This window comes from Gouania willdenowi, unplaced genomic scaffold, assembly GCF_900634775.1.
Source record: "Gouania willdenowi unplaced genomic scaffold, fGouWil2.1 scaffold_32_arrow_ctg1, whole genome shotgun sequence".
Taxonomy (NCBI): Eukaryota; Metazoa; Chordata; class Actinopteri; order Blenniiformes; family Gobiesocidae; genus Gouania; species Gouania willdenowi.
The window spans coordinates 4,422-76,510 of record NW_021145091.1 but is presented as its reverse complement, the minus strand read 5'-3'; the positions used below and the strand labels follow the sequence as shown (position 1 = coordinate 76,510).

General features: G+C 42.7%; 1 protein-coding gene across 1 annotated transcript; it reads right to left on the bottom strand.

Moving 5' to 3' along the window:
• Positions 1-30,721: 30,721 nt before the first annotated feature.
• Positions 30,722-69,719, bottom strand: LOC114459553 (NACHT, LRR and PYD domains-containing protein 12-like). The gene is made up of 14 exons (XM_028441758.1): positions 69,581-69,719; positions 60,858-61,011; positions 58,517-58,591; positions 58,238-58,348; positions 55,767-55,821; positions 47,339-48,535; positions 47,088-47,261; positions 42,613-42,786; positions 41,461-41,634; positions 41,228-41,372; positions 33,998-34,138; positions 32,324-32,328; positions 31,867-31,913; positions 30,722-31,744 (listed from the first exon to the last, which is right to left on the bottom strand). Exons 6-14 carry the CDS (start codon positions 48,436-48,438, stop codon positions 31,197-31,199), a joined length of 2,508 nt encoding a protein of 835 aa, XP_028297559.1. The 5' UTR covers positions 48,439-48,535; positions 55,767-55,821; positions 58,238-58,348; positions 58,517-58,591; positions 60,858-61,011; positions 69,581-69,719; the 3' UTR covers positions 30,722-31,196.
• Between the last annotated feature and the right edge of the window lie 2,370 nt (positions 69,720-72,089).

Below are 72,089 nucleotides of genomic sequence, written 5' to 3'. Positions count from 1 at the left end.
GGCCACAGATTTATCAATGGTCAAATTTGACACTTGTATGGAAAGATAAAAGCTAATATGTCTCACTTTGTGTGAAATAATTTTTGGCATAAAACTATCGTCACTATTCATCCGTCCCACCTTCAAATGCAATGTTTTTTCTTACAAAATCTACAAAATGCTTTGGATAGCATGTCAACTGGCAAAGCACCAGGTCCAGATGGGTTCCCTGCTGAATTCCTAAAACATTTCTGGTCAATGCTGGCTCCGCTCGTACTAACATAAATTCAAAATAAAGGTTACATAGGAGGCCACATGAATACAGCAAACCTTAAATTATTACTTAAACCAGACAAAAACCCCAAGCTACCGTCCCATCTCACTTAATAACACAGGCCAAAGCACTCACTTCCAGGTTAGAGAATGTAGTAGAGTCAATTATATACCAAGACCAGACAGGATTTATTAAAAATAGACACTCCACAGACAATGTGAGAAGACTGTTTAATTTGATCAACATGGCACAGAACTCTAAAAAGAAAACAATAATCTTGCCACTTGACACAGAAAAAGCATTTGATAGAGTAAACTGGTCATTCCTTCTTACTGTCCTTGGCAAATTTGGCTTTGGAGAATCATTCATACAATGGATCTCCACCCTATACTCTAAACCTAAGGCCTCAGTAACCACAAACAAAATAACATCCCAAAGCTTCACACTGCAGAGGGGAATCAGACAAGGTTGCCCACTCTCACCTTTGCTTTTTGCAATATTTGTTGAAACTCTCGCAGCAGCTGTTTGTCAGAATACTGTTATTAAAGGAATCCACTCATCCATCTCATAACACAAAATTAATCTTTATATGGATGATATATTACTCTATTTGGAAGAACCCCAATCCTCATTAGAAGAAGTATTTAAACTAATAAACAGCTTCTCTAAATTATCAGATTATTCCATTAACTGGTCAAAATCATCAATCCTTCCATTAACAAAAAATTCATGGAACCCAGTAAGCCAAACCCCACATTACCCCTCTCCCACAAATATAATTAAATATCTAGGCTTAAATATATCACCAAACCTAAATGAATTAATTAAACTGAACCTGGATCCGCTGTTGGATAAAGTCACAGATGATCTGAAGAGATGGAATAATCTCCTGATCTCACTTCTTGGCAGAATAGCCTCAGTTAAAATGAAAATCTTACCTAAAATAAACTATCTGTTCTCTATGATCCACTGAAACCACCAACGCAATGGTTCAAAAGATTAGATTCTGCAATTACAAAATTCTATGCTAGGAATAAAAAACCTAAAATAAGCCTTTCAACTCTTCAAAAAAATAAAAGCGAGGGTGGGTTGGAAGCCCCTAATTTCACGCATTATTACTTAGCAAACCAAATTTTATATTTAACAGAATGGCTAAAACCAAAAGAATAACACAACACCTGGCTAGAAATAGAACAGCTCAACTGCAAACATATAAACTCTCTGATCTCCCTTTTATCACTGTGACCCTCAAACGTCATAACTGCTTTAAAAACCCACTGATTGCCTCCACCCTGACTGCGTGGTGGAAAGCCCTGGACATTACAAATGTTCAATTAAAAACTAACATGCTGTCTCCAATCTGGCACAACCCTGACTTTAGAAACAGAAAAACACTGCTCTATTTAAAAACATGGCATGAGAACGGAACTATTCATCTCCAAGAACTCTTCGAAAATGATAAGCTCAGGACATATAACAATCTAACCCAAACATTCAATATAAATAAAAGTAATTTTCTTCAGTACACACAAGTAACAGAGACAATTAAGAAAAATACGGCAATAGATTTAATCACCTTGCAACCTCCAGAACTGGCCATATATATGAAAAAATTCTCAGCAAAAACAAAAAAAACCTCTCAAAAATATACAGAGCACTCGAACACTAACTCTAATCACTTACCAATCGCTAAATGTGAAGCTGAACTCTCAATCACCACGAACATCGATTTCTGGACAGAAATTTGTTGCAATACCTTTAAGATGACTAAAAACACAAATATTCAGCTAATTCAATACAAGGTCCTCCACAGATCCCACATTACCCAACAGAAAATGTATAAAATGGGCTTCTCCCCAACAGACATCTGCTCTCAGTGCACCCAGGGAACAGCTGATTCATATTTACATGCCGTATGGCTTTGTTCACCAGTTCAACAGTTTTGGTTTCTAATCACTGAAAAACTGTCCTCCATTTTGGACTACAGGATTCCTCTATCTCCAAATCTATGTCTGTTAAGAGACCTGACTATGCTTGATATTCCAGCAAACCAATCACAATCCATCCTTGCGGCAATTGCCATAGCAAAAAAAACAATATTAGTGAATTGGAAAAATAAAACATCGTTAAACATAAACCAATGGCGAAATCTCCTCATGAAATTTATTTCCATGGAAAAGATGTCTGCTCTCAGAAAAAATAAAACAACCTGCTTTAAGGAGCGTTGGACTGCTTTTCTAATTGCATTGAATCTTGAATTTTTGCTTTTAGCCTGATGATCTAGCAAGCGACTGCCAGCAGCACTCTTTACTAACACACTGATCTAACTGTAGTCCTGGACCTCTATGAGCTTGTGGGGTGGCCTTAACCTGGATGGCTTAGGTGGGTTGCTGGGGTGTTTTGGGTGCCTCTGCATGGGCCCGTCTGCGCCATCTACCCTCTCCAGTGGCCCGCTATGCGGACGGGCCGGGCTCATACCGGACAGGCCTCCTACATGGCCACTTCACGTCACTCACTCCCAGCTGATCTGGCTCACCCACTTGTTGCACCTCACTCATACCCAACCCTTGGGGGGCTGGATGGTGGGGCTGGGGGTGGAGGGGGCCGCCGCCTGTGCTACTAAGTAGTGGCACGGGGGCAGCACTCCCACCTCTAGCTGCCCTACTAACCCCACCGATTATAATTACACCTCAACACACCACCCCCCGGAGGGTGGGACCACCACTTCTACCCTCCGGGGCTATTGCATCACACAAATATATACACAGGTTGGATGGAGAGGCACCATAACAGGGTGGTGGGTAGCTTCACACATTTGGGCCTGTCGGGTGGGGGCCCGGCCTCTCTGTTGATGGCTGGGCTACCGTGTAGAGATCAGGAGGGTGCGGTCGGGCGTGGCGGTGGGTCTCTGGGGGGTGTTGCTGGGGGCTCTCTTTACAGGGTCTCTCTGGGCAATGCCGGCCTGGTGGGGCATGGTGGTGCCCCTTCCCTACGAGTGGGGCTTGGTGCCTGTCTCATCGTGTGGGTCCGGGGCGGCCTGCCTCGCCTGTGTGGGGGGTGGGCACGCTGACGGGGTGCTGGCATCTACGGCGGGGCAGGGGCAAGGTCGCTTGGCGCTCCGGGATGGTGCTCTTTGCTGGGAGGCGGCTCTAGCTGTTCCGGTGGTTAGGGTCGGTATCGGCCACTTGGTGGGTCAGTCCTGCTATCTGCGGGCTGGCGGGCGGGTGGGTTCTGCGCCTTTGGCTGGGGGCTGCTGCTTCGCATTGGTTGTGTGCCATTGGGGTGCCTCTCTCCCGCTGTGGCGGCCGCCGGTCACTCTTGCGCCGGGGGGGGCGGGGGGCATTGCCCCATGGCTTACGCTGTCTAAAAAAAGTACTGCGATTCAATTGTCAGAAAATCGATTTCAACCGTGATACCTATGAATCGATTTTTAACTGCCATACGATTAATCGTTACATCCCTAGTTATCATATTCATGTTACTTTTTGTAGCTTTTCATATACGTTAACTATAAAAATAATCTTTATATAACATTGTGTTCATGTAAACTGAGATGTGTAAGAATTTGAAGATGCAAGATAGTATTTTATTTCTTGATGTCAATTTATTTTATTTTAAACTGTTTTTAAGTTTCCATTTACATGATCAATATAAATCAAATGAAATCAAACATTATTCTATATAATTATAACTGTATATAATGTAATACACTGTATTGTCTTCATAGAGAAGGTATTTATGGCTCCAGGAGGACTTTAATCCAGGTGAGATGAGGTTAAATGGTTCCTTGTAGAGTAAAGGTTACAGACCCCTGACCAGGGGAAGAGGGTTAGGAGACCCCACTATCAGAGCTGGACCCTCTGAATTTAATTCATGGTGAAACAATGCAGATTCTAAGTTGGTTATGTTACTGTTAACTTAATTCAAGTACAGCCTTTCTGCAAAATAAAAAAAAACAGAATACATGTAACCTGTTGTTATGATTTGCTGTTATTTAAAAAAAATGTTCCGTCTGCTTTTAAAATTGTATAAAATAAATGACCTGTTATTTCAGCCACTGCTTGTTGCAGAAAAACTTAATATTGACACTAAAACATTGAAAAACTTAGCAAATATATCTCGAGTCATTGTCAATCTTTACTTCATACAAAACTACGATACACCAGTTAAGTCAACTATTCTTCAGCATGTATGTCTATCCTGTACACTCTCCACCCCTGCTCAAAAAAAAAAAAAAAAAGGACAAAAGTCATGAGACCAAATTCTGTGCTGGTGAGACCAGCTGAGAAAGATAGTTGCACCAGTGCCACCACTGGAAAAGTTAGTGTAGAGGTAGATCCCTGCATACCACAATCACAACCATCATCATCCACACATTCATAGTGTTGTGACAGGAAAGCCAAATATGAATATAAATATAGATAAAAAAGCACAAAGCAAACAAAAATGTATAACATAACAGAATGAAAAATAACATAAAATCAATAACACTAATGAAAAATCAATATAAAAATACAACACAATTACCAAATCATTTATAACATAACAAATGGCAAACCTTTAAGAAAGTACACACAAAAACTAGTGGTGTAACAATACATCGATGCACAATGAAAACATCGATAAACATAGTGAACTTTAAGATACACCTTTATTTTGAAATTCACATAGCACGTCTGTACGTCCGTGCCACCATTTCCTGCTTGAGGAGAGTGGCATAACGGAGCAAATGCCACGTGACAACAAAGCCTTGCAATGCCTGCTGCCACTAGGGATGGGCGATATTGACAAAAAAATGTATCCCGATAATTTCTAGTATTTATCATGATAATGATAAAAGTCACGATAAATAAAAACTATAAATAAAACGAAAATAAAAAAAATTCACAACTTAGTGTAAACAGGTTCCTTAAAAACACAAATAAATGTGAATACATCAACACTAGACACATTTAAAAAGGCTACAATAACTGCTGACTCAAACAGCTCATGAGCTGATATTTTATGGAATATAATTGTGCATGTGGATCACTATTAGTGTTACTGTATGTAATTCATTTATTTCCTCACTTGAAATAAAATTCTTAAAAAAAAAAGCACATTAAAAGCACAAATAACTTCAATAGTGTTTTTACTGCTGATGAAATATAAAAATATTGCGTTTCACAAAATGGGATGATGGAATAGTGACATTAGTTATTATGTTAATATTTATTTCACACAACGTGTGACATGTTCATTTTTATCCTTCCATACAAGTGTTAAATCTGACCATAAACAAATCTGTGGTTTTATGACAGTAAGACTTGTGGCCCTCGCTAATTTCAGACATGGGAATTTATCGTTTATATCGAGGGGTGACAAATTCTTACCGGTGAGAATGTTTTTGACGATAAATCATAAAGGATAAAATATCGCACATTCCTAGCTGCCACCCTCAGCAACGCGAGGAGTCAATGAGAAAAAGCCACCAGAGGAAAGAAGTAAAAATGATGAACTATACATCAGGAAATTAAACAATAATCAAAGTGCAGCGCAATAGTAGTGATGCTGATTTTAAGATGATATGAATTAGGTTGAAGAAGGTTGTTTTGTTAGGGGTTTAGCACACACGTGAGTGCACAGACACACACACTGAGATCTGATACTTTCAGTATTTGGTCAGTGCTCGTAAATGGGTTGATTTATACAAACTCCTCACAACAAACAGCGTCTGTTCATGTAATTAAACAGAACTACTGAATAACAAGTGTCTGGAAGTCCACTTAAGATATTTATTTAATATTAAAGAAGTTTTATCAAAACCATATATGTAGCATTATTATCTGTGTACCCTTCGTCCTTTGGTTATTCTGTTTTAAAACCAAATCAAAATAAATAAACCATGTGGTCATTTTTGTTTTACACAAATTCATTATATGCCCCTTAAAAAACGTTTTTATACTTAGTTATATAACAGTGTGGATTCATTAACATGTCAATGTTAAAATAATAATAATAATAATAATAATAATAATAATAATAATAATAATATGCCAGTGACACTTTTTTCTCCATCTGGTTACAGTTTGTTACAGTGAAATCAACTGTTTTTAAAGCCATATTTTTGTATTATTAAAAACGTATTACACCATAGTAATTTAAATAAAACTATAGATACTTTTTATCACTCACACAATTCAAAGTTTAACACTTAGTTCAATGTTACAGAATGGTGTTTATATTGTTTATTTAATGCCTGAAAGACCTTAGAAATAAAATGGTTAAATCATTTTTCTGTTGTTTTTAGTGAGCTGATAAACATGTAAATGATTGTGTGAGGTGATCATATGATATCACATCATATCGATCACAGGCTTGTGAAACTAATCAAATTTGTATCGTGACAGACTTTGTGATATCGGCAAACATCGTATTGTGATGAAGCTAATGATTTACACCCCTACTAATAACTATATCTCTAACTCAAGTAAACAAACATTCCATTTATTTTCATGCTCAGTTATTCTGTTGTTATTTGTTGCTATAATAGTTTCTAGCGTATACTGATGATAAACTCTATTATTAAAGTGTTTTATACATATATTTGATATAGTTTTAGCTTTAAAAACAGACATTTTACCCAGCAAGATAATCAGATTCAAAAAGTGTTTACATTTACCTTCAACAACACAAAATATTCTGTGGTGTGATTCACAAAACAATATCTATAGACCTTAACCATGACTGTACATTGACCCAAAACTTAGACACATGTGGACAAAAATAAAACAGGGTTGAGGGGGTCTGCCAGTGCCAATCTCCAGCTCTCATTGGGCGCTGGGCGGGGTAAAATAATAATAATAAAATAAAATTAATAAACAGCATTTGTGTTAATATCTCTTTCATAGTACTTAGAGGGGAAAATATTAACGATTGCCTAAGGTTTTCAGAGTTTATCAAAATGATAGAAAGTCACGTTTCATATATTTATATATATTTAAAAGGGCAGACACAACAAAGACTGTCAGTTGCTCTCATGGTACTACAGTTATTTTTTTAAAGTTATTACTAATTGATGACATTAATACTGGATATTTATGAAAACATTAATCAGATAAAGTATCTTCTTAACTATATTTGCTGTAGTAAATAGAGAGCCCTAATAAAGACTGTCCACAGGGTTATTGGTGTTATTGTTGACGCTTCCTTTGGGGGTGTGACTTTGTAGACGGTCCCTGCCCACTCCTTAGCTCATTAACATAAAGTGTGTTTTTCTGTAGTTTGTTCTCTGTGTTCCACTGAGTACACACAGGTTGTTCCACCTTTACATCGTCACATATTGATAGAGAAATGTGAGTGTGAATGAAGTGGGTCACCAGTTAAACTAGTCTCCAGTGTGTGTGTAACAGCGGATGAATGTGGTGAGTGAGTGAGTGAATGAATGGAAACACACGGAGTGTTCTAACCTCTTCCTTCACAGAGCACACATCTGAAAACTCCTCCGTTTCTTCTTCTCCGCTTTTCTCCATCTTTGGAGCAAACATTCCGTCCCACACATGGTCGGGATGACGAAGCTCCTCCAGCACAGCTTTCCTCCTGCAGCCTTCATCATCATCATCATCACTGTCCGTCTTACTCATACTCAGCTTCACTTCCCTCAATAATATTTGTTCCTTTTCCTCTTCTTCTTCTAGTTTAACGGTAGTCATCATCCAGCTCTGTCCGTCCTCCATTTCACTGCTTTGTTCCTGACTCTAGCTGGTTGCCAGATACAACCGACGATTCCCCGCAAAAATATGTTGAATATCCACAGAAATGCCCCAAAAACCATCCGTTCATCATACAAATAAAACATAAATATCACCTTTAATCAAAGTTAAACTGTTTAATCACTAAGTTAGTTATTTTATAATCTCACAATTAGCGGGAAAAAAGTCAACCTGGCAACCACTCAACTGTTGCGCTGACGTCATAACCAACTTTTTATAAACTTTATGACAAACCAGTCAGAATAAATGTGATTATTGGTGATTTAAGAGTGAATAAAGTAGTTACAGCCTGAAGGATTTGGTCTGTGGATGATTTAATGGATTTTAGAAGAAATTTGTTGGGAAGTAATTAAATTATGATTAAATTATGATTGGTTTGTTCTCTAAAACAATAGATATTGTAGATAAATATTGTACAAGCAGTGAAAGTAAAGTCACTGTAGATCAAATCCGAGGCGAGGATGAGACAGCGTACAGGGCCGAGGTAGAGGAACTATCACGCTGGTGCTCAGCAAACAACCTGACCCTGAATATCCAGAAAACAAAAGAACTGATCATGGACTTCAGGAATATCAGACAGGACCACACCCCTCTCCTCATAAATGGAGAACAGGTGGAGACTGTCACCACCTTCAGGTTTCTGGGCACCCACATCTCTGCTGACCACTCCTGGACTGACAACATCAGGGCCATAGTCAAGAAGGCTCAGCAGCGGCTACACTTCCTGCGTGTCCTCAGGAAGAACCATCTGGACACGAAGCTGCTGTTGGCCTTTTATCACTCCTCTGTGGAGAGCGTGCTGACATACTGTCTGGGTGTGTGGTACGCAGGCTCAACAGTCAAGGACAGGAAGGCGGTGCAGAGGGTCATTAACACTGCCCAAAAAATCATCGGCTGCCCTCTGCCCAGCCTGGAAAACATCGCCACATCCTGCTGCCTCAGGAGAACCAAGGCCATCACAGGAGACCCCTTACACCCTGCTCACCCCCTGTTCGACCTGCTGCCCTCTGGAAGACGCTACAGGTCAACAAAATCCCACACATGCAGACTGACAAACAGCTTCTTCCCCTGGGCCATACGGACTGCAAACACCCATGGATACACACACACACACTCTTTCAGGAACAATCTCCCATAACCCCCCCCCCCCACACACACACACACACACACACACGCTTTAGCACTAAACACTACAGCACTTTAAACTGTAACTTATTCTGTAAAGTACTCACCGATGTCTCGTTTTAAAATTTTTATGCCATACGTTCGTTTTTTTATCATCTTTGTACATATTCAATGCCTTGTTGTTGTTTTTTTTCGCTCCTGTCTTTTAATTCTATGCTTTGTGGTGTACTGTAGCTCTATGCGAGCATCTCTCAAATTTCACTGTACCACCAAGTACCGTGACAATAAAAGACTATTCTATTCTATTCTATTCTAAATTAAATCCACAGTTGCTTTTATCTTATTTAAAAAAAAAAAAATATTTTTGTTTTTTTTAAGGAAAATAAATTATTTAAGCAGGCATTGAACCATGATGGTTTTCTTCTAACTTTGAAAATAAATTATATTTTAAAAGCTATTCTACGATGGAGCATTGTAGTCAGTAAAAAAAAAAAAAAACAGTTTTCCGAATAAAAATTTTCTTTATCCGTTTTCCGAAATAATTTTGCTTTGAGTGTCTGTGAAAAGCACCAAATAAAATCCAATGCATCATTAATATTATTATTATTATTATTATTATCCAAAGGTATCCGTGAATTTGCCGTAGTATTGCAGTTGTTAATGATTTCAACCAGGACTCTATGCTATGCTTTATGACGACTGTGTCCTCTAGAACTAAAGTATCATCTTTACCTGTCCGTCACTCATGTTAAAGTTGTGCCAACTGCAAATCCTTAATATCTTTATATTTTAATTCGAAAAGTAAAAATCAATAAATGGATGAATATCCAGCACTGTGGATGACACCATTGTGATGAACTCTGACCCGAAACCAGTCTCTGTATTAAAAAAAACGGATTTTTAAAAAAAATTAATTCGGAAACGGATTTTTTAAAAAAATATTCATTTGGAAAACGGATTAAAAAAAAAAAAATTAATTCGGAAACGGATTTAAAAAAAAAAAAATTAATTCGGAAATGGACTTAAAAAAAAATATTCATTTGGAAAACGGATTAAAAAAAATATTCATTTGGAAAACGGATTAAAAATAAATAAATTCGGAAAACGGATTTAAAAAAAAATTAATTCGGAAAACGGATTTAAATAAAATGAATAATTTGGAAAACGGATTTTAATTCGGAAAACGGATTTAAAAAAAATAATAATTAATTCGGAAATGGATTTAAAAAAAATATTCATTTGGAAAACAGATGAAAAAAAAAATAATAATTTGGAAAACGGATTTAAAAAAAATAATAATTAATTCGGAAATGGATTTAAAACAGTGTTAATTTCGTAGACTAAGACTATGACGAAAAATGTTCGTCAACGAACCTTTTTCACGGACGATAACTAAATAAAAACTAAATAAAAGTCAGATATGAAGACGAAGACTGAGACGAAGGATAACTGACACTGTAGTCCACGAATAAAAACGAGACGAAACTCGAAGGCGTGACGAATGGAGAAGAGATCCAATCAGAACTGCTCTTTTTGCGGGACAAGTTGGGAAGAAATCCAATCAGAGCGAATCTTTTGAGGATACGTTGATCTCATTGGTTGATCTGTGCGGAGGGAGGCAGCCATTTTTAAAATACCGCGGCAAATGCACGCCAGCAACAACAGGTAAACAAACCCGAAACAAACGCAGCAGCTAAGAGGAGAAATACGTAACACAACGGTTTAGCCTACCATGTCCGAGGGAAACTGCATGTCTCGTGCGCAATAGACATGTCAGGACTAGGGCGAAAACGAAGAATTGACATTTGGTCGCACTTCACATATGACAACAAGGACAACAAGACCGCCTGTACAGCGTGTGGAGCAAAAATTTCCGGGAAAAACACCACCAACTTGAAGCGACATTTACAGACGACTCATCAAGAAATACATGCGAAGGTAAGCTACGGTTATTTTATCATATCAACACCTGTGTGTCTGCTAAACTTGGAGTACGATAGAAGCTAAAGGAATCCACATTTGAACTGTATTGATAAAACTGAGTCTGAGGCGATTATCTCGCTGAATTAATAGGATTATATTCTCAAATTGAATGAAATATCTAGGCCTACTATAAGTAGATTGTGTGTGTGGGTGTCATTGTAGCCTAAGCAGTTATTCTCATTTCACACTGAGATGGCAGATTTGTGAAGGCAAAAGCCAGCTTAATAAACATACGTGTGTGTGTGTGTGTGTGTGTGTGTGTGTGTGTGTCTGTGTGTGTGTGTGTGTGTGTGTGTGTGTGTGTGTGTGTGTGTGTGTGTGTGTGTGTGTGTGTGTGTGTGTGTGTGTGTGTGTGTGTGTGTGTGTGTGTCAGAGAGGCTTGAGGAGATTGGGCAAGAAAGAAAAGAATCACAGCTTGCTTCCCCCCTTTTCACCCTCACAGATACAGAAGAAGTCTGATTACAAAGATGACCATGGGCCAAGTGGAAATAAAGCTAGTGCTGCTAGTGAAACCCAGCAGCAGACCATCTCTACAGCTTTCCAAAGTTCTTCAAAATACAAAACTGAATCGAAAGAACAACATACCAAGGAGCAGGCCATAGCTAGATGGATTGGACGCACAGGTTTACCAGTCACAACAATTGAAGACGAGGACTTTGTGCTAATGATGGAGATAGTAGATCGGAGACTAACAGTTCCAAAGAAAACCAAAATGAGCAATTTGATTGAAACACAGTATGAACATGAAAGACAGAGATTCAAAGAGAGACTGGCTGCTGCCCGGAGAGTATCGATTGGCCTTGACATGTGGACAAAAAAAGGACTGACAGCCTCATTCCTTGCCATAAGCGCATGCTACTTTTGTGTTGAACAAAGTAAACCTGTACACATATTGTTGGCCCTTGAACAAGTAGCTCACCCACACACTGCACTGTCTATCAAGGCATACGTGGATAAATGTATGCAGGAGTGGGCCATACCAAAGGAGAGGATCCTGACCGTAATAACGGACAATGGGAGTAACATGGTGGCAGCCTTTAAACACACAACAGCAGAAGAAACAAGCTCAGACTCAGAGGACGACTCCCCTGGGTCCACAATGGAAAGTGATTCTGAATCTGTAACGGAAGACCAGCGGTGAGCCATGATTAGTTTATTCTTTTAAATGCCAATTATCACATGAATGATTTTCCCCGACACATGAATACACACACACACACACACACGCACCAGTCACTTTATTAGGTTAAATACTTATTTGGTAGTCCTTTCTTCCTGTTTTTAGGTACCATCATGTCGACATGGAAATGGACCGGACACCGTGTGTGGTGCATACTATACAACTTGTGGTCCACATGTTGCAGAAAGAGACGAGTGTCAAAAGAGTCCTCAACAAAGCAAGGTCGGTGGTGAAGCTCTTTCGCAAGTCCTCAGTTGCAACACAGAGGGTACTGGACCAGTGTGGTCTTATTGTTGTAAATGACTGCCCCACACGCTGGTCGAGCACATTCAGCATGGTCACACGACTCCTCACAGTCAAAGATGCAGTCTGTCAAATCACAAGTGACATGGGATGGGACGGTTTGCTTACCAGTGAGTGGCAAAAGCTTTCATCAATCCAAGACCTACTGCTGCCTTTTGCGGAACACACTAAAACCCTCCAGAGTGACACCTCATCTATGTCCCTAGTGGTTCCTGCCCTCTTTGATCTGCTGAGTCACCTAACTGACTTTGCAGAGAGCACTCGGTACAGAGACCTCGCCACTCTTGCGGAGAAAATGAGAGCAAATCTGAACCAGCGTTTTGCTTGCTTCTTGGATTCAGCTGATGAAAAGTTCTCACCGCTTGCAGCAGCTGCCTGCTTTGTCAACCCAACTGTCTGTGAAATCCTTGTTAATGTTGATGTGGCTGATGGAAATATCCCGGAACTGCTGAAACAGGCAGAGGACTATGTGGTCAAATGCACTTTCCCACACACAAGACAGGAGGTGGACCAGTCTGAAGAAGATGCAGAAGAAGAGGTGATTGAGGAACCAGAAGCAGCACCATCCTCAAAGCAGCCTGTATTTAGGTTCCTCTCAAAATGCCGCACCACGCGGCTTAAACAGAAAACCTCCACAACCAGCATCAGGCAGCAGATCATCAAGTACAAGGAAGAACTTTCACATCCCATCACTGAGGATACAGGAACAGACTTCTGGCTGGAAAAGAGTGACAGTTTTTATCACAGTTTAAAGCCACTTGCGTTAGACTTGTTGGCTATGCCAGCTTCTCAAGCTTTTGCAGAGAGGGTATTCAGCATCACAGGTGACCTCACAAGAGGACGACGCAACAGAGGAAGGGTCACATTGGAGCGAAGCGCTTTCCTTAAAATGAACAGAGAGAAATAGAACAGTTGTGTTCACTGCTATTTACAGCATTTCCTGTAGCTGCACAACTTGATATTGGTATTTGTTTTATTTAATATGAGAACAGAGATTTTTTGTTCCATGCAAAAATGGCATTACAGCTTAGCATGTAATTCACTTGTTTTGAGTTGAGCTTATTGATACCTCTTTTTATTTATTAACAGAAGAATTTCATTTTTTGTGCAATGACGATGCATATTTTCTTTTACATATTTATTTTTTCTTTTCAAATATCTGATTTTGCACTCAATGGATAGTAAGAGATGATGAAGATGATGTTCACAGAGTTGTGTGCTTTTTTAGTTTAATGTGATATTTACCTGTATTTTCAATGCTGAGAGACAAGGTTTTTCTTTTTTACTTGAAGACAAAGGAGTACTCTTTGGTAGTTACAGCCAATACATTTTTTATTTTAAATTTCAGAATTGCACTTGTCTGTTCTGTTTATATCTTGTTGATTTTGCACAGAGTCGCAAGACGTGAGGCATTGTAGCCCAACCAGTTATTTAACTTGGATTTTGTTCAAAATAAGCCCCTGAATTCAACACATTTTAGATCTCATGCATCAATGATGCACATAGTCCACAGAAGATCAAACTGGAGATTGATGCAATATTGAAGGAGGAGAGTTCTGTTAAGACATTAAGAATAAAATACATGTTGTATTACAACCGTTATCTGTGTCTGTATTGCATATTTTGTATTGCAAACCCTTATACCTAACCATTCCATGAAAAAAGAAACATTTAGTCGACTAAGTCCACTGTAGATGTCGTCGACTAATATCTGCTAATGTTTAGTCTACTAAAACTAGACTAAGACTAAAAGATTTCAGAAGACTAAAACTAGACTAAGACTAAATGGTGTGTTATTCAAAAGACTAAGACTAAGACTAAATCAGAATTTTCTGCCAAAATTAACACTGGAACCTTGAGTATTTTCCTCAATCGTAGCAGAAGGGTTTATGACTGTATTCCTGCAGCTAGGTGTGAGGTTGTCCTCCCTCAACCTAGCTATGAGCATTTGGTGTGGCTTATAAACAAAGCTAGGCCCTTGTTCTAGAGCGTTTTCTTGTGTGTGTCTCAGTGGCCTTGTTGGTTCCCCCTTCATTGTTCGGTCAGCCTCCGTCTCAGCATCAGCTGGTGTCGGCAATCATCTTGGATCCATGTCGCCCGTTCCGCGACCTTCCGTGTGGGTCCGGTCGGCGTTGTAGATGATTGGTTGTTGTCTGAGGAAGGGTAGTCTCCACACACCTGGCAACCTCTCTTGGGATCGGCTGGTACCTGAACAGAAGGGGGGGAAAAACACCAAAACAGAACTCTTGGGATTGGCTGGTACCTGAACACATGCGCGATCCCACTACTGAGGCTTTAGCTGGTACCTGGTACCTGGTAGGCTTTAGCTGGTACCTGGACAGAAAAAAGGGGGGGGAAAAAAACAGAACAAAACAAAAAAAAAAAAAATAAATAAAATAAAATAAAATAAAATAAAATAGAACAAAACAAAACAAAACAAAACAAAACAAAACAAAACAACACAACACAACACAACACAACACAACAAAACAAAACAAAACAAAACAAAACAAAACAAAACAAAACAAAACAAAACAAAACAAAACAAAATAAAATAAAATAAAATAAAATAAAATAAAATAAAATAAAATAAAAGTTTAGGGGTGTTAGGTTTAGTTAACTAACTAAATGAATAGTTAGTATGGCCAGGAAGGCAGAGACAGGTCAGAGGTCAGGATCTGAGAGCTTTTCAGATCCTGAAAGGTGCTGCTGCACAATCACACAATGGTTAGGTGTGGGTTAGTGAGCTTTTAGCCATGCTAGCTCTGTAGCCCATTCGCACGCGAGTGGGAAAATATGAGGCTGAAAGAAAAGCAGGAAGTATTAATTCGATTTTCTTTTCCTGGAGTAAGAAGAAGCATAGCTGGAGTTGCAGTGATTATCTGTGGTACGTCTACTTACCTGGTGAGAAGCAACAATTTGAGAACCACTGTTTACAAGGACATGCAAGTCGGACGGAGAAGGACATGCAAGTCGGACAAGTGTGGAGTGTGGTTACATGTCTTCTCAAGATGAATACATACAATTGGGAGACATGGAGATGTGAGAAAGCTAAATAAGTTTAACCAAATAAATAAATGATGTTATTTATTTATTTAAATTGTTTGTTTCTTTGCTATCTCTTATTTGTGAAGGAGAAATCTTATTCTATCCTTTATTTATTCTGAATAATGTTAACACTCCACACCTAATTACATAGCCTAATTCTTTTATAGAGCTGAATTTGTCAGTTCATTTATTTCATTATTTTCCCTCATAATTATTATTTGAGATTTAATTTACTTAATTTTGAAGGTCAATTGGTGGCAAAAGTGTCTCCTATTCTGTGTCTGAGTTAGAGTTAAGCAAGATTATTGGCCCTTTAAGGTTAGACAGAATTAAAGTTAAGTTGAGTCGAACAATCATATTGTCTTTTGCTCTCTGTATTTATCTCATTCGTAGGGGTGACGAGCCCCAGCACGGTTTGGAGAGCTTCCTTAAATGCTTGGAAGTTACTTAACTTTAAACTATCTCTTATTTCAATCAATTATCAAGAATTTCAGGAGGACCCTTTTTAAATCTCAGACGACCCAGATTGGGCCACCAACCCAATGTTAAGAACACTTAATTTTTCCCTTAAACGTGTCTAAACCCAGTGAAGGTGTTTTATGGTCTTGCACGCTAAGTGCTGTTGGAACAAGAAGAAAATGGTTGGAGGGTTTGAGGTATATTTTCCTATGATAAAATATAAATCAAAAAATCAGAGGGACGTTGGCCAGCTCCCTTCCCTTTTTACATAAGAATACATTTGGATTCTTAAAACCATATGATAAATATCATTGGAAAATCACTTATCTGATCATTTTGGATGTGTCTCCGTTTTCCTCTCTCTTGTGTCCGCCTGCCTTTATGCCCTCCAACCTCCTCGACCTCCTCCTCCTCAGCCTTAAAAGGTCAAAGCCAGGGTCAACTGTACACTCCCTTTGGAAATTTGAAGATCTGTCCCCACTTTTGCAGTTGGATTGGAAGTCTCTGTAGTCTCTGGAATAGATATTATGTTAGAACATCAATATGTCATACTGTCACGTGTCTATTTCAATCTATTTCCCCTTTGCTTCCCAGTTACAGTTATGGACAATACTTCCCTTTAATTCTCATCCTTCATCATAAGAGCAGTGACCAGGCATGGCGGCTGGGGGAGGCAGGATCGGAGTCGAGAAGGCGGTGGCATTGTCTGTTAGGAAACACTCAGAAACAGAAAGAGAGGAAACCATTAAGACTTAAATGAATAATTTAAAATATCTCTTTTCTTTAGTTGGATCTGATTCGTCTCCTTTGAGTATACAGCCAGCGACCTGTATTTTGGAAAAAGCTACACAATAGCAACAACTAAGACGAAGACATAGACAAGTGCACACAACAACGAGTATACACATATAACAACAAAAAACATGGACCCTGAACATGAACAGTAAGGTCAGTCAAGGTCAAAGCCAGTCATTCCACTGAAAGTGGTATCATATATAAAAAACGTCGTTTGGTGTTTTTAAACACCCAGAAAAAAACCTTTAAAACCTGGTAAACTTTTTAGAAGGCCCAAGGCCTAAAACCATAGTTCTTTTAACAAGCAGCAGTGTTTTCTGAACACCCCACTACATAATTGGCAAAAACAGGGAGAAGATCAAGTGCATCAAAACCCAGGAGGAAAGGAAGGTGAAACAGAGGAACATGTGTAGTCAAACAGCCATTCATCGGTCAATCACTCAGTGACACGTCCACGGCACATTCGCACTCACAACGCGGTTCTCTCAGGCATACGTAACGTGTCATTATTCAGTCATTCATGCACCGCACACGTTCATGCCTCAATTTTCACGTCCACGCATTCACAAGGTTTTGTTGCATAGTGTCTAAGTAGAATATAGGTCTAATCTAACCCACCAATGGCGATAGCCAGTCCACCTCGTCTCTCGGGGTCAATGAGCTCTTATTGCCCCCCCATGCTTGGCAACCTTTTAGTGTTAATTAATTGCTTTTTACTGGTATCGTCTGATTACTAAGAGGTACGCTCCTTTTTACTTCCGCCTTGGCGGAGTCTTAGATTATCGCCCGTGGTACTGACAGTCTGCTCATCTGCTGATCAGGCAGGAATAGCACAGCCGTGTCTAACTCAACAAACTCAACCGCGGTACCAAACCGCGGGAAATTCACCCGCCGTCCGTCTCCAGAAATGTAAAAAAGAATCTCTGAATCAGCAGGGCTCAACCACCGCTCTTGAAAATAAGAGTTTGGGAGAATAATTCAACAGTACCAAACTGAAGGAAAACATCCCCGGTACCAAACCGAAGGAAAACACAAACTCAACCGCGGTACCAAACCGCGGAAAATTCACCCGCCGTCCGTCTCCAGAAATGTAAAAAAGAATCTCTGAATCAGCAGGGCTCAACCACCGCTCTTGAAAATAAGAGTTTGGGAGAATAATTCACAACAGTACCAAACTGAAGGAAAACAACCTCCGGTACCAAACCGAAGGAAAATTTCGCACAACTGTCAGGACTGTTATTGGGCACCTCTAAGATTGAACGGAGCACGCAACCTCTAATAACCCTCACTCTAAGGGAACGTAGAAATTTGTTCAGAACGGTATTCGGTTACCAAGCATGTATCAAATCAGGTGGACCGCTATCCCCCAAAGAGCGCTTTCCCTAGCAAGGTTTATCCTTTTTCTGCACATTAAACCAGGACTTCTTGTTTGAAAAGTAATTGCCTATGTACTCATAGCAATTAATGGGACATTTTTTTCTCAGGAAAAATTTGGTACCCCCCCCCTGCTGTCGAGTGGCTTTGGGCCGGCCAGACAGTCCGACGCGGTAAGGGGGAGGCGCGCAAAATGAAAACAATGAATGTTGAACTAGGCTGTCTGTCGCAAGCAGCTTCAAAAAGGGTAAGGTACAGATTGTTTATGAGGGTATCGGTCAAAAAATGTCAAAATGTAAACTTGGTTGAGGCTGCAGTCCTCAATCTCTGTCTCAATTTTCCTGAAATTGAGTAAAAACAAAAGAGAAAAAGAAGAATCGTTCAGAAATAACAAAGGAGAAAAACGTGTGAGCTCAAAAAAATCATGGCCAATAAAAATAATAAAAAATTAAAACTTCAGCTCCAAAAGCTGAGGCAACAGAGGGCTCTTTCTTCAGCGGATGTAACCATATCTTGCATTGTGGGGGGCCTCCCCTCAATCAAGAAAATAAATGAAAGAAAAGCAAACAAAAACAACCTTATCAGTAACACTATTTTCTTTCCCTTTGTTTGTTCTTTTCTCATAAAGGCAACAGCAGTGTAAATAAATGAGCAACATAATGAATAAAAGCAAAGATAAATGATGGGCACACTTGATCTCATTTGGCAAACAGAAGGGTTCTGTGTGAAGTTCTGGTGGTCCTGTGTTTCTCATAGTTATGAATGTGGGTGTGTGACTGTATGTCTGGTCTGTCTGCGTGTGAGAGAATAAATGAAAACAAAATAATCTAGTGCACAGTCAGAAAATAGAGGGGTTAGTATTGTGCGAAGGAGAAGCTTGTTGGCTATTTGCTAGTTGTCCCCCTCCATGCCAGAGTTCAAGGCTAAAGTGATTTAGTACTACCACCAAAGGCTGTGGTGGACTTCTTGTGGCTTGGTATCCTTGTGGCTTTTGAAACAGTGTCTTTTTTGGTGAAGATTTCCAGCAGACGTGTGACCAGTCTGCAGTTGCTGCCCGTCATTCAGGCAGTAGTCGTGGCGTTTAACTCGCAACTCATTGGTGGGGGAGTGTCCACTCCGACGCCCACAGGTTCTCAGTCTTTGATGATGGGGCAGGATGTGTTAATCCCAGCGATGAAGAGTTGACTTGGGACTGAGCGAGTTATTTCAGCATTGCTTTGCTGAATGGGAGTTGAGTCCTTGAGTCCTGAAAGGTCACAGACCTTTGATTGTCCATTTCCTTCTGATGCTTGGTCCTTTGAATGATGTTGACATTTCATTAGCGTAAGAGTTGAAGGTGATTTCATTCTTTCATTGAAGATGTCGTTTCTTCAGGGGGCAACCACAAAGCCAACAATAGAATAATAATAAAAAAAAAATGATAATGATGATAACAGTAATATTAAAAAAAAATAAATAAAAATAAAATGAAATACTGTATTCATCTGTGTGTGTGTTTGAGTGTGTGTTGCTCATATTCATTTTAGAGTGAACCCATCAAACATGAAATCAAAATAAAATTTAAAATAAAAATAAAAATAGTGTCTGTGTGTAATGGCACTATTCTGTAGGCAGGGGAGAAGTGAGAAATCACAATGTTGTGTCACAAGTGTGTAGTGCACTAAACTGGCCAGTGAGGGGCCACCTCTCTCTCTTGTGTGTGTGTTTGGCTCTCTGTGCGTGGGCGTGCCTGTGCGTGTGCGCGCTTCCCTCTCTCTCTCTGTGCGTGTGTGTGTGTGTGTTTGAGAGAGACTCTCTCTGCGAGAGAAAAAAAACCAAAGTGCACAAAAGTCAAAAGCTGACACTCGTCCAAATGAAAGCATTAAAGCCAAGCCAAAGGGAGAAATCTGATTCCACGTTTAAACAAAATAAAAACAAAGATAAAAAAAAAGTAAAGCTCGCCTGAAAGCATGATCTGAGTTCACATCATACCAAGATTGTATATGCGTATGCATATATTATTTGTTTATTGGGTTGTTCATCTGTTTGATTCACAGAAACACAATTTAGGTTAGATTCGGGGTTTTAATCTATTTTGCTTTCGGTACAGAGGTGAACTCAGATCATGGCACCGCTGGGATGTTTTGGAAACTTTGGTTGCCCGTCTATCTATGGTCAGGACCTCACTGGCTGTGGGTGTCCGAACAAAACAAAGTAAATAATGACCAGCCATATTTTATGCCCAAACAAAATATCCGAGCCCGAAGAAAAACAGAGGGAACCTACAGCATTAAAAGCACAGAACCTCAACCATTTGAGCCTTTCTCATGGCACAGTTCACTGCATCAAAACACAGAACAGCTGAGGATCAAAATCAAAGCTCAAAGCTGAAAATCAATACAATGCTTGACTGGTTCCAAAAAAAATCAGCACAGAGCGAATATATATGTAAATGAAAATGTATATATATATGTTTATAAAGGCAGCTTTACCTTAGTCCGAATTGGTGTTTGAGGTTCAACCGATGGTTCATGCTCCAGTCTCTGTCCGAGGGCAGACCACCGCGGGCCAGCCCCGGGGCTTCAAGTGTGTCGACCCAGTGCTGGTCCACGGTTGACGCCCCACAGAGCAGAAGATGGATTCAGTTCGTCGACGCCAATTGTTACGGCTGAATTTACGGTTGACCTCATTTGGAGACATGATTCATTGCTCTGGTTGAATGATGGAGTCCAGGAGAAGCATTGATGATTTTATATAAAAAAAGTTTATTCTAAACTAAGAAAAAAGGTACAAGATGGAACAAAGTTAGCGTCCGTCCAGGCGGACGTCCGAAGGAAGTGCCGCTCCCTCTAACAGTTTCAGCTTAAGGTTTTATACAGATAAGAAAAGGTCCCAACAGTGAGAGACAAAAGGGAGGGAGTCAGATGCCCATAGTGGAAATGTTGGAGGATGATGAAGATGTTATGAGAAGGTTTGGTGCCAGTCTTTTATCTGTCCTTGATAAGTGTGTGCGTCAGTGTATATCTGCATGTGAGCAGAGACTGTGCTGCACTGAGAATAATACGATCTGTACTGTTTAATCATGATTCAGCTGTTCAAAAGTGTAAAGAGTAATGGAGTCGTCATGTATTAAAACATGACAAATTGTACACATGAACATACATTTGAGGATATGATGATGAATATAAAAATGACCATAACAGGACGTATGTCCAGTATGGGAGGAGAGCCAGGCCTCTCCGCCAACGCAGCTGGGACAGGGGACCTGGGGGTCGAGCCTACAACCGGGGGATGGACCGTGCACTGCCCAATCCTCATAGAGGGGGGCACACTTCCCCCATCCTAACTGGGACTGTTGTGCTTAACCCTAAATTACTGACATCTGGCCCTAAACTTATATCAATTAACTGCTCTGACCTAAATTAATCGCACCTGGCCCTAAATCTAATTGTTGAATTTTTATTGAAGCCTAATTTGGACCTGTTTTGTTACGTTTTATATCCTAAACTCACCTAAATTTCTGTCTAAACCTAAAATCTGGAGCCTCAGCTCTTTCCTAACACTGAACTTTATCTCTTTTAAACTGAAACTAAGGCCTATTTTGGTTTGATGTCATTAAATGTCCGTACTTATGAGACTCCCCTGTACCCAAATGAGCCCAAATTGAGGACGGGACAGGACGCTGGTAGTAAATAATACGAGGCAAAATTATAGACAGAAAAGCAGAAGAAGTTAAAGCAAAGCAAGGAAGGAATTTGGTTAAGGAAAAAGAAGGGAACTGTAAGCAAAAAGAGGATAGAAAAGGAAGGAAATTTGGAGGAGATAAAGAGAGGAAAGGAAACAAAGGGAGAAAGACAGAAGGGGAGGAGCTTAAGTAAAGTCAAATGTGTACATGCAAGAAACCCAAATCGGGCATTTAAGGAGCAGTACGGAGGCAGAATTCAGAGAGGGGAAAACATCAGTTTTTGGTGTTGTGTTGGTTGTATCGGAAAACGAACAGCAGGGAGTATGTTAGTTAGTTAGTTAATTCATTTATTGTCCACAGTGTGGAGATTTATCTTTGGTCTCATATAAAAACAAGCAGAGCAGCATAACAACAACAACACTTACACACAGACATCTTCAGGGTAAGAAGCAGGACAGCAGTGGCAGTATACAACACATCAACGGGACATGGTGGTCAGTACCCCAATTGCTTTAGGGATAAAGGAATTTTTAAAAATGTTACAATTTGCTCTTGGCACTTTGTAACGTCTACCCAAGGGGAGAAGTTCAAACTCCCTATTGAGTGGATGGGATGGGTCGTTTGCTATTTTGACAGCTTTTTTCCTCAGCACTTCCTCGTACATACAACTTACTTGTTTCTGTTTTGTCCCTATGATTTTTGAGGCAAGGTTTACTATTCTCTGCAGCTTGCTTCTTCCTTTTATGTTTAGGTTACCATACCACATTGCCATATTAAAAGTTAAAATGCCCTCTATCAGGTTCTCATAAACTGTTTCCATAATGTGTTTGCTCACTCTAAAGGAGTTGAGCTTGCGCAGTAGATGGAGACATTGGTTAAAATTAGTTGTAAAATGTCTTACCAACAAAAACAATATGACAAAGATGCATAATGTGTACCATATCTTTTGTGTCTTGCAGTCTACCGAAGATCCAGATGCTGTCCTCCAGAAACGAAGCTTGTCATGTCCAGTAGTGGTGTTCGATGGCTCCAAGTGTGTGATTACAGTTGGTAATTTGCCAGTTACAACATTTGACAAAGAAAAACTTGGTGAGGCTATGATTTATGTGATGGCATACTTTTATGCGCTCCATCTGACTTATCCCAAATGTGTGGCGACCCTGCTGTCAGTCATTCAGACAGAAGTTCTCCAGGATGCCATTCATGAGCGTGACAGTACATCATCTTACAGAAAAGCCTTGGCAGAATGGCATGCCTTTATTGGAATGTAGTTTTCAGATGAGATTATTGGGGGCCTGGTGGCACCATAGTCTAAAGAGTGGTGCACATTTGACCAAAGATTGTTTTTTTTAGTCAGCCCATTTTTTCAGGGTTCAAAAACATTGAGCTTAGTTCTGTTCATTTTGTCCACTTGTCTTACTAGTTTAACTTTCAAGGTTCAGTTGACCAAACATTAGGATTAGAGAGGTTAAAATATATTATCCTGGAGTTCTTTTCATGTATTGTTTCAGTAATTCAACAGTATTTAGTTTTGTCATGATAGAAACAAAAGTTGTGTTGAAACCGCTTGAACAAAAGCACATTGTTGGACCTGTAAAAGGCACACTGTTCAATTGTATGACTATTACCTGTGGGTGATTATGTTCTAGTCAAGTGTACAAATAAAGATGCACTGACATTGATTATGCTCTGCTTCAGTTTTATTTGCCCTGTATAGGAAATGTAGTCTTAAAGTGCTAGTTTTAGGATTTATTAGATGCATTTAAGAAGAAAAATATCTTTAAAATGAATTAGTGTACTAGTTTTTAGATTATTTGCTTTGATTTGTTCCTTAGAATAAGTGTTTTATGCTTATTTTCAGATTTAATTTCCTCAATTTGTTGCTTAGAATAGGTGCTTAAAGCCTATTTTAAGATTTTATTGTCTTATTTGTTGCCTGGAATAAGTGTTTACAGCTTATTCTAAGATTTTATTGTCTTATTTTTGGCTTAAAATAAGTGTAAAACACTTACTGCACTGGCAGATAATTAGGGGGCCAAGCCTGTGGGGCCAGGGAACCGCGTATGTAAGCATACGGGGTTCCTAGGACCAGCGGTCCTAGGAACCCTATTGTAATCGTAAGGATTTTTATTATTATTAGGGGGCCAAGCCCGCGGGGCCAGGGAATGCGGTTCCTAGGACCAGCGGTGCTAGGAACCCTATTGTAATCGTAAGAATTTTTATTATTATTATATTTATGTTTCCCCCGGTAAAAGTAGTGCTGCAGGCTAAACCGTGCAAGGTAGGGCGATGCCCCTTGGGTGTTGGGTCTAGAACACCCCGTGTACCTTGGACACAAAAATTCACATATGTTCGCCTGCAGGTGGCGCTATAACAAAGGTCAACGCGTTTTGGCCAATAACTCCCACACCGTTTGTTGCAAATTTAAAACCTTCATATACACATATTCCTTGAATAGCACTTAATCACCTGGGCTAGGCCACGCCCATTTCCGCCTAAACTTTTCTCGGAGCAAAATCGCAAAAACTGGAAAACCTACTTTTTCCAACTGCTCCTTTGGGTTTTGTCCAATCAACTTGGCACGTAGAGTGTTCAGTTGGACATAATCTCCAGTTAACCCTATGAGTTTGCTCGGGTAAATTATGCGCAAATTATTAACGAGTAAAGTTTTCTAGCTAGCTATAAAAATGCAAACTGGCGCATATCTCGGTCAAAATAAATGCTAACAACACCAAATCTGAGATCCTTAGTTGGCATGTGACTGTGAGGGTATGCGCCAAATTTGAATGATGTAGACCACTAGGGGGCGCTACAAATAACTAATATTTATTTCTCTTAAATGGCATGACCAATTGTTACCAAATTTGGAGGGTATGATCTTGGGTCCCTCCTGAGGCAATATCTCAAAGTTATTCACGATTGGTCAAAGTGGGCGTGGCTAATGACACAATAACACATAAATAAACAAACATTTATTTCTGCTGAATTATTATGTTGAGGGCAGTGACATTTACAGGGTAGCTATAGAAGACCACACAGTCCACCCGTACCAAAAATTGCGCCACTAGGTGGCGCTATAATTGCAGAAACATTTTGGCCTTTAACTTTCACAATTTAATTCACATCTTCATAAAATTCATATCCACATGTTCCCTACATAGAGTCGCATTTTCTGACATAGGCCACGCCCACTCCCACAGCACATTGCTCTTTGTAAGTCACTACATATCAAAAACCTATTTTTTCAAATTCCTTTTTGGGGTTTTGTCCAATCGGCATGAAACTTGGCATGTAGAGTCTTCATTTGGACCTGATCTACAGTTCAGCAAAAAACATTGTTCGGGCAAAATATGCGCAAAATAATAACGAGTAAAGTTTTCTAGCGAGCTATAAAAACACAAACTGTTGCATATCTTGGTCAAAATAATTGCTAACACCACCAATTCAGAGATCCTTGGTTGCCATGAGACAGTGGGGGTATGAGCCAAATTTTAAAAAAATTAGGCCTCTAGGGGGCACTGCAATTATGAGAAAATGATATCTCCTAAATGGCACAACCTATTTTTACCAAATTTGGTGGGTTTGACCTTGGGTCGCTCCTAGGACCGTATCTCAAATTTAATCGCGATTGGTCAAAGTGGGCGTGGCTTATTACTACATAACATATAAATAAACAAACCTTTATTTCAGCAGAAGTAATATGTTGAGAGATGTGAAATTTACAGGGTAACTATAGAAGAGCACACAGATCAACCATACCAAAAAGTGTACCACTAGGTGGCGCTATAATGGGTGCAAACACATTTTGTCCTGTAACTTTCACACTTTAAATCACATCTTCCAAAACTTCATATCCACCTGTTCACAGCAAATGGCACGTTGGCCTGTGTCCTGACGCTCGCCACAAGCCCGTCATCCTTCGTGACGTACTTCCACGGGCTCCACGAAACCTGGGGGCCGAGTCGCGCGGGAAGTCTTGGCCCCCTTTCATAACTGCTTGCAGTTCTAGTTATAATTATATTTATTGGTTAACAATGTCTTTTTAGTGTTAATCTTACTGTCTGGATTATATCAGTTTTGTCTCTGTTTACGTACATGGTTTTGTTGTTCAATTTAGATTAAGTTAAAATTAGATGGTCTGAAAATAACATTTAATTATCGTATGTTAAAAAAGAAACCATGAATAATAATCCATCTTTGACAATTAAGGCTAAGCTAAACTGATATCAAGAAACAAAATTGTAGCTCCTCCCTTCATGCGCGCTCCCGCAGCAGGGGATACAGATTCTATCGGGGGTAAGTATTCTGACACGACACCGGTAAGACAAGGCAACTAAAGGCTGCGTCCTAATATTCCCTGCTATGTCCTTTCCTATCTCCTTTCTTATCCACTGTTCCTTCACCCTAGAAGTGTTTAAGTGGTGGCCATGATAAAGAGCGTCCAAGTTCTCTTTAAGCTCAGGAAAAGAGGCTCAATGCTTCCTTTATACCTTGTTTAGCCTAGGAAACACTGATACATCCTTTACCAAAGGATACGAGATAATTATGACCCACAATTCATTGCGGCAACAACATTTAAAGGGGCATGCATACCAGAGCGTTTACCGAAACTCACGATGACGGACAAGTAACAGAGATCATGTACCGTATTTTTCGGACTATAAGGCGCACTGAAAATCCTTTAATTTTCTCAAAAATCGACAGTGCGCCTTATTATCAGGTGCACCTTATGTATGAAATTAACTACTGTGCTTCAACATACTGAACTGAAAAAGTGAGTGTATTGTTCTGTTTTTTATGTGTTAAACCTGAACAATGTTGAGAGTTATTGTTAATAAGTTCAATAAAGTTTGACGTCTCCTCCATGAACCGCCACCTTAACGTGGTGGAGGGGTTTGAGTACCCGAATGATCCTGGGAGCTATGTTGTCGGGGGCTTAATGCCCCTGGTAGGGTCTCCCAAGGCAAACAGGTCCCAGGTGACGGGTCCGACTAAGAGCGGTTCAATAGCCATATATGAAAGATAAAAATCAAAGGCAGTTCACGTCGCCCGGATTGGCGCTACCGGGGCCCCACCTTGGAGCCAGGCCCGGGGTTGGGGCTCGAGTGCGAGCGCCTGGTGGCCGGGGCTTTGCCCACGGGCCCCGGCCGGGCAGAGCCCAAAAGGACGACGTGGGCCCGCCCTCCCGTAGGCCCACCACCCGCAGGAGGGATCATATGAGGCCGGTGCAGTGTGGATCGGGCAGTCGTCCAGGGCGGGGGCCTTGGCGATCTGATCCCCGGCTACAGAAGCTAGCGTTAGGGACGTGGAATGTCACCTCTCTGGCGGGGAAGGAGCCCGAGCTTGTGTGCGAGGTGGAGAAGTTCGGACTAGATATAGTCGGTCTCACCTCGACACATAACAAGGGCTCTGGAACCAGCCTTCTCGACAGGGGTTGGACTCTCTTCTACTCTGGAGTCGCCAATGGTGAGAGGCGCCGGGCCGGGGTGGCTATACTTCTTGCCCCCCAACTTAGTGCCTGTACGTTGGAGTTTACCCTGGTAGACGAGAGGGTAGCCTCCCTCCGCCTTCGGGTGGGGGGACGGATCATGACTGTTGTTTGTGCCTATGGGCTAAACAGCAGCTCGGAGTATCCACCCTTCTTGGATTCCTTAGAGGGAGTACTGGAGAGTGCTCCTTCTGGGGATTCCCTCGTTCTGCTGGGGGACTTCAACGCTCACGTTGGCAGCGACAGTGAGACCTGGAGAGGCGTGATTGGGAGGAACGGCCCCCCGGATCGGAACCCGAGCGGTGTTTTGTTGTTGGACTTCTGTGCTCGCCACAGATTGTCCATAACAAACACCATGTTCAAGCATAAGGGTGTCCATATGTGCACTTGGCACCAGGACACCCTAGGGCGCAGTTCGATGATCGACTTCGTAGTCGTGTCATCGGACTTGCGGCCGCATGTCTTGGACACTCGGGTAAAGAGAGGGGCGGAGCTGTCAACTGATCACCACCTGGTGGTGAGTTGGCTCCGATGGCGGGGGAGGATGCCGGTTAGACCTGGCAGACCCAAACGTATAGTGAGGGTCTGCTGGGAACGCCTGGCAGAGTCTCCCCCGTCAGAAGGAGCTTCAACTCCCACCTCCGGGAAAACTTCAACCATGTCTCGGAGGAGGCGGGGGACATTGAGTCCGAGTGGGCCATGTTCCGTGCTTCTGTTGCTGAGGCGACTGATCGGTGCTGTGGCCGCAAGGTAGTCGGTGCCTGTCGTGGCGGCAATACCCGAACCCGTTGGTGGACACCGGGGGTGAGGGATGCCGTCAAGCTGAAGAAGGAGTCCTACAGGGCCTTTTTGGCCTGTGGGACTCCGGAGGCAGCAGACAGGTACCGACGGGCCAAGCAGAGTGCAGCCACGGCGGTCGCCGAGGCAAAAGCCCGGACATGGGAGGAGTTTGGGGAGGCCATGGAGAACGACTTCCGGACGGCTTCGAAGAGATTCTGGACCACTATCCGGCGTCTCAGGAGGGGGAAGCAGTGCACCGTCAACACTATGTATGGTGCGGGTGGTGCGCTGCTGACCTCGACTCGAGACGTTGTGGATCGGTGGGGGGAATACTTCGAAGACCTCCTCAATCCCACCGACACGCCTTCCAATCAGGAAGCAGGGCCCACGGACCCGAGAGTGGGCTCTCCTATCTCTAAGGCTGAGGTTGCCGAGGTGGTTAAAAAGCTCCTCGGTGGCAGGGCTCCGGGGGTGGATGAGATCCGCCCGGAGTTCCTCAAGGCCCTGGATGTTGTGGGGCTGTCATGGCTGACACGACTCTGCAACATCGCGTGGACATTGAGGGCAGTGCCTCTGGATTGGCAGACCGGGGTGGTGGTCCCCCTTTTTAAGAAGGGGGACCGGAGGGTGTGTTCCAATTATAGAGGGATCACACTCCTCAGCCTCCCCGGTAAGGTCTATTCAGGGGTACTGGAGAGGAGGGTCCGCCGGATAGTTGAACCTCGGATTCAGGAGGAGCAATGTGGTTTTCGTCCTGGCCGTGGAACTGTGGACCAGCTCTACACCCTCAGCAGGGTCCTTGAGGGGTGATGGGAATTTGCCCAACCAGTCCACATGTGTTTTGTGGACTTGGAAAAGGCATTTGACCGTGTCCCTCGGGGATTCCTGTGGGGGGTCCTCCGGGAGTATGGGGTATCGAACCTCCTGATAGGAGCTGTTCGTTCCCTGTATAACCGGAGTCAGAGTCTGGTCCGCATTGCCGGCAGTAAGTCGAAATCGTTTCCGGTGAGGGTTGGACTCCGCCAAGGCTGCCCTTTGTCACCGATTCTGTTCATAACTTTTATGGACAGAATTTCTAGGCGCAGTCAGGGCGTTGAGGGGGTCCGGTTCGGGGGCCTCAGTATTGCATCACTGCTTTTTGCAGATGATGTGGTCCTGTTGGCTCCAACACACCGTGACCTTCAACTCTCACTGGATCGGTTCGCAGCCGAGTGTGAAGCGGCCGGAATGAGAATCAGCACCTCCAAATCCGAGTCCATGGTTCTCGACCGGAAAAAGGTGGAGTGCCTTCTCCGGGTTGGAGATGAGGTTCTGCCCCAGGTGGAGGAGTTCAAGTACCTCGGGGTCTTGTTCACGAGTGAGGGAAGGATGGAGCGAGAGATCGACAGGCGGATTGGTGCGGCGTCTGCAGTGATGCAGAGCCTGCACCAGTCCGTCATTGTGAAAAGGGAGCTGAGCCGAAATGCAAAGCTCTCGATTTACAGGTCGGTCTACGTTCCAACCCTCACCTATGGTCATGAACTTTGGGTCATGACCGAAAGAACAAGATCACGGGTACAAGGGGCCGAAATGAGTTTCCTCCGTAGGGTGGCTGGGCTCTCCCTTAGAGATAGGGTGAGAAGCTCAGTCATTCGGGAGGGGCTCAAAGTAGAGTCGCTGCTCCTCCGCATCGAGAAAAGCCAGATGAGGTGGCTCGGGCACCTAATTAGGATGCCCCCTGAACGCCTCCCTAGTGAGGCGTTCAGGGCACATCCCTCCAGAAGGAGGCCCCGGGGAAGACCCAGGACACGCTGGAGAGACTATGTCTCTCAGCTGGCCTGGGAACGTCTCGGGGTCCCCCCGGAAGAGCTGGAGGAAGTGGCCGGGGAGAGGGAAGTCTGGGCCTCCCTACTGAGGATGCTTTCCCCCGCGACCCGGAAACGGCTAAGCGGGAGAAGATGGATGGATGGATGGAAAGTTTGACTTATCTGACTGCTTTATTTCGCTTAATGCGTCTTAATAATACAAATATTAATAATAACAAACCGGTGCGCCTCCTAGTGAGGCGTTCAGGGCACGTCCCTCCAGAAGGAGGCCCCGGGGAAGACCCAGGACACGCTGGAGAGACTATGTCTCTCAGCTGGCCTGGGAACGTCTCGGGGTCCCCCCGGAAGAGCTGGAGGAAGTGGCCGGGGAGAGGGAAGTCTGGGCCTCCCTACTGAGGATGCTGCCCCCGCGACCCGGAAACGGCTAAGCGGGAGAAGATGGATGGATGGATGGAAAGTTTGACTCATCTGACTGCTTTATTTCGCTTAATGCGTCTTAATAATACAAATATTAATAACAACAAACCGGTGCGCCTTATAATCCGGTGCGCCTTATAGTCCGAAAAATACGGTAAGTCATCAATGCAATAATATGAACAACTTTAAATGATCTAAAACCCATATATTATCATATGTAGACATATAATCAGATTATAACTGACATAAAACAGACACTCTGTGGTTCTAGAAAAAGAATCAATACATTCATCAACTCAGAAATAAAACCACTTTATTATAGGAATCAACTGTTTCATTTCTCATAGAACACATTGATTTCATGACACAGTTTAGCCAAGAGATTGTGAACTAGTTTTTCTACTACTTTGGAGAAACATGATAGAATAGATATTGGTCTTGAATTAGAAAATAAGGATCTTCAAGTCGGTCTTCCTTTAGTTCTGCATCTAACTTCTGATCCCACAGTGCAATAGACTCACACAGAATTCAACTAATCTAAGTCCAACAAAAAGATCTGCTCATATCTACAGTAGATCTGTTGGTAGAAGCTTTAAAAGGCAGCTGTGATGCAGCTATTTGGTCTCTGAGTTCATCACTAATCAAACATCACTGACAATTACACTCATTTAATAAAAAACACACCAGCCACGAACCAACCACCCTAAATGAGATGAGTTTTAGACCTTGAGGACTCAGAGACACGTCTGTCTGTCTGTCTGTCTGCCTGTCTCACAGAGGACTCAGAAACACTGAGGAACCAATGGAACTCAAGGAACCAAACCCAAACCCAAACCCAGGATACAGAGTGTCAGTGAAGGAGGTACAGACGGTGTGGATGAGCGTCAGAGAGTCAGAGGAGACTTCATAGAAGGACAGACGTCCAGCAGTACAGTCTACATACGCTCCTACTCTACCAGAGGAACCACAGGGACAGGAGGTACGTGTTTCTACATTATTGTGTCTGAAGGAGTAAAAACCACTGAAGCATTCCAGACTCCAGGACTGATTATTAAATCCAAACCAACAATCATTACTGTATCCTTTCCTTCTGATTCCTCTGTAACTCACTGCTATATAAACATCTCCATTCCTCTCCACCTCCCAGTAACAGCGACCAGTCAGACCAGTACTACACAGAACCTGCCAGTAGTGATCAAATCTGTCCTGATGATCAGGATAAAGTTCCTCCTCCTTCACCCATGTCACCGTCCTGTTGTTGTCAGACAGTCTGAGGTTTCTGTTGATGGAGTTTGTGTCGAGGTGAATGTGACAGAAATCTGATGAGACACAAAGAAACAACAGTTGATCATGTGATGCTTCATTCTCTCTGTATCACTGACATGTTCATTCACTCAGAGCTTCATGAGGACACTTTGAATGAACACACACACACACTTACACTTCCTCACACCAGCTTTGATCCTCTGCTCTCCTCCATGGTCCGCCCTGCAGGAGCAAACACAGGCAGTGATTTACACACCTAAAGAGTCCAAAGTGCTGCTCAGAAACCTGATGCCATCTCCATCAAGCTCTCCATGTTTCTACTGGTTTGTCTTCAACAGCTTCACCTTCTTCATCTCCTTCAAAGTGTTCCTATCTTCATCTTCACTGATTGGTTCCACCTCCTCTGACCTTTTCTCTCATTCCTTCATCAGCTCCTCATAGTTCTCCATCAGCCTCTCCTCACTCCTCACTACCTTCTTATCTCTGTCCTTCATCCCTCTAACCTGTCCCATTCCTCCTCCTTTAGTGTCCCACCTCTCACACCTTCATCACATTCCTCTGATACAACTCTCTGTCACACATGTGATGGGAATTGATGTGAACATGTGATGAGCTGCTGTGATGTGTCTCACCTCAGAGTGTGCAGTCTCTGAGAGAGCAGCTTCACTGCTGAGTCTCCTGGATGGTTGTAGCTCAGGTCCAGCTCTCTCACACTGGAGGAGTTGGAGCTCAAAGCTGCTGCCAGAGAAGCCCCGCCCACCTCTGTGATGACACAACCTGACAGACTGGATTCAGAAAAACATTCACAACTCAGGAAACAAGTGAGGAGACGAGGAACAGGACAATATTGATGGAACATGTGATCCCACTGACCTGAGAAAGTCCAGTTTACAGTGAGGAGTCTTCAGTCCTTCACACAGCAGCTTCACTCCTGAATCCTGCAAATGGTTCTTACTCAGGTCCAGATGTTTCACACTGGAGGACTGAGAGCTGAGGACTGAGGACAGAGCTGCACAGCTTTTCTCTGAGAGACCACAGGAACTCAGTCTTTGGGAGAAAGACATTCACTTTTTAATAATGTAGGGAACCAAACCACTTCAATCTGAATTTTAGCCAAAAGACCCTCTTTCTAACAGGAATAACCGAGGAACCTGTTTCTTTATCACAAACTGATCCAGTAACTTTGAAGTGCATATCTAACCCCACGATGCTTCCTTTGAACCCAATAACAGAGCCAAAAAGACTGGCTCTAACACTTTAAACTTTTCAGTACAAACTCTTTTTATGACTCCACACAGGGGGAAAAACCCCCGTCTTCTCTCCCTTCCACAAACAGATACTTTTGGGACGCTGCAAGATCACAGAACTTGTTCCATTGATCCCTGGCCACCTGTGGTGAACTGACACTTCCCAGGCCTCCTCTAAGAGACTGGAAGGGAAAACACTTTTCCAAACCAAATGAGAACCAAGAAACTGTTACAATGCTTGAAAAGTCACAAAGAAAACATTTTTGGAATGGTTCCTGCAGAAATTGAGATTACAATTATTGTCTGTCATAAGCCACTCTTTTCAGGTGATTCTATCCCCCACAAAATGATATATAAAAAGTGCATAAAATACCAGAAAACATCATGGAACCATATAGTAAAGAAAAGCATAACATGAGCTTTGACATTCATGTTTACAAGTAATTACAAGTAAAAGTCATTAACTGGTTTCTGAGGTAATACTAAGCTATTTTACAGTCATGTTTGGTATCCAAGTGTCTCACAATACATGATATTTCAATAAATTTGATGTTGAAAAGATTAAATATGCTGAACTCATTATTATGGTTCATATGTAAATCTAGGAATCATCCCTCATGTTTGTCATTGTCTCAAATATACACACACCCCAGGAACACCCACAGGCAGCCAGCTGAGATGCTGGCAACTTTAAACCAATCAACAAAACTCAGTCTTGGGAGGCGAGCCCCAAAGGTCATCTTTTAAAAGGAAGAAAGCCACCCAGAACATTAGTTTTGGGACGCAGGCCATTTCATGCTCAACGTGTTTCCCTTCCCCATCTATTCATGTATTTTATTTTATTCTCTGTTGATGGCTGGGCCGCCGTGTGGGGATCGGGAGGGTGCGGTCGGGCATGGCGGGGCGGTGGGTCTCTGGGGGTCATGGGGGGGTGTTGCTGGGGGCTCTTTTTTGTGGGGTCTCTCCGGGCGGTGCTGGCCTGGTGGGGCGTGGGGGTGCCCCTTCCCTACGGGTGGGGCTTGGTGCTTGTCTCATCTCCTGGTTGCCTTGGGGGCGCGCCTTGTGGCGTGTGGGTCTGGGGTGGCCTGCCACGCAGGTGTAGGGGATGGGCGCGCTGGGGGGTGCTGGCCTCTGCGTCGGGGTTGGAGTGAGGTTGCTTGGCTGTCCGGGATGGTGCTCTTTGCTGGAGGGTGGCTCTAGCTGTTCCGGCGGTTGAGGTCGGCATCAGCCGCTTGGTAGGTCTGTCCTGCTATCTGCGGGCTGGCAGGTGGGTGGGTTCTGCGCCTTTGGCGGGGGGCTGCTGCTCCGCATTAGTTGTTTGCCGTTGGGGTGCCTCGCTCCCGCGGTGGTGGCCGCCGGTCGCCCTTGTGCCGGGGGGGGGGGGCATGGACTTCTGTTCTTGCACCATCTAGGGCTGTGCAGTCTTGCTGGGTTGTGGCCTGTTCGTGGGCTGGGGTGGGGGGGCGCCCCCCACGGGGGTTTGGCCCGAGGGCTCGCCCTTGGGGGTTCCCTGTCCTACGGTGGTGCCCTTGGGGTTCGCCGGTCCTGGCGGGGGTCTTCCGGGGCTGGTGGTGCGGGCCGTGCCCTACCATGCCTGTGGGTGCGGCACCGGGCTCTGCGGTGTGGCTGGGCCCTTTGGTGGGGGGTGGGGGGGCTGTCTAGGGCTCATTGTGTGGGCGGCATCAAGGAAAGGCGATCTGGCGCACTCTGGGGTGCTTGGTCGGTGTGCCTGGGGGCCGGCGGGGCAACTTGCAGCATCCCCTTGGTGCCCTCGGCGACTATGGGCGTGGATGCCGTCCCTGGGGGTGCTGCTCTTGGTGTTGCTTCCGTTCCGGGTCCTTCTGGCCTGGGGTCTGGTCCCTGCTGGCTCTGGGCCCGCCGGCGTGGGTCTGGCCGTCTGCTGGGCTTGGGCCTTGGCTCCGCTGCTGGGGTCTCGGGCGGGGGGCTCTCTGGGCCCTCCCCTCAGGGGTTGGGTACTTGGGTGTGGGGGGCGGGATGCTGGCGGGGGGCCTTGGGGTTGGGGGTTGGGGTCGGTGGCGGGATGCCCTGGGTGCTCGGCTGCTTGGGGCTTCCTCGGATGTGTGTGTGGGGGGCGGTGGCTGCCTCTCAGCCTGGGCTCTTGGGGGCGTCTGGGGGTTGCTCGGCCGTTGGAGGGTGGCCTGGGGCTCCCTGGCCCCCACTCTTTCTGCTGGCCTGGCTGCATCTGTGGGGCCGGGGCAGTTCCTGGGTTTGCAGTAGCGTTTTTTTGCACATATACTGGTATATGATGCACTGGCACGCCTTGGGATGTGGGATGAAACTCATACTGGGCTTAACTTTAGACACGTTAATCCCAAATACCTGCTTTAGGTACTACCACTCACTCATTCGCCCTGTCCACAGCCACCACCATTATAGCTAAGCTTCACACTTGTCACTATACTGGCTTGATTACACCACACAATAAGCACAATATATTCTACAACTTCACATCTCATCCTCATCATCATCATCATCATCAATCTTTATTTGTATAGCGCCAAATCATAACCAATGGTATCTCAAGGCACTTTACAGTAGAGCAGTCTTAAGGACGGATTATTATATCTTAGTTCATAAGCAAGGTAGTAATTTCATTGTACAGGAAAACGTGTTTCTAACTGCACATATGACAATAAATACTTTGAATTTAAATTTAATGTAATCCTTAATCACCCCACCACCTAGCAATTAAAATGAATAAATGACAGACCTTTTTTACTCTTTACTCTACACATTTAATTCAGTCTCCGTAAAATAATCACAGTGAGTTTTGTTTCCAGTGTTTATATAGATCTGGGTCCATATCCATGATTACCATCGGTAATGTTGTTGTTTAGGTGGATCCTTCGTATTTTCCCAAGTCTTCCATCGTTTTGACGAGGATTGGTTTTCCGTCTTCTTCTCCCAGTGATGTGATGTAAATCCTGCAGTTCCTTGTCCAAGTCTTCACAATTTTTCCTCCTTTTTTTATTTGGCGTGCCTTCCATGCAATGCTTGCATTTTGTTTCGTCAGGTTTTCATTGATGTACACCTTCGTTCCCTTGAGTTTATTTCCTTGCTTCAGTAGTTGTCCTTTGAATTTCATATTCGTGAAGGTTATTTTTACAGCTCTGTTATCATTTTTCTTTGGCAGGAGATGGCAGTAGTTGATGTTGTGTGGGTTCAGGACAATGTCCTTCGACTCCAGGTAGTCAATGACCTGTTGTTCAATCGATTTTGTTTCTTCGTCACTCGTGTAGCTCCTGGGTTTTATCTTTAGGCCTGTGATGATGACATCTTTCTCTCTTTCCTTTTGTTCCAGCTGTTCAACCCTGGTGTTCAACAATTTTATCTCCTCAGCATTTCTTTCATTCTTTTCTTTCAGTACCTTTGCTTCGCTTTGTAGTTTTTCCAGTGAGTTTTCCAGCGTCTTTTCCAACGACTTTATCTCGGCAGATAGGTTTCGTAGACCCTCGCATATCATCTCCTTGACCTCTTCCAAACCCGAATTGGGTTCTGAAGGGCCTCCCTGCGGTTTTTTCACCATTTTCCTTCAGTCTTGGGCCCAATTTTTCAGGCTGTTCAGCTGTAGCCAGCTGTAGCCAAGGTCGTGTTATCGGAGCGAATGAAAAACACATCTGCTCTCTCCAAAGACCAGAGACTTTTTTTTATATATATATATATAGCCTCTACACGGGATGTACCACCGAAACATAACTGAAGTGGCGGATATCAAGAAATCTTACCAATGGCTAGACAGAGATGGACTAAAGGACAGCACAGAGGCACTCATCATGGCTGCACAGGAGCAGGCCTTTAGCACCAGAGCAATAGAGGCCCAGATCTACCACACCAGATAAGACCCCAGGTGTAGACTGTGCAAAGAGGCCAATGAGACAATCCAGCACATAACTGCAGGGTGTAAGATGCTGGCAGGGAAAGCTTACATAAAGCTCCCTAACCAAGTGGCTGGTATAGTGTACAGGAACATCTGTGCAGAGTATGGGCTGGAAACCCCAAGCTCAAAGTGGGAAACACCTCCAAAGGTGGTAGAGAATGACCGAGCCAAGATCCTGTGGGACTTCCAGATACAGACGGACAGAATGGTAATGGAGAACCAACCAGACATTGAGGTGGTGGACAAAGAGCAGAGGAAAGCCGTTGTGGTCGACATAGCAATACCAAGCGACTTCAACATCAGGAAAAAGGAACACGAGAAACTAGAGAAATACCAGGGGCTCAGAGAAGAGTTGGAGAAAACCTGGAGGGTGAAGGCATCAGTGGTGCCCGTGGTCATTGGGGCACTCGGGGCAGTGACCCCCAAACTGGAGGAGTGGCTCCAGCAGATCCCAGGAAATATATCAGACATCTCGGTCCAGAAATGTGCAGTTCTAGGAACAGCAAAGATACTGCACAGAACCCTCAAGCTCCCAGGCCTCTGGTAGAGGACCCGAGCTTGGAGGAAAAAAGAGAGACCGCCCGCGGAGGGTGAGGAAGAGATTTTTATTTTTATATATATATATTGTGTGTGTAAAAGTAACTCAGTTAAATAGAAAGTATTTGCATGAAAAAACCCTCCAACGTAGTTTGTTAATAATGGTTATTAGCATAATTAGCAGCATTTTTGGAGGAAAAGTGATGGTGGATGTTTTATTCCTTTAAAACCGCAACAATTTCTTTACAAATAATAAGGCATACAGCCTTTGACAGGACTTCAGTGAAAAGTATTTACTTGTTCATTCATTATTAAACACTCAGCACTCACTGTCGACTCTTCTTTTCTTTGGGCCACTCATTGTTGTAGATGTGTATCGCTGTGTCAGCGCCGCGGTTTTGCTCCGTCAATCTCCACCTGGCTCGTAAGGCGCGCTACACTGCTTTGGAGCCAGGTGTATTCACGCGACACCACGTGATCCGGCAATAAAACATCAACAAACATTTTACTTTCATTATCCGACGTGGAAAAACTGTTTATCTGGCCAGATATCCAAGTTTCCGCTTCTACCATGAGTAAGTTTTTCTGCCGCTTCTTCTTCTTCTTCTTCTTCTTTGTGGGTGTGTTATGTCGGCGACCAATCTAACTCTGCATTCTTCCTCATGTTACATTTTCTGTCCATAACTAGTATGATGTCAGGCATCACAGGACTAAGTCAAAGGAATGCAGTCATAATTATGACATTGTAACGGACTGAGACCCAATGTAGTTTATTCAACGAGTGTTGTAGTTTCCCATTGCCATGAAGGCATCATTGTTACATGCAGCTTTCTCTCCCAATGTTCGTCTTTGTTTACATGTGTTCTGCATGTGGATTGGCTGGGTGGCTGGAAAAGGGCGGGCGTAAGTGGAGAACGGGAGAACATTTGGTTCCCATGGGTGTTGAGATAAATGATTGAGCAAGACGGTTCATTTTGTGTTTTAATTGTTTATTTTGGCTTCGGCGGGCCGGATTAAAAAGACCAACGGGCCGGATGTGGCCCGCGGGCCATAGTTTGCCCACCTTTGTTATAGTGTTATTGTGAAGTTTAGCTAATAGTGCATATATTCACCTGAGAACTGATGATGTCTGTGCGTTACAGACCCTGGCTGTGAGTGTGCACCAAACTGTAGAACCACATTTTGAGCCCTGGGCACAAACCATCTTGTTGGGCCCCTCATGTAAGTTTTAATATGTACACTTTTTGTTACCTGGAAACTACACTAGTATTCTGATAAAAACTTTATTTTTTCTTCACATTAACCGAAAAGTTCCCAACCTTTTTTGGGTTGTGACCCAATTTTAATATCACAAATATCCATATTTTTTCTAGAATTAGTTTTTGATCATGTTTATTAAAGTGTGTTACAAATACAGAGTAGTCAGGATTAGATATTTATATACTGTATTTTATTTGAACTACATTTATATATTTGAGAAAGCTTATGTGTAGGATACAGTTATTTGATATTCATTATGTGTGATGTTTATTTGAAAAACAATAATTCAAAAAAGTTTAAACATAGATATTTATTGAGTTTTTACCTAATTTTTTAACCAATTACTAGCCCTTTAAACCCAATTTTAATTCCAGGCTGACCCCACATTGGGTCCTCACCCCAAGGTTGAACAAAATTGCAATAACCTAATGACTCCATATCCATTGTTTGTATTTTATAAATCTGTTCTACTATATTTTAATGGTTTATTGAATATTGCATTGAATTGAATAAAGCTGACTGAGTCAGAAAGCAGCTGTGATTCACTGCTCACCTTAGGGAGGAGATAGTGGGCATGTCCTCATACCGAGGGCTGTAGAACACATTTCACAACTATTCACTGACTAAGTTTTGGGTGTGTGTGAGGCGAGAGGACTCTGAGCTGGGAAATCTAGCTGCTGGACATTTCATCTCCTTTGGACCCACATACTTGTGTGAGACTTCATTCTCAGCAATGATAAAAACTAAACAGAGAAAGAGGCTCTTCCAAGGTCTTGAAAATAGCCTCATAATTGCAGTAGCCTCCCTAGCACCAAGAATAAAAAAGGTCACACAGGAGACACAAACCCATGTCTCACACTGAAATGGACCACTTTGAGTGTGTATACAGCTGCTACAGATGCTGAATTTTCTTTGTTCCTTTTTCAGAGCACATAAGATCTTAATTTCTGTCAGGACATGAAGAAAATTTCAACCAAAAACTTAAAAAGTGTATCTGGAGAAAATCCCCAACCCTACCTTTAATTGACTGATTATTTTAAGCATTGGTTTTGATTTATTGATTGATTTTATTTAAGTGGCATGCACATGCGTGCCCAAAACATAAGCAATAAAACAGATGTCTACAGGCCAGTTTCACAAGCATAAACTGTGACAAAGAACATCCAACCACAAACATCCTACACTAAACTTCTCATACTGGATACTAAAGAGTTTGTCTTCTTTCCCACGCTGTACAAATAAAACAAACAAAAGCTAAAGTCTCTTTTCTATAAAGCCAACTCATAATCTCCCCCTCAGGTATCCAAAAAACATCTGGGTTAAACAAATGTACACGTTCAAATAAAACATTTTGTAAATCAAAATAAATGAAAATACAGCACAAATGAGACTTGTCGCCCACCACATCCAGATCTCACACAGTACAGAGTGGCTCCTCCTCCTCAGGGAGGCCTTGGAACCTGCCCACCTCCACTGCCAGGGGTAGTGTGCTAGTTCTCAGCTGGGCACAGAGGGAACGCTGCTTTTTACATAAATTTAAAAATATATATGGTTCAGTTTGAAACTCCTCTTTACATTTGTCTTGTGATAGGGTCAGCACCGACCCGTTTTTAGTTTTTAAATGCATAAAAGAGTCACATAAATTTGTTTATTGCATCAAGACTTTTTGACTTTGTCAGGAACCTATATTTCAACAAAATAGAAAAAAATAAAAAAAAGTTTTAACTAAATTATAAAATGCGCTGGTTGTTTTGTTAGGGTCGGTTTCGACCCAGTTATAATAATGAGATTATAAAGCAATAATTAGAGCCAAGACTGAAATCATAAGTGCACTGTCAGCTGACACACTGACAGCCAGCTCCTCTCCTAGACAGCCCTGCTTCAACACCTACCACAACAGCCACAGCCACAACCACAATCAGGCCCCCTGATTCTAAAAGAATCAATGTGCATACACATTAAAGCATCTGCAGACCTACGCCACACCTGGATTAGCACCTAAAAAACATACATATATCAGTCACACGTAGACGCAGGTGTGGCGTGAGTGAAGCTATAGCGATCAGGCGCTATGTAGCACCGTCTACGTAACATGTAAACACTTAGAAAAAAGTATTTGGCATCCAGGCGAGAAGGTGTATACATGTGTGCAGGTATGTAAGTGTGTGCGTGAGTGTGAGTGTTTAACGGACCACCATTGAGTCCGTTTACAGTCTGTGTCACGACACCTGTCCATAGAGTGGTAGTGACTGTAGTGTTACGCTCTGAGTCAGATCGTTGCTTTGATTGGACAAGATACAACACTCAACACCCACACACACTTACTGACTTGCATGCATTTATACGCCTATTCGCCTGGACGCCTAATATCATTTCCTTCATCAGCTCCTCATAGTTCTCCATCAGCCTCTCCTCACTCCTCACTACCTTCTCATCTCTGTCCTTCATCCCTCTAACCTGTCCCAGTCCTCCTCCTTTAGTGTCCCACCTCTCACAACTTCATCACATTCCTCTGATACAACTCTCTGTCACACATGTAATGGGGATTGATGTGAACATGTGATGAGCTGCTGTGATGTGTCTCACCTCAGAGTGTGCAGTCTCTGAGAGAGCAGCTTCACTGCTGAGTCTCCTGGATGGTTGTAGCTCAGGTCCAGCTCTCTCACACTGGAGGAGTTGGAGCTCAAATCTGATGCCAGAGAAGCCCCGCCCACATCTGTGTTCACACAACCTGAATAACTGGATTCAGAAAAAACATCCACAACTCAGGAAACAAGTGAGGAGACGAGGAACAGGACAATATTGATGGAACATGTGATCCACTGACCTGAGAGGGTCTAGTTTACAGTGAGGACTCTTCAGTCCTTCACACAGCAGCTTCACTCCTGAATCCTGCAGATAATTGTTACTCAGGTCCAGATGTTTCACACTGGAGGACTGAGAGCTGAGGACTGAGGACAGAGCTGCACAGCTTTTCTCTGAGAGACCACAGGAACTCAGTCTGTGGGAGAAAGACATCCACTTATTAATAATGTAGGGAACCAAACCACTTCAAACTGAATTTTAGCCAAAAGACCCACTTACTAACAGGATTAACCAAGGAACCGGTTTCATTATCTCGAACGAACCCAGTAACTTTGAAGTCCATATCTAACCCCAAGATGCTTCCTTTGAACCCAATAACAGAGCCAAAAAGACTGGCTCTAACACTTTGAACTTTTCAGTGCAAACTTTTTTTACGACTCCACACAGGGGAAAAACCCCTGTCTTCTCTCCCTTCCACAAACAGATATTTTTGGGACATTGCAAGATCACAGAACTTGTCCCATTGATCCCTGGCTACCTGTGGTGAACTGTCACACAAGGACACTTCCCAGAAAAATCCACAAATCAGGAAATAAGTGAGGAGACGAGGAACAGGACAATGTTGATTGAACATGTGATTTAGTCGACTAAAATCTTCATGTCATTCAGTGACTAAAATTAGACTACAACTGAAGTAGTCCTGATGACTAAATGTGGAGTGTTAGGTGCAGGTTTTTTCAGTTTGTTTCTGTATTCTCTCCCTGTCTTTCAGTGACTAACAAGGGATTGAAGCCACCTGATCAGGAGCTGCTGATTGGTTCTCCTCTGCTGTGTAGGACCAATCATCTCTGGAACCAGTCTTTATAAAGGACTGTCAGATTGTCTCTGTCTCTCTCTCCGTCCTGACACTGCATGTGCTGGTTTAGGAAACCACTTCTGTTGTTCATTGTAAGGAGGTACGGGATTCAGGCCAGTTGGGTGTCTTACATTTAGAGCACGTAGGAAACATTGTGTCTAAAAACATTAGACTAGAGGTTGGTATCACCCGACGACTAAAGTTAAGTTGCATTTTAGTCAGAAGACTGACTAAAACTATACACACTGACTGTTTGTTCAAACCAAAAATATAAATATATATAATTCTCAGTAGCTCTGTTTTATACACATCACTGACCTGAGAGAGTCCAGTTTACAGTGAGGACGCCTCAGACCATTACACAGCTGCTCCACTCCTGAATCTTGCAGATCATTGTTACTCAGGTCCAGATGTTTCACACTGGAGGACTGAGAGCTGAGGACTGAGGACAGAGCTGCACAGCTTCTCTCTGAGAGATCACAGGAACTCAGTCTGTGGGAGAAAGACATTCACTCATTAATAATAATCATTATCATCACATTATTGACAGGATTCAAACCTCTGCCGTACACTTAATCTGCTTTATTACCTCCACCAAGGAGTAGGCTTGGGCAGTATCAAAAGTTTGATACCGTTATACCACCTACCTATTTTATTTTAAACTGCAATTGTAGATTTTTCATAATATGTCTCCTTTAATGATGATATTGAAACTGATACGTTGCTATTTTTATGACTCTGTGGTGGATGGTATTACCGTATTACCACCCAAGCCTACCAAGGAGGAAAGATTTCAGCTGCCGGAAGGACTCCTGATCAATAAACTGATTCTTGTTCAGTTTAAAAAAAAAATGCCTATCTCTCATCCTCATATAAATTCATATCTGGGTTTGTAATTGATGGATCTGTATGAAAAGTGACTCAGTTATATTGGGTTGGTTAATCAATGATCCTACTGAGTTTCATCCAGATCAGATCCAGATTGTGCATTTCATTGATTTATTTTCTTTTTTAAAGTGTGTTTTCCATACATTGTGACCTACTGGATGTTTATTAATGGGATATAAATGTGGTTCTAAGCCTTTACAGTGTGAATGATCATGGTACCATGTTCAGGATCATGGATCATTGATAACTGATAATATCTGTGAAGAGGAGGTTCAGAGCTTGGTGGAGGTTTTTTACACGTTCATTTAGTCGACTAAACATTTTCATCATAGTTTTTATTTATTTATTTTTTACAAGTGACACTAACTAAACTATGACTCACTTAAGAAAAATACATGTTAACAAAAACTATATCAACATATATTTATATCTTCACTGACTAATAAAAACTAAACACTAATATATATTAGTGTACATATATATATATATATATATACACTATTTGGTCACCTCGGCTGAAATCCAATCAGAACTCATGTGATCATGTGGTCTGTGTTGATCACAGGGGTATTCCATAAAGGAGGGTTAACAAACTCTGGGTATCGGATTCAATTACAGCTGGTATGAAGTGGGTCAATCAACCCTGAGTATGTAAACCTTGGGTTTCTGACGTGCCCGCGCGCGATAAAAAGCCATCATCAATGGATCGAAGATGAGTCGAGCTGCCATGGCAACCACCCGGAAAATAGTGATTTATTCACCATAATGGGTGAAATAAGCAGGTGTTTGTGGAATATGAGCCTGTTCTAAAGGTGTGTTCAGTCGTCAGTGACTATAGTGGCTTAAATCACCCGTAATTAGTCACACTTTTTGGTCGCTTCATCACTTTATTGCTTCAGTGACGTGACGAGCGGTGAATAATATGATGAAAATGTGTCTGAGGAGACATGTCAGCAGCATAGGATGGCGACATTGAGAGCCCTCCCGTTACACTGGATATTAAGACAGTAAATGCTGCTTGATATTGCATCATTTATATTGATTTTTAATGTAATATTGTCGCTAGAGTCATCTCGACGTCCTAAAAAATGTCAAAAAAACACTGAAGCGGAACGCGAACCCGCGTCCCATCACTTCCAAGTGCAGCGTCACAACTCACTGCCCAACCATATCTTCAAATAGCTGTGATCTCCTCCTTTATATTATCCACAGGTTTGTATTCAGTGAACTTTACTACAGATGTCAGTAGATGTTTTAATGCAGATCAACCTCTGTGTGTTTCACTTAACTCATTCAGTGCCAGCCATTTTCAGATTTTCTACCCCTCTCAGTGCCAGCTGTTTTTGAGCATTTTGACTGAATTTAAAGACCAACAGAATATTTTCTACTATGACTATCTGAAATCTGACACCAGATTCTGAAAGATTGAAGCCTCTACTTTCATCAAAAAATAATTTGTGTCTGGCTCGTTTCGTTCTTTTGTAATCAGCCTTTGAATAGAGTAAATTTTACACAAATCTTCAGTTTCAGAGCAAAAAGCTGAGAAAACAGCCTTTTACTAAAAAACCCCGTCAGTGACTTTAAAGCTATTTTTTTTGCTTTAGTGACAACTAACATCTGAACATTGTTTCCTTATATAAAACAAAAAAAAAAAAACACTGAGACCAGGCTTTTGATGACAAAATTATTAATATTTATCTATCTGGGTCAGAGTTGAATGGATTTCTTACTGTATTTTGGCATTCCGCCAAGTTTCTCTCCCGTCAGTCTGCACACACGCAACTTCCTCTTCCTCCCGGACATGCAGAGTGTCACTGCAATCCCCGGTTTATCCCACCATCGCCACACTATTCATGAGTCCCACACATGTTCTGGTCGAGTATGCGCTGCTGGAAATGTCAACTCTCGTCCGTAGTGCCATTTTCTGTCTCTTTGCTCTGCTGAGCACGGATGATCTCTCATCCACAGGTGCACTGCTACCTCCTACATGTCACCTATTATTTTGCTATCTGGCTCACAAGCTGGGGGTATTTTGTACCGCTCCCCCCCTCCTCCTCCCCCCTCCTCCCGACATGCAGTGATGACCCGTTTGGCTCGTTTAGTTTTATCTCACCATCGCAACATTATCAATAATCTACTCATGTCCATACATGTTCTGTGCTAGTATGTGGTGCTGTGAGCTGCTGGATATGTCACAATATCACTCCATAGCGCCATAATCTCACTCGTTCCTGCTTCTTCCTCCTTTACTGGATAGCATCAGTGGCTAATCTCTCATCTAAATGTGTACTGCTGCCATCTTCAGGGCACAGTTGGTCACTACAACACCCCACAGCTTAGATATTGATGAGGGACCTCCGCCAGGGTGTTTTCTAGTAATCCCTGTGAAAAAACGCAAATGACGAGTTATCTCGTCAATGGCACTGAGTGAGTTAATGATCTACATCTACAATGTTAGAAAGAAAACTACCGTTTGCACACACACAAAAAAAAAAAACGTAAAGCAACACAACATTAGTAATGATGTGAACACATCTGTGGTGTGTGATGTTACTCATGTGTTTCAGAGAAGAGTGTTAAGGTTCATTAAAGTGTTCAGAAAGGGTGTTCAGGTGGGCGGAGCCAGGTAGAAACCCAGGGTTTCTTTGATAAAACCTGCCAGCGACCAGGTTAAGTTCACGGACAAAGTTGCCATGGTAACATACTCAGAGAAGAACATACCTCGCGTTTAGGAATGGGATACTCAAAGTTTCCTCATTTCAGCCTGAACATACTCAGAGTTTGAGCATAACCCGCTTTATAGAATACCCCTCACGTCTGTCTGTGTTTACAAATATTAATACCATCATATATCAGGTTGATCAACAGTAACTGAATATTTAAAAAATGAATAAACTCTAATGCTTTTTGTTTTAGTCGACTATATCTGTAATAGATTTAGTCGACTAAAATCTTCATGTCATTTAGTGACTAAAATTAGACTATAACTGAAATAGTCCTGATGACTAAATGTGGAGTGTTAGGTGCAAGTTTTGCTGTTTTCTCTCCCTGTCTTTCAGTGACTAACAAGGGATTGAAGCCACCTGATCAGGAGCTGCTGATTGGTTCTCCTCTGCTGTGTAGAACCAATCATCACTGGAGAAAGTCTTTATAAAGGACTGTCAGATTGTCTCTGTCTCTCTCCCCCTCCTGACACTGTATGTGCTGGTTTAGGAAACCACTTCTGTTGTTCATTGTAAGGAGGTACGGGATTCAGGCCAGTTGGGTATCTTACATTTACAGCACATAGGTAACGTTGTGTCTATAAATATTAGACAAAACTTTTACTTTTTAAAGATTATATAGTCAGCCTTTTTAAGTTCTTTTTGTTTCTGCTGAGATTAGAGAGGTTGATAGGCTGGGGTTATGTTTTATTAATTACATTGATTTGGAACAACCTATGGGTCCCTACCTCCCCCACATTTTATTGAAAAGTGCTCAGCCTAGAAATAAAAGGCCTGTTTGCACAATCTCTTTGTTGTGGTTCTTCAGTTGTGTCTTTGTTTCTTCAGTTGTGGTCTACCTTTTTGAGGCTTTAACATGGACTAAAATTAAGTTGCATTTTAGTCAAAAGACTATGACTAAAACTAAATCATTATGTGCTCTCCAAATGAACACTTGAGCTCTCTGAGTGCTCTTGTTACATTTACTAATGCAGATGACATGATTTATCTTTGATAAGTTGTCTGAGAAAAGATTTAAATGTAATTTTATAAGATATATTTATATTTTTGGTATGAACTCATATATATATATATATATATATAATTCTCAGTAGTTCTGTTTTATACACATCACAGAAGTCCAGCTTCAATTTGAGGGTTGTAAAAATGTTGAGTCCTTTGATTCCCTGTGATCCCACTGACCTGAGAGAGTCCAGTTTACAGTGAGGACTCTTCAGTCCTTCACACAGCAGCTTCACTCCTGAATCCTGCAGATCATTGTTACTCAGGTCCAGATGTTTCACACTGGAGGACTGAGAGCTGAGGCCTGAGGACAGAGCTGCACAGCTTCTCTCTGAGAGACCACAGAAACTCAACCTGATGAAGAATCAGAGAAACCTTACAGATGTTGTTTTGTGAGAGAACTAAAGACATGTTCTTCTAAAGTCACATACTCAGCTTTCTTGGAGGCTTTGATCACTGGGAGCAGCTTCACAAAAGCTTCCTCTGAAGGACAGAATCTCTTCAGGTCAAAGACATCCAGATGTTCTTGTGATGACAGTAAGATGAAGACCAGAGCTGACCACTGAGCAGGAGATAGTCTTTGTCTGGAGAGACGTCCTGATCTCATTGACTGTTGGATCTCCTCCAACAGAGAGCGATCATTCAGTTCATTCAGACAGTGGAACAGGTTGATGCTTCTCTCTGTGGACAAACTCTCACTCAGCTTCTTCTTGATGTATTTAACTGTTCTCTGATTGGTCTGTGAGTCACTTCCTGTCTGTGTCAGCAGGCCTTGTAGGAGCCTCTGATTGGTCGGCAGTGAAAGACCCAGCAGGAAGCGAAGGAACAAGTCCAAGTGTCCGTTTGGACTCTGTAAGGCCTCATCCACAGCACTCTGATGGAGAAGGTTCAGAGTTGGTTTTTGAAATGTAAACACCTTGAAGCTCTTCTTCTTCTGTGGTTTATGCTCCAGCAGGCTGACTTTAGAGCTGATGAAGGTCTGATGGACATGAAGAGCAGCCAGAAACTCCTGAAGGCTCAGGTGGGTGAAGGTGAACACCTTGTCCTGGTACAGGCTGCTCTCCTCTCTGAAGACCTGTGTGAACACTCCTGAGCACACTGAGGCTGCTCTGAGGTCCATGCCACACTCTGTCAGGTCACTCTCATAGAAAATCAATTTTCCTTTCTGTAGCTGCTCAAAAGCCAGTTTTCCCAGAGACTCTATCATCTCCCTGCTCTGTGGACTCCAGTGTGAATCTGTGGCAGCTCCTCCATCAAACTTCACCATCTTGACTTTGTTCTGAAGGACCACATAGTGGCTGTAGATCTGAGTCAGAGTCTTGGGCAGCTCTCTCTCCTCTCTGCTCTTCAACATGTCCTCCAGAACTGTAGCAGTGATCCAGCAGAAGAGCGGGATGTGGCACATGATGTGGAGGCTACGACACGTCCTGATATGGGACATGATCCTGCTGACCTGCTCCTCATCTGTGAACCTCCTCCTGAAGTACTCGTCCTTCTGAGGGTCCGTAAACCCTCTGACCTCTGTCACCATGTCTACAAACTCAGGAGGAATCTGATTGGCTGCTGCAGGCTGTGTGGTTATCCAGAGGCGGGCTGATGGAAGCAGTTCTCACTTGGTGTGAGTGAAGCTATAGGGATCAGATGACCTTCACTATCGAATACCGTCTACGTGACATAGAAACACTTGAAAAAATTGTTAGGCGTGCAGGTGTCAGTGAGTGAGAGTGTAAAACAGACCATCATTTAGTCCGGTTACAGACTGTCACGACACCCGTTCATAAAGTGGTAGACCAGGGTGAGTTATAACAATGAGAAACCCTGGTTCACAGCTAAGCTCAGAGGGCTGAGGGCAGACAAAGAGGTCGCTTTCAGGAGTGGAGACAGAGCCAGGTACAGAGAGTCGAAGTACACGTTTGGAAAGGAGGTGAGAAAAGCCAAACGTTTGTACTCAGAGAAGCCACATCAGTTCTCTGCGAATGACTCGGCTTCTGTCTGGAGAGGGCTCAGGCAAATTACAAACGACAAGCCCAGAGCCCCTGCTGCTGCTAACGACCTCTGCCTGGCCAACAGTCTGAATAACTTCTATTGTAGATTCGACAAACAATGGGACAGACCTGACTCCATCCCCCCTCACACCTCTGACCAGCCTCACTCCAACACCTTCACCCCCCACATCAAAGCTAGAGTCTCACCACAGCTGCTTACAGAGGCTCTCTCCCCTATCTTCCCCCCCTCCTCCCATAGAAACACCTTTCTCCATCAAAGAAAGAGATGTAAATAGACTTTTCAGGAGACCACCCCCATACGGCTTGTGGACCGGACTCTGTCTCTCCTTCCACCTTAAAGCATTGGGCTGATCAGCTGTCTCCAGTGTTCACAGACATTTTTAACACCTCACTGGAGACATGCACCGTACCAGCCTGTTTTAATGACGACAGACCCGTCGCTCTGACATCTGTGGTCATGAAGTCCATTGAACGCCTCATGCTCTCCCACATCAAGGACATCACCGACCCCACCCTGGACCCCCTGCAGTTCGCCTACAGCTCCAACAGGTCTGTTGACGATGCTGAAAACCTGGCTGTCCACTTCATCCTCCAGCACCTGGACTCCCCAGGCTCCTACGCCAGGATCCTGTTTGTGGACTTCAGCTCTGCTTTTAACACAATAATCCCAGCTCTCCTTCAGGACAAGCTTTCCCAGCTGAACGTGCCAGACTCCACCTGCAGGTGGATCATAGACTTCCTGTCTGACAGGAAGCAGCACGTGAAGCTGGGAAAAACCATCTCTGCTCCCCGGACCATCAGCACTGGATCTCCTCAGGGCTGTGTTCTTTCTCCTCTGCTCTTCTCCCTGCACACCAACAGCTGCACCTCCTCTCACCAGTCGGTCAAACTCCTGAAGTTTGCAGACGACACGACCATCATCGGTCTCATCTCTGATGGAGATGAGTCTGCCTACAGGTGGAGACAGACCGGCTGGTGTCCTGGTGCAGCCAGAACAACCTGGAGCTCAACGCTTGAAAGACAGTGGAGATGATTTTTTTGGGTGTTTGGTGGTGACGTGCTGACGTGGTGACGTATCGATCATTTCCTGTTTACGCTCTACCGCTGCTTGCAGCGCTCTACTACTGTGTTCTGCTAACTCTAATCAAACTTGTTGTCATTGATATTTTAGCCTTGAAAACACTTGTTTTAATTCTTTACCGTACAGTTAAACGTACGAAGGTTAAGTAAAAAGCAATCTCGCCTCTTATAGGCAGTGTAATCTCCTTTAAACTTCCTTTTGTCCTTAGCTTAGCTTAGCTTAAATTTAGCAGCTATGGCTTCTCTCTCCTCCCCTCCGCTCTCCTGCCCGGTGTGTCAGATGTTTAGTTACTCCTCGTCCTCCTTTAGGGACAATGGTAGTTGCATAAAGTGTAGCGTACTGTTAGATATGGAGGCGAGGATCAACAATCTGGAGAAGCGGTTCCGCACCCCTGATACCAAAACCGAAGCTAGCAAGCAGGACCTAGCCGGTGCGGACCGTGCTAGCTCTAGCTTAACTTCCCCCCCGGCCAGCAATGACTGGGTTACTGTCCGTGGTAAGCATAGTCGAAAGTCAAAAAGCCGCTCGGGACACCACCATGTTCACGTCTCAAACAGGTTCTCCCCCCTCCGTGAGGACAACACACTCACCGGGGAACAAACTCTGATAATTGACGACTCCATAGTGAGAAACGTGAAGCTAGCGAAGTCAGCGGGCATCGTGAGGTGCATCCCAGGGGCCAGAGCGGGCGACATAGAATCAAATCTAAAGTTGCTGGCAAAGAGTAATCGTAAGTTTGATAGGATAGTCCTCCATGTCGGCACTAATGACTCCCGACGTCGTCAGTCGGAAGCAACCAAAGTGAACATTGAATCAGTTTGTGCTTATGCTAAAACAATGTCGGACTCCGTAATTTTCTCTGGTCCCTTACCAAATCTGACCAGTGATGACATGTATAGCCGCATGTCATCATTTAACCGCTGGCTATCGAGGTGGTGTCCAGAAAACGAGGTGGGCTTCATTGATAATTGGAGATCCTTCTGGGGAAAACTGAACCTGATAGGAAGAGATGGAATCCACCCTACTTTGGAGGGAGCATCTCTACTATCAGAAAACATGGCACAGTCACTGTTATGACATCTCATGAATGAGACCATGTTACAGAGGTGGAGTCCTCCACGCCCCTCTGCGCTTGCCTGAGGACAGTTTCCCTCCCATTGCTATTATGATAGCTGTGTTCATCGCCATGACAACTGTTGTGATGGTGATGAATATTATTTTATGGAGACAGTGTCTGTCCCCCGACCCAAATCTCACAATGATTTTAGCATAAAATCAAATAAAAGAGCTATCAATTATAAAAATCTGAAAAAAATTAAAATCTCAAATCTAGAAACACCAAAACATAAAACCATTAGATGTGCTCTATTAAATATTAGATCACTGAGACCCAAATCTCTACTAGTAAATAACCTTATCTCAGAAAATAACTTTGATTTATTCTGTTTAACTGAAACATGGCTGTATCAAGATGAATATGTTAGTTTAAATGAAGCCACTCCTCCCAGTCATTTAAATACTCATATGCCACGAGACATAGGCCATGGAGGTGGTGTAGCAGCTATTTATCATTCCTCTCTCCTAATCTATCCTAAACCAAAGGCCAGTTACACTTCCTTTGAAAGCCTGGTTCTAAATTTATCTCATACCGAATCAAAAACCTGCCAGCCAGTCTTATTTGCGATAATTTACCATCCTCCAGGCCCTTATTCTGAATTTCTATCAGAATTCTCTGAGTTTATATCAAACTTAGTCCTAAGTTCTGATAAAATACTGATAGTAGGAGATTTTAATATCCATGTTGACAAAGATAGTGATAGCCTGAGCTCAGCCTTTATGTCCCTAATAGACTCAGTTGGCTTCTTTCAAACTATTAATGAAGCTACTCATTGTTTAAATCATACTCTTGATCTTGTTCTAACAAATGGCCTTGATATTAATGAACTAAAAGTCTACCCTGAAAATCCTCTTCTATCAGATCACTTTTTAATATCTTTTAACATTATCCTAGAGGATTTCGCACTGCGCAATAAAATAGTTACGAGTAGAAATCTGTCCAATAGTGCTGTGGCTAAATTTAAAGAGGCCATTCCTGCTGCCTTAAACTCAGTGCACCATCCAATAAATAACTATGATATTAATTATAACCCCTCTCAACTGGATCTGCTTGTCGATAGCTCTGCTAGTCTACTAAAATCCACCTTGGACTCAATTGCCCCATTGAGGGAAAAAACTATTAAACGTCAGAGGAAAGCTCCGTGGTTTAGCTCTGAAACTCGCACTCTCAAACAAACAACCCGTAAATTAGAGAGAATGTGGCGCTCCAATAAAACAGAGGAGTCATGAATACTCTGGCAAGAAAGCCATAGTAAATACATGACAGCCTTACGACATAGTCGATCTACATACTATTCCTCACTAATTGAAGAAAATAAAAATAATCCGAGGTACCTTTTCAGCACTGTAGCCAGGCTAACACAAAGTCAGAGCTCTATTGAGCCCATGATTCCTCTAGCCCTCAGCTGTGAGGACTTTATGACATTTTTTAACGATAAAATTTATAAGATTAATGATAAAATTAGCCACTCCCTGCCTTCACCTGGGCCTGCTGTACCATTAAATGTAAATAGGCCTAACCTAAACTGTTTCACACATATAGGACTTCAGGAACTTAACTTTATTATTTCATCCTCCAAACCATCGACCTGCCTTTCAGATCCGATCCCAACTAAGCTGTTTAAAGAAGTTGTTCCCCTGGTCTGCCCATCTTTGTTGGAGACAATAAATATATCCCTATCAATAGGCTACGTGCCACAGTCCTTTAAAGTAGCTGTAATCAAACCCCTTCTCAAAAAACCTACTCTTGATTCTAGCACTTTAGCAAACTACAGACCTATATCTAATCTTCCTTTTATTTCAAAGATTCTTGAGAAAGTTGTGGCGGCTCAGCTCTGTGAATTTCTTCAAAACAACAGCCTGTTCGAGGACTTCCAGTCAGGTTTTAGAGCTCAACACAGCACAGAGACTGCTTTAGTTAAAGTAACTAATGATCTACTCTGGGCTTCAGATGAAGGACGACTCTCAGTGCTGGTTTTATTAGATCTTAGTGCAGCTTTTGACACTATAGATCACTATATTCTACTAGAGAGATTAGAGGAATTACTTGGAATCACAGGGACTGCCCTAAACTGGTTTAAGTCCTACCTATCTGATAGGTACCAGTTTGTACACGTGAATAATAAGTCTTCTGTGTACACTAAAGTAAGCTACGGGGTTCCTCAGGGCTCTGTGCTAGGTCCAATCCTCTTCTGTATCTATATGATCCCCCTTGGTAATGTTATGAGAAAATACTCTGTTAACTTTCACTGCTATGCTGATGATACCCAATTGTATGTATCAATGAAGCCAGGTGAGACAAATCAGCTATCTAAACTTGAGGCCTGACTAAAGGACATTAGGGCCTGGATGGACCAAAAATTTTCTTCTTCTTAACTCAGACAAGACTGAGGTCATTGTACTGGGCCCACGACACCTTAGAGAAACCTATGCTAGCCTAACTGCCCTAGATGGCATTACTCTGGCACAAAGCACAACTGTTAGAAACCTTGGGGTTCTATTTGATCAGGATTTATCCTTCAACTCTCACATAAAACAAACTTCAAGAACTGCCTTCTTTCATTTCCGTAACATTGCTAAGATCAGATCTATCCTGTCTCAGGGCGACGCCGAAAAGCTAGTCCATGCTTTTGTTACCTCTCGACTGGATTATTGTAATTCTCTTTTAGCAGGCTGCCCGAGCAAGTCGCTTAAGACACTTCAGCTGGTTCAAAATGCTGCAGCACGTGTACTGACTAAAACTAGGAGAAGAGATCACATTACTCCTGTATTAGCCTCTCTGCATTGGCTTCCCATAAAATATAGAATAGAATTCAAGATTCTTCTTCTCACTTATAAAGCCCTAAATGGACAGGCACCAGTCTATCTCAAGGAGCTTGTAGTGCCATACAATTCCCCCAGAACACTACGCTCTCAAAATGCTGGACTACTCGTTGTTCCATTTGTCTCGAAAAGTAGTATAGGAGGAAGAGCTTTCAGTTATCAGGCCCCACTTCTCTGGAACCATCTACCAACCACGGTTCGAGGGGCAGACACCCTCTCTACCTTTAAGGTTAGGCTCAAAGCATTCCTCTTTGATAAAGCTTTTAGTTAGGAACCAGCTCATAGCTCATAGTTAAGATGCAATAGGCATAGACTGCCGGTGGGGGGGTCTGGCATGCTTGGTTGGAGAGAGGTTGGAGAGGGCGTTAAGAGAGAGGTCATTTAGGTTAGAGAGGGACCGGAGAGGGTCCCATTCCTCTCTCAAACACTCCCTCTATGTCTGCTTCTTCCCTTGTGTGTTTGCTCCTGTACTCCTTCTGGCCTTCTGTCTTGCAGGTCCGTGGGATCCTCAGTGTGGAGTTACAGAGTCTCAACAACTCTGTCTCCACCCTTTCCTCTGCACACACCCAACACAGCATAACGTGGATGGCTGTTCATCATAGGAATGGGATCCACACAAGGTTCCTGCTGCTTAACAGAAGGTTTTCCTTGCCGCCATGATGAATTCATGTTGGGTGTTGGATACATATGTATGTGTATATACGTATATATGCATATGTGTGTATCCATAAAATGAAGAGTCCGTCCTTAAGACTGCTCTACTGTAAAGTGTCTTGAGATACCATTGGTTATGATTTGGCGCTATACAAATAAAAGATTGATTGATTGATTGATGATAGCAGACTTCAGGAAGAACCCAGCCCCCCTCACCCTGGGAGACTCTAAAGTGAGCTCGGTGGAGTACTTCTGCTTTCTGGGGACCTTCATCACCCAGCTACTGCCAAGGACAAGGCCAGACTGCAGCGTATCATCCACTCAGCAGAAAAGGTCATCGGCTGCAATCTGCCCTCCCTCCAGGAATTATACGCCTCCAGGATTCTGAGGCATGCAGGAAAGATTGTGGTCTACCCCTCCCACCCCGGTCATAAACTATTTCAGTCTCTCCCCTCTGGAAGGAGGTTTCGGTTCATCAGGACCAGAACCTCCAGACACAAAAACAACTTCTTTCCCTCTGCTACATCCACATGAACACAGCCCCAGTCACCCACTGAACCCACCACCACCTCCATGATGACATTATCTGCTGCACTGTATATATATTTATTTATCCTATTTATCCTTTTCTCTATCTATCCTTTATTTATCCATCATCCTTTATATTTATCACTATTATTATTATTGTTGCTGGGTTGTTCTTTGTTCTTGTTTTTGTTGTTTTTGTTTCGTGAACCATCTACCAAGACAAATTCCTTGTACTGTCCTTAAAACTGTACTTGGCCATTAAACATTTCTGATTCTGAGTCAGATCGTAGCTGTGATTGGAAAGGATACAACAGTCAACACACACACACACTTACGGACGTGCACGTGTCTACACGCCTGCTGACCTGGACGCTTAACTGTTTACATGTCACACAGACGGTGCTACAGTACATAGTGAAGGTCACCTGATCGCTATAGCTTCACTCACGCCACACCTGCCACTACACCTAAATACGTAAATAAGGTACGTTTAGTGAAAGTTAGGCAGGCACACGTGTGTTAGATTGGTGTGCATGAATTTAGAAGCAATCCACCCCCCATACACCCCCTATGTGTGCGTGTGCGTGTGTGTGTGTACAGTGGTTTGATCACAGGCTGACACAGGTTTAGTGTCTTTGTAGACATACACACCGTAAAAATGGAGTCAGGCTCAGCTCCAGAGGAACCATCCACACCCTCCAAGCTGCTGTGGAGAAGACACAGACACTCAGACATGCTGAGGAGCAGATGGAGGAAAGCACAGGAAGCTCTGCTAACATCATGTGAACATCAGTAACAATGGGTGATGTCCTGCAGAGCCTCAGTGCAGTGAGTGTGGAGCAGCCTTTGGAGCTCAGCTCACATGTGGAACATCTCAGCATGTTTCCACTGAACAGGAGAACAAGTCTGTTGGACTGAGGCTTTATTTGTCTTCAATCCTTCACAAATCTGAAGATCACACACTGTCTAAGACTCACCTATACACTGGAGACCATTCCTACAAAGCCTTTTCTCTTTCACCTTCCACTGTTTGCTGAGATGTACATCAGCACCACTTCAAATGTGCACTGAGTCATGTTTAATGGTGTGTTATCAGTGTGGAGTGTGAAGAACCTGGACCATCAGGAAGAAAACAAACAACCTGTATGCCCATGGACTGGCTATTTCGAAAGGACAAACAGCTTGGTCCAGATTCAGGTCCACGTCCACTTAATCTGGGATTGGGTTCTGGTTCAAACACATAACTGAAAGTGAAGAACCTGAAGCCTCATTTATCAAGTGTTCGTAAGCACAGATCATTCCACTCAAAATACTGTATGTTATTGATAAAGTTGTGTGTGAGAGTAGAAACCAGTGTAAATATACACACAGCTCTGATCATGCAAACATTAAAAAAAACCTTGTGGTAGAACAGTAATATGGGGCCATTATTGTAATAAAACTATTTGTATGATCTCTATCTTTCTCTCTGTGTGTGTGGTGGATCGCTTCTAAACTCATGCGCAACAACTTATCGAAGGCGTAAACGAACGCGTACCCTGCGCCTGATCTACATTTTCCATAGACTTAGAATGGGTACACGGTCACATAACCTGGTCCAACCAGGTTATTTGATTGATTGATTAAATAAATATCATGAATTTATATCCATAATAACAGTGAAGAGCAACAGTAGTGCTCCACCAGGAGGCGGAGCTTTTATACTCTCTCAGATCTGATCCAATTCATAATCTGGTCTGACCAGGTTAGTTGTTGCAGAAGTTTAAAATGATGAATAATTAAAATCCATAATTCAGACCAGAAACAATACTGTTGCTACAGAAAAGGCAGGAAGCTGCTGATACTGTTAATGCATAAAAGTGTAAGATTATTTATGATATTAATCAATTAGATGGGATATCCCATTCAATGAATTAATATCATGAATAATCTCATGCTTTTACACATTCACAGAGTCAGCTGATGAAGCCTGTATCTCGAACCGTATGCACGAATGAGTGAAGTCATATATTTATTCATTAATTTAATTAATATATGACTTCACTCGTCTGTGCATACAATCTCATACTGACTGTTGATCAGTTCATCAGATATAAATCTATATCTTTACTAAATTATGTCATTGGTAAATGAGGACCCCCCTCAGGAGCAGCACTACACCTGGGTCTGTGCACGTTTAGGAAGTGTCAGTGAACACACACAATAGTTGTGCTAAAAGGCCGATGACTGTGTGTGTTTAAAGTGAAATAGTGTGACATCATCATGTGATGATGTAATGCTGCTGTCATTCAAACAACACACAGAATCACACAGAGATTTTAGAGAAGTCTGACCCTCAGCTCTCTTTAAAAAGTCACACATTTCACATGTTAAACATTATTTTTGTTTAAGTATCAATAAGTGAGTCGTTGTTTGTTTGTTGATCCTTGATTTCATTTATAGCTTTGGTCAGAATCCACTGGAAAAAGTCTGTTCACACATTCTTAACCTCCTATTATCCTCAAATATCACCAACACATTTTACCCTTGGGGTCAATCTGACCCCAGGAATATTTACCTCCAGAAAATGATTTTCAGAAAATTTTTGACCAAGTTTAAGGGGGTATGTTACTAATCTAGATTACCTCTTATCTAACGCTAACTTCCAGGATTTAATCAGTGTGTGCTGTGTCTGGCTAGGATCTTAGCAAGTGATCAAGTCCCACCTCCTGACCAATCAGATCTCTTAGAAAGCGAGTTGTCCAATAAAAGGTGATGTGTGAACACGTCACTGTGTGGATCTGATCTGACGCTGACAGGAGAGAGAATATTTAGACATTGACGCAATCCTTTCATTTAATGATGACATCATTTAGTAAAGATGTATATGGTCAATTAGAGGCGTGTCTTAATGTAAATGATCCTGAACGTGTGCTAGCTTTAGAACAGGTGGGATTAATCAACACTGCTGTGTGTACGACCTCTGTCCACACGCTTCATAAATACTGATTCTTTTTGTACTGGTGCACATTCTACATTTCATTGGTCTGAACGTATTTAGAACCAGTTCTATGAACGGATCAATAAATGAGGCCCCTGGACCATCAGGAAGACAACCAGCAACCTTCTTTATGTGGACTCACTGTGGGTCAGTAGATGGACCTCCTTTGAAGTTAATGAGTTTGTCAATGGACCGGTCACTTCTAAAGGACACACAGCTGGGTCCAGGTCCAGATGTGAGCTTCTTCCTGGTCCTTGAACACACACACACACACACACACACACACACACACACACACACACACACACACACACACACACACACACACACACACACACACACACACACACACACACACACACACACACAGTGTAACACTGATGTACAGAGGTGTGAGTGCTGAGCTCTGACGTGGTCTCACCTCTGATCTTCAGTCTGGATCTCATGTTGTTCCTTCACCGTGTCCTGATCCATCTCTACGTCATGAGATGATGAGCTGAAGATATGAGTGTGAGACAGACAGCGCTACCTGAGTATCATGGTAAAGAGTGAAAACACACATTAGAGAAGATAAAAGATGTCAAAGCTCTGAGTTTCACAACAAATATCTGGAGCTCTGAAGTTTAACAGCACACTGACTGGATGAGAGTTAGTGCTACACACTGTGATGCTAACGTTAAATGCTACACACTGTGACGCTAACGCTAAATGCTACACACTGTGATGCTAACGCTAAATGCTACACACTGTGATGCTAACGCTAAATGCTACACACTGTGATGCTAACGCTAAATGATACACACTTTGATGCTAACGCTAAATGCTCCACACTGTGATGCTAACGCTAAATGCTCCACACTGTGATGCTAACGTTAAATGCTACACACTGTGATGCTAACGCTAAATGCTACACACTGTGATGCTAACGCTAAATGCTACACACTTCCGGTCACACACCGGGCTTTTTTTTAATTATAATTGTATTTAAATTTACATTTTTAATTACACTGACTGAACCAGTGGTATTGGGAGTAAGATTGTATAATATTTATTTACTAAGCTAGAGAAGTTGTTTTTCACGAAACCATTTTAAAGAGAAGATTTCTGTTTATTTTTAATGTCTACCAACCAAGCTAGTTAAGCTGTTTTTTTCTCTCAATTTCAGTTCCTTCATTAATTCATTTTCATTTCATTTCACATTGTTAATTGCACAGACTGAACCAGTTATTTAATTTTTTTATGTCTTACATGTTGCTTGACCAAGCTAGAGAAACTATTGGTTATAGATTGTTGTACTGGTGAATAGTTATTAAATAAACAAGTAACTTTGTACATTTATGTTATTTATTTATTTATTCTAAATAAATACAAAAGACATGTTTAAATCAAGTCTGATGCATGAAAGCAGGATCCCAGTCTTTTGTACACAATGAGACAAACCATTTTTTGGTAATTAATTTATGTATCAGATCGGTATCGGCCAATAGGAAATACCAGATATCGATATCGGAGGTGAAAAAAGCTGATTGGTGCATCCCTAGTCATAATAATAAGAGCGTAATTTCAGCCTTTATATATATAAACGTCAAGTAAAGTGTGACCTCATTTTCTCCTGCGGGCCAAATTGAAAGCTCTGAAGGGCCAGATTTGGCCCCTGAGTCGTGAGTTTGACACGCGACAATATAAACATACAGTTGCTTAAGATTGTGAAGAAGAATTAAAAAAATCAAAAATCTATTAAAATGTTTCAGAAATTTCAGGCGACCTCACATGGGGTCCCAACTCCAAGGTTGAAAAACACTGATTTCATGGCTCTTGAATAGATTTATGTCTATAGTTTTGATCATTTCCAGTCATCTTAGGCCTGGGGAGAGACCATCACTGACTCTATATTTTTAACTCTCTCTTTCTCTCTAGTACCCCCTGTAGTCCCATGGTGTACCTCTAGGGGTACACGTACCCCATTAGAGAAACAGGTATCTAGGTGAATACTTAGATCCCTGGTTGATTTGATGGTGTCTTCTAACCAGGGTGAGATTGCTAAATGGAATCTCTTTTAGTTCTGTGGCCTTGTTTCATAGATAACATCTGTTTGTTCATTAGCTCTGATTGATTTAAGATAAATGGACTTTACTGTTTGTCTGGGGCACATGTGGCAAACTCAAGGCCCGGGGGCCAAATCTGGCCCTTAAGAGCATCTTATTCGGCCCACAAGATGAATCATTGTGAAAATAAAACTCAACAATATTTGCAGATTCTCATAGTTTTCTTGGTGCTTTTATCACATGATTATCACATTTTTCATCTTAAACTGTTGGAAAAACTCAACATTCTGACATTTTTCTCAAATTATGACATGTTTCCCTTAATTAAATAGAATTTGGTCAAAAAAATCTAGGAAATTCAAAGTATAGATCCTGTTAGGACTGATTTCTGTCACTTGTTGATTAGATATTATTTTTTTACATATTTAGTATTTCATGTATACATAGAAGTACAAACTAAGGCACAATAATGTTGAAATGACTGGTTTTCCAGCATAAAATCTGTGGCCCTCTTGAGATCAAACTGGTCCGTATTTGGCCCCTGAACTAAAATGAGTTGGACACCCTGGTCTGGGGCCTCCAAATCACTAGAACAGCCCCTGACTGCAGGAATCACAGCAAAGCAAAGCAGCAGCGTCTCCACCTCTCTAATAACACTAGCTTAGCTTAGCTTAGCTTAGCGTAGCTAATGGGAAAGGAGGAACAAGATAAACATACCTGTCAGGTGGTGTCACTGAATGGACAGGTGAGCTCTAACGCAGCAGGTGAAGTGGGGCAACGAGGCAACAAAGGGCAACAGCAGCATTGAGAGCAACTAAGAAAATGCTGTTGGTCTCTGAGTGTGTAAACACAACAGTTCCAAACTACACACCTGAGGTTTATTCCATAAAGCAGGTTATGTTCAAACTCTGAGTATGTTCAGGCTGAAATGAGGGAAACTGAGTATCCCATTCCAAAAAGCGAGGTATGTTCTTCTCTGAGTATGTTACCATGGCAACATTGTCCGTGAACTAAACCTGGTCGCTGGCAGGTTTTATCAAAGAAACCCTGGGTTTCTACCTGGCTCCGCCCACCTGAACACCGTTTCTGAACACTTTAATAAACTTTAACACTTTTCTCTGAAACACATTAGTAACATCACACACCACAGACGTGTTCACATCATTACTAATGTTGTGTTGCTTTACGTCTTTTTTTTTTATTGTGTTGAGTGAAGTGTGACACTGCTCTTGAAAGCGATGGGTCGTGGGTTCGCGTCCCGCTTCAGTGTTTTTTTATGACATTTTTTAGGACGTTGAGATGACTCTGGCGACAATATTACATTAAGAATCAATATAAATGATGTGATTTGAAGCAGCAGTCACTGTCTTAATATCCAGTGTAACAGGAGGACTCTCTATGTAGCCATCCTATGCAGCTGCCACGCCTCCTCAGACACACTTTATTCATATTATTCACCGCTCGTCACATCACCGAAGAGCTAAAGTGATGAAGTGACCAAAAAGTGTGACTAATTATGGGTGATTTAAGCCACTATAGTCACTGAAGACTGAACACACCTTTAGAACAGGCTCATATTCATCAAACATCATCATCAAAGAGTTTATGGATAGACTCAGAGTTTGTTAACCCGCCTTTATGGAACACCCCTCTGCTCCACTAACTAACCACAGACAAGAAGCTGGGACACAAGGAAGTGGGGCGGAGCCAAAGCTGAGAGCAACAGGTCCAAAGTTGATGTTTTATAACACCTGAGTGATATGAGCCAATCAGGGGGAGGAGAGAGAGATCAATAATCCTGTTATTAAACATCACACATTTACACTATTTTACACCATTAAACCTGTGTTTGACCCCAGGGTTGGCCTCAGAACAACATCCACCACTTATTTCATTAGATCCAGAACCTTCTTTTTATATTTATTATTAGCATCTCATTTACTTTTAGGTGTTTTGATTAAATGTGGAAGTTTTGTACAGCTGTTTTTTTTTGTTGTTGAAATCACTGGAAATGTCATTGTAAACAAAAAACTAAATATAAAAACTGAGTATGAGTGAGGAAGAGAGGGGAAAGTCAGGCCACGCCCCCACACTTTGTCTAAAGTATGATTTTCAGCAATAATTGTGTCTTGTCAGCTTGAAAAATGGCAGAAAATGGCACAAAAAAAAAAAAAAGTCAGTTGGATTTAAAGAGTTTTTTCAGCCAATAAGTGAAGCTAAGCCTGAGCTAAAGGTTATTTTGTAGCGTGCAAGGACGGGAGTCGGAGGCGGAGTGTCAAACGACGGTGCCAACGGCAGTTGTTTTAATGACATTTATAACGAGCAGCATACAACAACTGGCAGTCTCCTTTCTCCTCGGGATCCTAACACACACTGAAAAAGTAAACAGGAAATTCCCACATGTCTCAACTGTCCCACCGGAACTCTGTAACCTTAACTTAGGTTCCGGGTGAATTATGTCAACCCACTACACAAGCCCCCCCAGAATTCACCCATAGTCAAAATCTCCGCGCCGGAAAGGGACGACGGCCCGACCACAGCGGGTGTACGTGGCAGGGGCTGGAAGGGTGTCAGGGGTCGGTGGGGCCGCCGGACAGACCGCCGGGTTGGACGGTCGTGTTGTTGGTCGGGCAGGCGGGAGCCCAACCAGGTCGGAGGGACAAGGCGCTGGGGGGCGTCCGCGGCGTGGAGCCTGCGCCAATTCCAATGCCCGGGAAACATCCACGTGGGCAGGCTTAATCCTATCAACCGAGATAGTCTCAGGCCTACCGCCAATGTCCACGACCATGCTCTTATCCCCGTGCCGCAGGACCTTAAACGGCCCGTCGTAAGGCGGACACAACGGTCCGCGGTGGGCGTCGTGGCGGACGAACACAAAACCTGCCGAGCGCAGATTGGTGGGCACTCGGGAAACAGGGGTGCAGTGCTGCGACGTGGGGACAGGAGCGAAAGCCCTGGCAACTTCCAGCAGGGAGGACCGCTGCCTGGCCGCCGACCAAGGCGTTGTGGTGTCCGGAATGAAGTCCCCAGGAACTCGCAGTACCTGGCCGTAGACGAGCTCAGCAGACGAGGACTGCAGGTCCTCCTTAGGGGCCGTCCTGAGGCCCAGCATGACCCAGGGAAGTCTGTCCACCCAGTTGCCATCCACCAGACTGGCGCGCAGAGCCGCCTTCATGGAGCGGTGGAACCGCTCGCACAGCCCGTTAGCCTGGGGGTGATATGCGGTGGTGCGGTGCAGCTTGACCCCTAAGTCCCTAGCAACCACATTCCAGATCTCGGAAGTAAACTGTGCACCCCGGTCCGAGGAGAGGTCTGAAGGCGTTCCAAAGCGTGCGACCCATGTGCCGATAAACGCCCGGGCCACGTCAGCAGCTGAGGTTGAGGAGAGGGGAACGGCTTCAGGCCAACGGGTCGTCCTGTCCACCATGGTGAGGAGGTAGGTGAAACCATGGGAAGGGGGGAGCGGGCCCACAAGGTCGATGTTGACGTGGTCAAACCTCCTCTCGGGGACAGTAAACGGCTCCAATGCGGCCTTGGTGTGGCGGTGCACCTTCGCACGCTGACAAGCCACACATGAGTCGACCCAGGCCCGCACGTCTCTCTTCAGCCCTTTCCAGACAAACTTCTGAGCCACCAGCCTCACGGACGCCTTCCTGCCAGGATGGGACAGGCCGTGTATCGCCTCAAAGACAGCCCGCTGCCAGCCGACAGGGACCAGCGGTCTAGGCTGGCCGATGGAGAGGTCGCACCACAGCCTGACTCCTGAGTCGCCAACCGCGACCTCCCCCAGACGCAGCCCAGTGTCCGAGTCTTTGAGCGACCGGATCCCAGGGTCCAAGGCTTGTTCAGCACTCATACTCGAGTAGTCGAGACCCAGCTGCACCGTGTGGATGACTGCTCTGGAGAGGCAATCGGCGACCACGTTGGACTTGCCGGCGATGTGTTGGATATCTGTGGTGTACTCGGAGATGAAAGACAGCTGACGCTGCTGGCGGGCGGACCACGGCTCAGCCACCTTGGACATGGAGAACGTGAGGGGTTTGTGGTCGACGAAAACCGTAAACTCACGGCCTTCCAGGATGGAGCGGAAATGGCGGATCGCCAGCCAGACGCCGAGTAGCTCCCTGTCGAAAGTGCTGTATTTGCGCTCCCTAGGGACCAGCTGGCGGCTGAAAAAGGCGAGCGGTTGCCAGGCGCCACCAACCCACTGCTCAAACACAGCACCAACTGCGTAGTCAGATGCGTCGGTTGTGAGGGCGACCGGGGCTCCGGGCGACGGGTGGACCAACATGGTGGCCTGGCACAGCGCAGCCTTTGTATCCTCGAAAGCTTTGGCCCTCTCGGTGGTCCAGTCGATGTCCTGGTTGGGGGCCCTACCCTTAAGGGCCTCGTAAAGTGGGCGCATGATGTGGGCCGCCTGACGGATGAATCGGTGGTAGAATGTAACCATCCCAAGGAACTCCCGTAGCCCCCGGGCCGAATGTGGGCGGGGAAAAGCGGAGACAGCTTCCACCTTCGACGGGAGGGGGGTGGCCCCATTACTGCTGATGAGGTGCCCGAGAAACTGGATGGACGGTACTCCGAAGACACACTTCGCCGGGTTAATGATCAGGCCATGCTGGTCGAGCCTCGTGAAAAGGGCCCGGAGGTGCGCCGCATGCTCCTCCTCCGAGGAGCTGGCGACGAGGACATCGTCCAAGTAGACGAAGATGAAAGGCATGTCCCTAAGCGCAGAGTCCATCAGCCGCTGGAAGGACTGGGCCGCATTTTTCAGGCCGAAGGGCATCCTGAGAAGATAAGCCTTGAGGCCTGCATATTTATCCTGGGCAGGAGGGGATGTGATGAAACTTATGGCTCTGGCTGCGGTGGAGCTTCCGAGTGCTGAGACGACGTGGTAGTAGCGTGTGGCGTCATCTGTAATTCCCCGGAGGGCGAACTGAGCCTCCGCCTGTGCGAACCACGTTGCCGCAGACGTCTCCCAAAACTCAGGCAGTCTGAGGACGGCGGAATGCGCCATGTCGTTTCGCTCGGTATTCCGTTCAGACCCGGAATCTTCAGCGGGACTGACGTCGGGGTCACCAGTGTAGCGTGCAAGGACGGGAGTCGGAGGCGGAGTGTCAAACGACGGTGCCAACGGCAGTTGTTTTAATGACATTTATAACGAGCAGCATACAACAACTGGCAGTCTCCTTTCTCCTCGGGATCCTAACACACACTGAAAAAGTAAACAGGAAATTCCCACATGTCTCAACTGTCCCACCGGAACTCTGTAACCTTAACTTAGGTTCCGGGTGAATTATGTCAACCCACTACAATTTCTCTAAAAATCACAGAGCAGCAGCAGCAGTTAGTGTAGCTAGCATCAGCAGTTTGTGTAGATAATAGCAGTAGTTAACGTAGCTAGTAGCAGCAGTTAGCGTAGCTAGCAGCAGCAGTTAGCATAACTAATAGTAGCAGTTAGTGTAGCTAAGAGCAGCAGTTAGCGTAGCTAGTAGCAGCATCTGTAGCCATGATGCTAATGCAGGAGAACCTGCCTCCAACAGACAGGACACAGGAGGAGAAGCTGCTTGAAAAAAATGTTTTTGAAAAATTGAAAAGGTTGAAAAAGAGTAGAAAAAAGTTGAAATTTGTGGAAAACAATGAAATTAGTGTAAAATGTTGAAATTTGTGTAAAATGTAGAATTTTTTAAAATGGGTTAAAAAAAGATGAAATAGGTTAAAAAAAAAGTTGAAATTGGTGGAAAAAGCTAGAAAAGGTTGGAATGGGTTGAAATATTTGATAAAAGTTGAAATGGTTTTAAAAAAGGTGAAAAAAGTTGAAATTTGTAGAAAAAGATGAAAATGGTGGAAAAAGCATAAAAAACTGTAAATGTGTTCAATGTTTTATCTGAAAGTGAACCAACAGACGAACATGTTAAAGGTTGAAATTAGTTGAAGAATGGATGAACAGCTGAAGTTCACTGGTGAAGGTTTAAAATGTTGAAAATGTGGATGGAAAATAAATAGTTAAATAGTTTAATAATTTTTAAAAAGTTTAAAAGTTAGAAACTATTTAAAACATAGCATAAATTAATTGTTAATTAATTGTTTCAACAGTTTGACACCAAACTTGTTGAAATGTGTTGAAAATGCAGGAGTAGTTAAAGCAAGAGGAAAAAGTAATAATAAAAACTTTAATGAAGTTTAAGGATAGGAGAAGTAGAAGCTATAATGAACCGCAAGCACACACACACACACACACACACACACACACACACACGCACACACACACACGCACACGCACACGCACGCACGCTTTGTAGACTTTAACCTAGAATACGCATTGACTATAACATTATCATGGAAACAATTAAAGATACCATACAATACACTGTGGTGTCCATTTTCATAAAAAACTATTTTAAAACATCTATAGATCATAACGATAGAATGAATGAGTGATAACACATTTTAAATCATCTCATTTAGTAAAGAAGTGAAATAAACTGTATTTAATTCAGTGGTTTCCACCTTTTTTGGATCGTGACCCCAACAAACCAACATCTACCACTTATTTCATTGGATCCAGAACCTACTTTTTACTTTTATTTTAAGCATCTCATTTACTTTTAGGTGTTTTAATTTAATGTTGAAGTGTTATATTTGTACAGCTGTGTCTTTTATTGAGTTGAAATCACTGGAATTGTCATTGTAAACACAAAACTGAATGTAAAAACTGAGCACGAGTGAGGAAGAGAGGGGAAAGTCAGGCCATGTCCCCATGCTACGTCTAAAGTGTGATTTTCTGCAATAATTGTGTTTTGTCAGCTTGGAAAATGACTAAAAAAAGAGGCCATTGAAAGAGTTTTTTTAAGCCAATAAGTGAAGCTAAGCCTGAGCTAAAGGTTGTTTCTGTGGAAATAGCGGCGCAGCAGCAGCCACCGTAGCTATTAGCAGCATTTAGCGTCGCTAATAGCAGCAGTTAGCATAGCAAGTGGCAGCACCTGCATTAGCACCATTAGCAATGATGTTAATGCAGGAGAACCTGCCTGCAACAGACAGGACACAGGAAGAGAAATTGTTTGAAAAAAATTACATTTTTTGAAAAATTTTAAAGGTTTAAAAAGAGTTGAAAAAACTTGAAATGGGTTAAAAAAAAGTTTAAATCGTTTGAAAAAAGAGGAAATCGTTTGAAAAAAGTTGAAATTTGTTGAAAAAGTTGAAATTTGTTGAAAAAGTTGAAATTTGTTGAAAATGTTTAATTTTTTAAAATTGGTTGAAAAAAGTTGAAAAAGCATAAAAAGCTAGAAAAGGTTGAAATGGGTTGAAAGATTTGAAAAAAGTTGAAATGGTTTTGAAAAAAGGTGAAAAAAGTTGAAATTTGTAGAAAAAGATGAAATTGGTGGAAAAAGCATAACAAAGCTTGAAAAAGTGTAAATGTGTTCAATGTTTTATCTGAAAGTGAACAAACAGCTGAACATGTTAAAGGTTGAAATCAGTTGAAGAATGGATGAACAGCTGAAGTTCACTGTTGAGGGTTTAAAATGTTGAAAATGTGGATGGAAAATAAAAAGTTAAATAGTTTAAAAAGTTGAAAGGTTAGAAATTATTTAAAACACAGCATACATTAAATTCTATGAACAGTTTGACACCAAACTTGTTGAAATGTGTTGAAAATGCAGGAGTAGTTAAAGCACGAGGGAATAATAATAAAAAAAAAACTATAATAAAGTTTAAGGATAGGAGAAGTAGAAGCTATAAAGAACAATAAAAAAACAAAGACAGTAAAGTGTGGCTCACACACACACACACACACACACACACACACACACACACACACACACACACACACACACACACACACACACACACACACACACACACACACACACACACACACACACACACACACACACACACACACACACACACACATGTAGACTTTAGACTTTAACCTAGAATAATAGTCTGATCAAAAATCATTGACTATAATGTTATCATGGAAACAATTAAAGATACCATACGATACACTGTGGTGTCCATTTACATAGATCATAATGATGGAATGAATGAGTGATAACACACATTTTAAATAATCTCATTTAGTAAATAAGTGAAATAAACTGTATTTAGTTCAGTGGTTTCAACCTTTTTGATTTAAAAAAATTCTGGCAACCCCAAAGACAATATTTTTCTAGAGTTAATTTTTGATCATGTTTGAGCTCAGATATTTATTTTTTACTGCATTTTAGTTGAACTAGATAAATATTTTACAAAGTGACAATATAAACATGCAGTTGTTTAAAATGGGGTCCCGACCCCAAGGTTGAAAAACTCTGATTTAGTGGCTCCTGAATAGATTTATGTCTATAGTTTTGATCATTTCCTGTCATCTCAGGCCTGGGGAGGGACCATCACTGACTCTATATTTGTTTATTTTCCTCTTTTTCTCTCTAGTACCCCCTGTAGTGCCATGGCGTACCTCTAGGTGTACATGTACCCCCATATGAGATTCAGGTATCTAGGTGAATACCTAGATCCCTGGTTGATTTGATGATGGTGTGTTCTAACCAGGGTGTGAGGGTCCAGAACCATCTCTTGGGTTTTTCTTCCATTGATAATGATAAAGTTGACATCACACAGCCAACAAAAGCTCATTAAAATACAGTGAAGGATACAGTGTCATCAGAACACTTCAACACATAGTTTACATTAACACTGCTAGTGTTCTATGTTTCTAGTCATAATGTCATCCTCTAACAGACTGAAGGTCATTTGAAGGTCTTCAGTTAGAACATAAACAAAGCTCATTATGGTTTTTCTTTTAGTTCTGTGGCCTTGTTTCATAGAAAACATCTGTTTGTTCGGGGGCCAAATCCAGCCCTTAGGAGCATCTAATTCGGCCCACAGGAGAAAGTAAAAATGACAGAGAAAACATGAATCATTGTGTAAATGAAACTCAACAATATTTGCAGGTTCTCACAGTTTACCTGGTGATTTTATCACATGATTATTACAGTCATTTTTAATGTTAAACTGTTGGAAAAACTCAAAATTCTTACAAAAACCTTACATTATGACATCATATTTCTATTAACTAAATAGAAATTGGTAAAAAAAAAAAAAAATATAGGAAATTCAAATTCATTTTAGGAGTTTAACACCCTGGTCTGGGGCCCAAAAATCACTAGAACAGCCCCTGACTGCAGGAATCACAGCAAAGCAAAGCAGCAGTGTCTCCACCTCTCTAATAACACTAGCTTAGCTTAGCATAGCTAATGGGAAAGGAGGAACAGGATAAACATACCTGTCAGGTGGTGTCACTGAATGGACAGGTGAGCTCTAACGCAGCAGGTGAAGTGGAGCAACGAGGCAACAAAGGGCAACAGCAGCATTGAGAGCAACTAAGAAACTGCTGTTGGTCTCTGAGTGTGTAAACACAACAGTTCCAAACTACACACCTGCTCCACTAACTAACCACAGACAAGAAGCTGGGACACAAGGAAGTGGGGCGGAGCCAAAGCTGAGAGCAACAGGTCCAAAGTTGATGTTTTATAACACCTGAGTGATACGAGCCAATCAGAGGGAGGAGAGAGAGATCAATAATCCTGTTATTAAACATCACACATTAACACTATTTTACACCATTAAACCTGTGTTTGACCCCAGGGTTGGCCTCAGAACAACATCCACCACTTATTTCATTGGATCCAGAACCTACTTTTTATATTTATTTTTAGCATCTCATTTACTTTTAGGTGTTTTGATTTAATAATGAATTATTATATTTGGAGAGATGTGTCTTACATTGAGTTGAAATCACTGCAAATGTCATTGTGAACAAAAAACTAAATATAAAAACTGCGCACGAGTGAGGAAGAGAGGGAAAAGTCAGGCCACGCCCCCACGCTACACCTTAAGTGGGATTTTCCGTAAATATTGTGCCTTGTCAGCTTAGAAGACAGTAGAAAATTGCTAAAAAAGCCTGAGCTAAAGATTGTTTCTGTGGAAATCATGGAGCAGTAGCAGCAGTTAGCATAGCTGGTAGCAGCAGTTAGCGTAGCCAGTAGCAGCACCTGTAGATGATGCTAATGCAGGAGAACCTGCCACCAACAGACAGGACACAGGAGGAGAACCATCCAGGGGACGTGAGGTGAAAGTTCTGATATTGATACAGAGGCTCAGTTCAAAGCTAAGATGAGCTGCTGCTCTAGGTTTATGAAAGACAAGACAGGCCTCAGCTGGGAAATATGGAAAAAAGTTGTGAGAATACAAAGTTCAGCTGATTTATTATCATTAGAGATGCTAACAGAAAGCTAACACAAGAGGAGGCTAAGTTTTATGGGCTATTTATTATCAGTAATTGTGATCACGTATATGACAGCAGAGGCGCATCAGAAGCAAACATAAGAAAAAAGGAACTTTATTTCTATATGTTTGATATTAGGCTGAACTCTGATCAATAGATCAGCTCACTGACTTTATTCATTTTATAATTGAGATAAATAAAGTTCCTCTGATCTTATGTTTGCTTCTAATGCTGCTCTGCTCTCATGTATAAATGTGTGTGTGTGTGTGTGTGTGTGTGTGTGTGTGTGTGTGTGTGTGTGTGTGTGTGTGTGATCACTCCTCATAAACCTGACTCAGGGATTTCACAGCTTTATGCTGTTTATGATGCCCAATAGTTCAGTTCAGTTCAGTTTATTATCAATTTTATTATATCCAGTTTATTATCACATAAAATACTGTGCAATAAAGAGTCACATAAAGCCACATAAAGTAGTATAGGGTCGATTCTGTACAATAAAAAGTCTATACAAAATGAAAGTGCCTTGTTTAGAGTCGTCACAGCTTGTGGGAAGAAACTGTTGAAATGGCGAGCAATAGAACATTTGATGAAGGAAGCATTTCAAAGATGGCCCTGGCAGGGTGGCCTGAGGCGTCATTAACAAATAGTAAAGCTTGATTTAAGAGTCTGGCTTTATGTGTGGCCTCCAGCAGCAGCAATGTACAGCCAATGGTTCTGCTGGCTGAGCCAATCACTTTGAAGCATTTCTTTCTTTCAGAGTGAGATTATCAAACCACACAGTAATACAAGTGGCTAAAGCACTCTCAATTACACATCAGTAGAAGTTTAAAATAATCTTAGCATTTTGGGTGAAGTCATGAAGTTTGCATAAAAAGAAGAGGCACTGTCTTGCTTTCTTACCAATATTAAGGGTATTAGAGCTCCAGTTCAAGTCATGAGAAAGAGTCACGCCCAAGAATTTACATTTATCAACAATCTGTACATCAGATAGGTAACAGATTTCTATTGTGACTAAAGTCAATAACAAGTTCAGCAGTTTTTGATGTGTTCCAAATGAAGTTGTTTTCCTCACTCCATTGAACTACTTTTTCTACATCCTCACGATAATGTGATTCATCATTGGCCGTATAGGCAAATGCTAAGGACGACGTGGCCTGGGGTGGGCGGGTCAGAAAATGTGGAATATTTTCTCCTAAATATAATCTATCTATAAAGCAAATAAGGTCTGCGTGTGTGTGTGTGTGTGTGTGTGTGTGTGTGTGTGTGTGTGTGTGTGTGTGTGTGTGTGTGTGTGTGTGTGTGTGTGTGTGTGTGTGTGTGTGTGTGTGTGTGTGTGTGTGTGTGTGTGTGGAGCGATTATCTCCTTGACGCGGTTTTTGTTCGACCCGAAAATTTGTCCACGGCTTCCAAATACCACAAGTGTGTATCTTTTATTTTGGAGTAATTTGGTGTTGCAAAACGTTCATTTTAATTTTAAGATTACTGCTCCCTCTCGGTAGTGAGCGCGGTATTGAGTACGCTACTTCCGGTTCCGGGTTATATGACGTCACTGTGTCGCAGCTTGTTTTGGTTTAAAAAAGAAGGTCAATATTAAAAACATTTTTGTACTGCTAAAAGTTATTTTAGTGAACTAGTACAGTGCCCATTGGAAGTATGTATTC

Excerpts from the sequence above, each read along its gene's own strand:
- LOC114459553 (XM_028441758.1), bottom strand. The coding sequence starts at position 48,438 with ATGGTGACAGAGGTCAGAGGGTTTACGGACCCTCAGAAGGACGAGTAC. Across the intron at positions 42,787-47,087 it reads TGTAAACTGGACTCTCTCAG|ACTGAGTTCCTGTGATCTCT; the intron begins GTCAGTGGGATC and ends TTTCTCCCACAG. Across the intron at positions 41,373-41,460 it reads TGTAAACTAGACCCTCTCAG|TTATTCAGGTTGTGTGAACA; the intron begins GTCAGTGGATCA and ends TTCTGAATCCAG.